Source organism: Arachis ipaensis, chromosome B2 (assembly GCF_059453495.1).
Source record: "Arachis ipaensis isolate K30076 ecotype BB chromosome B2, ASM5945349v1, whole genome shotgun sequence".
In the NCBI taxonomy this organism is placed as follows: Eukaryota; Viridiplantae; Streptophyta; class Magnoliopsida; order Fabales; family Fabaceae; genus Arachis; species Arachis ipaensis.
Genome location: NC_142437.1, coordinates 110,887,315 through 110,959,403, shown reverse-complemented (window position 1 = coordinate 110,959,403; position 72,089 = coordinate 110,887,315). Strand labels below are relative to the sequence as shown.

General features: G+C 37.3%; 3 protein-coding genes and 2 non-coding genes across 7 annotated transcripts; 2 read left to right on the top strand and 3 right to left on the bottom strand.

Moving 5' to 3' along the window:
• Positions 1 to 5,334: 5,334 nt before the first annotated feature.
• Positions 5,335 to 7,048, top strand: LOC107625787 (rubisco accumulation factor 1.2, chloroplastic). Its single transcript, XM_016328500.3, has one exon. The coding sequence runs from the start codon at positions 5,540 to 5,542 to the stop codon at positions 6,881 to 6,883; it is 1,344 nt and encodes a 447-aa protein (XP_016183986.1). The 5' UTR covers positions 5,335 to 5,539; the 3' UTR covers positions 6,884 to 7,048.
• An 11,306-nt stretch (positions 7,049 to 18,354) lies between these two features.
• Positions 18,355 to 28,068, top strand: LOC107625786 (D-aminoacid aminotransferase-like PLP-dependent enzymes superfamily protein). Of its 3 annotated transcripts, none has more exons than XM_016328499.3 (10): positions 18,355 to 18,412; positions 24,137 to 24,408; positions 24,813 to 24,954; positions 25,034 to 25,505; positions 25,685 to 25,802; positions 26,323 to 26,432; positions 26,654 to 26,739; positions 27,187 to 27,296; positions 27,378 to 27,405; positions 27,510 to 27,839. In XM_016328499.3, the coding sequence occupies exons 3-10, from the start codon at positions 24,864 to 24,866 to the stop codon at positions 27,536 to 27,538; spliced, it is 1,044 nt and encodes a 347-aa protein (XP_016183985.1). In that variant the 5' UTR covers positions 18,355 to 18,412; positions 24,137 to 24,408; positions 24,813 to 24,863; the 3' UTR covers positions 27,539 to 27,839. The 3 variants fall into 3 exon arrangements, 2 of the variants coding, with proteins under 2 accessions (XP_016183985.1, XP_016183984.1); XM_016328498.3 differs by having other exon boundaries at positions 27,373 to 27,405; XR_015904864.1 differs by lacking the exons at positions 18,355 to 18,412; positions 24,813 to 24,954 and having other exon boundaries at positions 24,211 to 24,408; positions 25,018 to 25,505; positions 27,373 to 27,405; positions 27,510 to 27,731; positions 27,826 to 28,068.
• Positions 28,041 to 31,923, bottom strand: LOC107627699 (receptor-like protein 6). Its single transcript, XM_088503780.1, has one exon. The coding sequence runs from the start codon at positions 31,565 to 31,567 to the stop codon at positions 28,232 to 28,234; it is 3,336 nt and encodes a 1,111-aa protein (XP_088359906.1). The 5' UTR covers positions 31,568 to 31,923; the 3' UTR covers positions 28,041 to 28,231.
• Positions 31,924 to 48,367: 16,444 nt separating this feature from the next.
• LOC148575216 (small nucleolar RNA R71) lies at positions 48,368 to 48,475 on the bottom strand. The gene has a single exon (XR_015906618.1). It is a non-coding gene; the product is annotated as a small nucleolar RNA R71 (small nucleolar RNA).
• Positions 48,476 to 56,536: 8,061 nt separating this feature from the next.
• LOC148575215 (small nucleolar RNA R71) lies at positions 56,537 to 56,644 on the bottom strand. The gene has a single exon (XR_015905542.1). It is a non-coding gene; the product is annotated as a small nucleolar RNA R71 (small nucleolar RNA).
• Between the last annotated feature and the right edge of the window lie 15,445 nt (positions 56,645 to 72,089).

Sequence of the window (72,089 nt, the reverse complement as noted above, 5' to 3'; positions counted from 1 at the left end):
ATGGTGCCATTTTGTTCAAATTTTCCATGCATGTTGGACCCTTCGATAAAAAAGAAAAATTAAAACACTCCGCTTGGGGAAGAAGGAAGAGACTTGGGTACCCCAACAAAGATACATGTGAAAAAACAAAACTTTGTTTTCTTTGGGATGTGTGTGATTTTAAAAATTGACTCTAAAGCCATTGTATTCATTCTAGTGGCTTCAAGCAAATTAAAATCTTGGTCTAATACCTTTTCTTCTTTCTTTCTTTTTTGTTTTTCCCTTCAAAAGAAGTGCTAATTGCTTGATTTGACCTTAAGAATCTTTTTCTTAAACAATTCTCGTTTCAACATATATGATGGTAAATCATTATTATTATTATTACTATATTATAATTAAATAGACATGCAAATTCTTACTTTTTTTTATATAAAAAAAAAATCATCTTTCACTCTTTTATTAATGATCAAAATTAACTTGAAAAAAAAAACGATAAATAGATTCTGACTTTTTGTCTCAAAAATAAATAAATTTTTGACTAATTAAAAATACAAAAAAATTACTCGATCATTTTTTAAAATACGAGATATCTAAGTCTCTTTGAAAAATCTATTTGTCCATATATATTTTGGATAAAAAACTTAAGAGAAAAGGACAAATAGGTCCCTGACCTTTTGCCTCGCGGACATTTTCATCCCTGACCATTGAAAAATACTTCTAAGTCCCTGACCTTCACAAAACTTGGACGGATCAGTCCCTGACGGAGGCATTTGGACGGATCAGTCCCTGACGGAGGCATTTGGACGGAGGGACTGATTCGTCCAAATTTTGTGAAGGTCAGAGACTTAAAAGTATTTTTCAATGGTCAGGGACGAAAATGTCCGCGGGGCAAAAGGTCAGGGACCTATTTGTCCTTTTATCAAAACTTAAATATCTCATATTTTATATAGCGAGAGACGTTTTATTTTTATTTTTAATTAGTCAAAAACTTATGTTATCTTTGAATTATAAAGTTAGGGATTTATTTATCTTTGTTTCTTAATTTTATTATTTTAAATATTTTAAAAATGAGTTTAATCTTAATTTGTTAGCTTATTTTTTTTATAAAGATGAAATTGACTATTAATTGAGACCTACTCCATTCTCTTTTAACCAACATTATGTGTATGGGATCAAAAGCACAATCGTACACAATAAAGCGAAGCAACTAATGGTCTATTTTTGTTCTTGGGTATAGAATTTAGATACACCTGCAACTGTAATACACTTTTGCTTCGATTTCAGGACAAAAGATCTTACTTTGTTCATTGATCACCTAAGTGTAGTAGCTTTGGAATCAAAAGAAAGAAAAATGGAATGGAGGGCCTAATCAATAATAAATTAATAATCTCCTTTCACTCATTCACTTGCCCTCTTCATGCATGTGGGTCATAATGTCACTTTTTGAAGGGATGTATCATTTGTACTATTTTTATATATAGGTGGATATTATTATGAAATTTTTTTAATTATCTTTATATAAAAATATTTTTTATTATTATTAGATAATAAATTATAAAATTTAATTTTGATATATTAGAAAAATATTATTTTTTTAAAGTGTAATTAAATAAACAAAACATATTTTTAACATATAAAAATTTTTATAAAAAAATATTTTTAATATTTTTATTTGAGTAGGTGCTTTATATATATTATATACTTAATCAAAATTTATAACTCATAGAAGTCCCATGTTATAACACATGCAAATTAAAAAAAGAACATAGCTAAAATGAAGCTTACAAATCTAATTAGTTACATAATATTTTTTCATTATTGATTAATTAATATGAAACTATTTAACTTGTACCAATATAGAACTATGGCAATGGATGGTTCAATAATATTATAATTTTTTATTGGCAATATATGAGTATTAACTATAAAAAAAAGAACCTAGGTTCTTCTCCAACGGGCTTTAGCTCCGGGTCCCTACCAAAAAAACAAACATGTCCATATCCTAAGGCAAAGATTGGGCGACTCACATCACATGACAATATCACTTCTCTTTCATTTATTTGAAAAATCAAGTGAAGAAGTAATATAATATTTATGGGTTATGCTAGGTGTACACCAAAATCAGCCATCAAAGTCAACCATCAGTATAAAATACATATTAGAATATAAATACACATTAAAAATAAATTAAACCACACATGTATTTATACACAAATACATTGGTAACTGATTTTAGTGGCTAATTTTAGTATACAAATAGTATTTTTCAATATTTTTACTTATTTTTATCCTTCTATTGATTAAATACAAAATTATATCTCATATATGGAATAACTTGTAAAGTTCATGTAAAATAAATTTATTTCAAATCTAATAGTCAAAAATTATATTTAAAACTTTAATTATATCCATACAATTGTAATTGCAGCTGGAATATTACTGTTAACATTACAATAACAATTATATTTCTTTAATATATATGTTTTATATTTTTTTACAATATTTTTTAATTTGATAGACTAATAAGAATTAATCTATTACATATATGATTTATATTTAAAGTTAAATAATAAGTTGTTGTATAGATAAACTGAAAGTCAAACTTTTAATATTGGTTTAAGTAGACGAATATACTTTAATGGATGATTTATAAAAATAACAATTTTGTTAGATAGACAATGATTTTTGTAAATAATGTGAATAATAAGTTTTAAAAATAATCCAATAAAGTAAAAAAATACTCCACCCTCAAATTACCTCATAAACTTTAATAATATGATATCCATCTATACACCTAGTGAATTGAACATCCAACTATTGTTAACTGTGCATGAGTAAATCGAATCAAAAGAAATAATCATCCAATTAAAAATAATGAACATAATCATCTACATACCTATTGAATTGAATATCCAACATACATATTGTTCACATTATTTAGTATTCTTATTGTCTATACCTATACTTTTCCAAAAAATAAATCACAATATATAGTTTTCACGTCACTGGCTATAACAAAAATGTGATCACAATTTAAAGCTATAATTGCATAAACAAAGCAAAATAATTATACAAACCATTTTCCATCATAATCCTTGTACCTTGTTCATATTCATTTTCATCTTCCTATATATACTTGTCAAAATGGACACAACCCCCCTTACATACCCAAAATTATTAGAATATAACACACTATATCTACTACCATAGCAAAAAAAAGCACATGGATTGCATTGATCCAAGTGGTAACACCATCACATGTGCATCAATAGAAGAACAAGGCTCATCTTCAAACCCAAACAACAAGAGGAAGAAAGGTAATGCTATGAACAACAATAAGAGGAAGAACAAGGGAGTGATGAAACTCTCAACTGACCCACAAAGTGTGGCAGCAAGAGAAAGAAGGCACAGAATCAGTGACAGGTTCAAGATCCTTCAGAGCATGGTCCCTGGTGGCAGCAAGATGGACACTGTTTCTATGTTGGAAGAAGCCATTCACTATGTTAAGTTCCTCAAGGCTCAGATTTGGCTTCACCAAACTTTGATGATGAACTATGATCATGTGAATAACAACAATAATAATAATGATAATAGTATAAATGATCAGTGCTATTATTATTGTTACCCTGCTGATCAGGACATTGTTGTTCCTCTTCATCAGCAACAAAATGTTTCTTCATCAGTTTTTGAGACCTTACCGGAGCTACCATTATCTCAGTGTTGCATTCAAGGTGATGAAGCCACTACCAATATTGATCCTTCTGTTTTGAAAAATTGGTGGCCACCTTATTAATCTCTTAATTAATTTGTAATATGATGATTAAATTATAGTGTTTTATTTTATCTTTGTGGGCTCGTGATATATATGGTAATGTAGTGAGAGCTGCTTAGTTCTTCACATGTAATTGTTTTGTGTTGATGATGTTGGTGTCTTTTACTATCTATCACAAGCACCTCACTTTCAGTGCATTTATGTTTGGCTATGGCTAGCTATTAATTCAGAACAAATTAATTATGTGAATTAAGAGAAAAAAATTAATTTGTTATTAGTGTCAATGAGATATATAGCATATCATGGTCTATGGTGTTTAGAGACTTCTATGAGATATCTTTGCGGCTAAAAAAGTATGCTAGAATGTGTGAATTTCTCACACATACGGGCTTTTTTGTAATTGTCTAAAAATATGAGGACTAGTTTACAAAATGGCAAGAACAGATGGATCGATTTGTAATTTTTTCAATTCATACTTAAAGAAATTGGTCATTGGTGGTTGTGATTTTAATATGTGAATTTTTTTATTTTTTAAAAACACAATTCTCGGGATCTTTTAAAATTTTTGAATTTCTCAAACTAAAAATAGGTGGGTGCAATTTTCATTTAAAAATTTTTTTTCACGAAATTCAGTTGGTGTGAATTTTTTTTGGCATAAGAAATAGGGCGAAACCGTGGCCCATATACCTGGATTACACCATAATTACAACCCATTAGAAATTCACTTGTATATCTTTGCTTTGGGATACTAAAAAAAATTTGTTACTTTTACAGTTTTATCTAAATTTTACAAGTAATAATTAAATTAATTTTTCGATTTATCAATTTTAAAATATCAATCGATTTAAATTTTCTCTCAATTGATCGATCAATGATATTAATGAAAAATGGATATGAAATAAAAATTAATATAAAATATTAACTGACATAACACAAGATGTATTTCAATTTGTAACAAAAAAAAATTAACTTAATAATGAGGTAGTAATTGATAAATTATTTTAGTTATTATCTCTATTAGCAACCAATTTAAAAAATATTTTTTGCTATTAAATAATTACTGGATATTACTTCACAACCTTAATTAAATGTTTTATTTTTTTTTCAAAGTTACAAAACTCATCTTGTATGGTTTATATTTGCAAAAGAACTCAACATTATTTTATTACCAAATTTTCAAATAATTCATTTATTATTTATATAATTACATATTCAAATTTCATAATATAAATATAAATGATAAGAGTTTATTACTAAATAAAAATTTAATAATATGAACTTTGTAGTTTTAAGAAAAAATATTTAACAAAAATGGTGAATTAATATGCAATAAAACATAATCAATTTATATTTAAATAAATAAAATGCTAAATTGTGAGGCATTACAATATAATATTAAAATTTAATAACACAAATTATTCTTTAAATTGGTTGCTAAATAGATAGAGACTTACTTGCTTATATATTTTATACCATGTTAACTTGTCTAATAGTGTCGGTAAGTATATATAAAAAGAGTACCAAGAAGTATTAGACTATTAGGTGTTTTTAAGGTATTTAATAGAGTACTAGAGAGTACTAAGTGTTTTTTAATACATTAAACAAATCTTCTTATAAATTATTCTAACATTTATCCTTTTTTTTTTTTTTATTCTTATCATAGGAGAAAAAATGCAAGAAAATTAATTAAAGATATTCAAGAGAGTAGATAGCAATAAAGAGCTGCTCATGAAAGTTAGAATATATTAGGATAAGTGAGCAGATAAGGTAGAAGGAAAGGAAAGAAGGATGATGGCACTGTCAGTGAGCAGCGTGGTGAAGAGTCTCTACTTCTCTGGCAATCACAGCCGCAACCACGGCCCCAATCGCAACCACTCCTTCAAACACAACAAACAACATTCATTTTCAGTTTCGGCCTCTCTAAACCCATCGCCGTATATTCCCAGATCCAAACCCCCACAGCAGCAACAACTCTACCAGCCCTTTCGACCACCGCCTTCACCGCTCCCCTCGCAGTTTGCCACCCTCGACACCGCCGGCCGCATAGAAGTTCTCGCCAACCGACTCGGCACATGGCATGAGTACGCTCCCCTTATCTCCTCCCTCATCCAAGATGGCTTCACCCCTCCCTCTATTGAAGAGCTCACCGGCATATCCGGCGTCGAGCAGAATCGCCTCGTCGTCGCTGCTCAAGTCCGGGAGTCACTCCAACAGTCAAATACTGACCCTGACGTCCTCTCCGCCTTCGATACCAGCGGCGCTGAGATTCTCTACGAGATTCGCCTCCTGAGTGCTTCCCAGCGCTCTGCCGCCGCCCGTTACATAGTGGATAATAAGTTCGATGGAAAGGGAGCTCAGAATTTGGCGCGCGCTATGAAAGATTTCCCTGGCAGGAGAGGGGAGAAGGGTTGGGAGAGCTTCGATTACACTCTCCCCGGAGATTGTCTCTCTTTCATGTATTACCGGCAAAGCAGGGAGCACAAGAACCCTTCTGATCAGAGAACTTCTGCGTTGGAACAGGCGCTGAAGGTTGCCGTCACAGAGAAGGCGAAGAACACGGTTCTGGAGGAGTTGAAGGGGGAAGGAGACACGGATGAAGAGAAGGGGAACGAGGTCGGAAGAGGTGTTCTTGTGCCGGTGGTGAGGTTGAAGTACGGTGAGGTGGCGGAGGCTACCTCGGTTATTGTGTTGCCGGTATGCAAGGCGGAAAAGGGAGAAAAGGAGGTTATGGAGGCACCGTTTGAGTGCAGGAGCGAGGGTGAGTTCAGGATCGTGAGGGCAGAGAAAGCGTGGGGGAGCTGGGTGGTTTTGCCCCGGTGGGAACCGGTGGCTACGATGGGGAGAGGAGGAGTTGTGGTTTCATTTGTGGATGCGAGGATTTTGCCATGGAAGGTGAATAGGTATTACAAGGAGGAGCCTATTTTGGTGGTGGCTGATAGAGAGAATACGGAGGTAGTTGCGGATGATGGGTTCTATTTGGCTAAGGTTGATGGTCATGATGGTTTAATGGTTCAGAGGGGTTCAGCATTGAAGGAGAATGGCGTCAAGGAAAGTTTGGGAATGGTTGTATTGGTTGTTAGACCTCCCAAGGATGACACTGATGATCAACTCAGTGATGAAGACTGGAACTAATCCATTCATCATCCGTCTTAAATTTCAGATTTTGTTGTTGTAATTTTAATCTATTTGTATACACCTTTTAGATGGATTTAGTTGTATTCTTTGTTTTCTGTTGTGCTTTTACCATATATATATATTTATAAGGCAAATAATAAAGCAGGATCAATATTAAAAAAATTATAATCAATACTAATTGATTTTAATATATTTTAATAATTATAATACTATAATATATTAAGAGAGATTTTTGTTTTTTTTTTGTTGTGCTATGTGTTAATGGAAATTCTTCTAATAATAAGAAGTTATTCACTATAGAAATTTAATAAAAAGCTATTTACTATAGAGATTTAAGAAGAGTACTTCACAGAGAATTCCGTCGCAATTGGTTGTTGGTGATGCACTACAGTTTACAGGGTTATCTTTAAATACTTGGTGAATATTATGTTTATGATTATTTTTATATACGTCATCATTAATGCCTAATTATATTCATGATTTTAGCATTTGAACAAATATTAATTTATTGTAATATTTGAATGATCGAGAATAGAGGTTTATTTTCGCGAAGCTCTTAATTTATTAAATACACGTGAGACAACATATATATGATCTATAAAGGTCTTTTGTATATGAGTGAATAATGTATAATTGTATACTATATATCATATACATATAAATTTTTTGGGAAGGTGATGAAATTAAAATTTATCCTCACCTACTGAAATAAGGTGTCATTCTCTTTGTGTTACGCGTGTTCTATAAAAATACCTATTCCAATAAAATGATCACACTTCATCCCAGTACAAGCATAAGCGGGACCGAGTATTTATCCTTCGATGTATTTAGCGGTAAACTTAAAATTAGCCATAAACACATTAATGATTCGTTAAATGAAATGTATTTGATAATGCTTTATATTATTTTAGTTTATCTCTTTATGGACCTGACTTTGGATTATAATGAAACTTTCATGCAATTTAGGAATGGATTGTGTACAGTAAAATTGTTAATCAATTTAGCTAGAATTTGAACAATAAATAAATAATAGACCTCTATTACTAATAGAAAAAAAAAAAAGTTTATGGCCAGTAAAAAAAATCCAAAGAAAAAAATTTATGACTAAGAAATTTTTTCGATCATGTCATAAACTCATAATACTTAAACAAAAATGTTGCCTTCCTTAAAAAATTAAATTAGAAATTACACTAAATATCTGGTTATAGAGAAATATATATATATATATATATATATATATATATATATATATATATACTCACACATGTATCATGGTTTAGTATATCACTATCATTTTTATTAATTGTGTTTTGTAAAAGTTAGATCTTTTACTTTTAAATAATACAAAAAAAAAATTTGAGTGAATCGTTAGTATACTTATGTCGATGTTGATTTTTTTTGTGACTTTATGTCGATGTTGATTATTTCTCTTACTCTTAAATATATTTTTGATATAAAATCGTCAAAGTTTCTTAATTCAAAATATAAAAATGAATTTTGGAATAATATTTCTATCCATTTATAAAATAAATTCGACATAATTAGTTAAAATTTATAATCAAATTGGTTCGATATTATTAGAGAATATTACAGATTTAATGTTAACATGATAAATAAGATTGATTTATATAATAACTAATTAGACTAATTATTTTTATAATTTTAAAGATAAAAATTACTTATATATGTTCTTTTAAAATAAACTATTTTGACTATAAATCTGGTAATTAAATTAAATTATATCACTGTCTTTTGAAAAATGATAAAACAAAAATATCGACTAAAAAATAAAAGGCCAAAATATTAATTATAAGAACAATTGCATAATGATAACCTAGCTACTATATACATCTCTATATTAATAGATACTTACACTTGAATACCTAATAAGTGATGTTTCTAATAGTGACCTTTAGTGTATTGTGATCTGTGGAGTTTAAGATTGTTCATAATTTATTAATAATAACAAAACATGAGAAAAAATTTTTTTATGGTGTTTGATATAGAATTTTAAAATTTGATATTTAATTAATAAAAAAGTTTAAATAGTTAATATTTAATTTAAAATATAGAAATAAATAAATTTTAAATATTATAAAAGAAAATTCAATATCAAATAATAGACACTAGAAAATTGATTTTTTTTTTATTATTTGGTCTTGCACTCGAGAAAAGATTCACACATTCTTAAGTTTCTTTTTTCTTATTTTAGTAAGAAAGGTCTATTTTTAATTAATTTATTTATTTATTGCTCAAACTCAAACTAATAAATTTACTGTGCACACCCACTCCTAATTCTAATCGTGCCAAAAGCCTCCGTTAGAATCCAAGACCAGGTCCACAAAAAAAATTTTAAAATAATATAAAGCATTATAAAATATATTTTTTTAAATGAATCGTTAACAATTTAACATGTGTTTATGATTCGTTTTAAGTTTATAGCTAAGTAATTTGAGGGACAAATAATATGATTTGTGGGTCTCGATTCTAATTGTATTGGAATCAACTGTGACAACTGCAATGAGACCGTCACTTCTATGGAACACACGTAGCCATTAAAGGAAGATATATTACTTCATTAGGTGAAAATAAAATTGAGTTTCAGCACCATAGAATCTCCCAAATCTTTTTAATGGGCTAAATATTATTTCTACATATTCTGTAGATTAATTTAATGCCAAAACCAATGTACATCTAATTAATTATTTAAACGACTAATCAATTAGTTATGTACTAAAATAATTGACATTTTAAAAGACTAACTTTATCAATTTAAATTAAAAAATGAAAACATTAAAAAAAAAGTTAAAATATGAGAAATCAAAATTTGATTATCTTATAAAAGTTAACTACATTTTTTTTGAGTACGTATTTATTTATTTTTTAGTTTATTTTTTCTCCTCATTTGACATTTTTTTAAAATTTTTTATCATTTTATTATTGTGCTCTTTTATTAATTTTTTATATAGTTATTAATATTTTTTCAAGAAACTTACGTATCTTTTACACATAAAGTTATCACAATTTTAGAAGATGCAATTTTTGGATATAATAAATAGAGGTGTACATACTACATATAACAAATCCAATTAAAAAGAACATTTGATTATGCTTCTACTTAAAAGGTTTATTCTTTAAATTTATGATTTTTTAAATATTTTGAATAGATTAGGAGAACTGAAGATCATAGAACAAGTTATTTTGAAACAAGAAGAGCTATCCAAGTGATTGTGGAGGAGGTAAACAAGTTGGATGAGAATTTTTTATAATTATCCTATAGAACAAGACAATAGTAAATTGAATGAATAAAAATAACACAAACGATTAATTTCTACAAAAATATCAATAACGTTCTTTACGATGATAAATGTGGATAAATTAAAATTAAGATTTTTATTTTAATTATAAAAAATAATTTAAAAATAATATATCCACGTATTATCCTAAAAATTTTATTAGTACTATTATTTTTAAAGATTAGTCTATCTGAACAATAAATTTTTAAAAATTTATTTATCATTGTGAATCACGTTATCAACCTAAATTTCTTGTTTTACAAATGACAATCACATTGTTAGATGACAATGACCAGGAGTTAGTCTCTCTTCTCTTCTTTCAAACACTAATATTAGTCTCTTTTTTCATATTGCCGTAGGTGGCTTCTTTGTTGCACAGGTCTATCCTAGCTCCTGCCTTTCAAAACTATGAGAGACATTAGTTTCTGGCTACATTTATTTATATTTCCTTATAATTTCTTTTTTATTTTAGGATAAAAAACCCCATTAAGCCAAGCCAAAAATAGTGTAACGTAAATACGCCAAACTGAAAATCGTTTCAGCAATAAGCCAGAAGCTATTTTTATGTAATTCGAACCAGGGTAGTTCGAACTACAAACGTTAGTAATTCGAATCAGGGTGGTTCGAACTACTTGGAGAGGATCTTTGAATGTAATTCGAACCAATGTGGTTTCGAACAAATGTGGTTCGAACTACTAACCCATGTAATTCGAACTGACCTAGTTCGAACTATAGCCAATTGTGCGACGTATGTAATTCGAACCAGGCTGGTTCGAATTACCCTTGGCGTGCTCCTTCATAAATCGAACCATGCTGGTTCGAATTAGGGGTGATTCGGCTATATAAGGAGTTCGAATCACCCTCATTCGAACTATTATTCCTTCCCCCTACCCCACCAAATCTCAGAGAAAACGACCCAGATTCTCTTCAAGGAAGACCTGAACGGACTACTCTGCTGATGGGGGACGATCCGGCACGGTTATATCGCTTGGACGGAGTCGCTCATATAGCCGGGGTCATCAACGACGAGGTTAGTACGGAAATATTTTTGATTCTAGCAGTATTTGTGACTTAGTGGTTTTGCATGTGGGTTATATGGTGGTATATGTTAGTGGTTTATGTAGGTGGTTTATGTGAGGGGATTATGTTGGTGGTTTATGTTAGTGGTTTAAGTTAGCGGTTTAAGTTAGTGGTTTATGTTAGTGATTTAGGTTGGTGGTTTAGGGTAGTGGTTTATGTTAGTGGTTTAAGTTAGTGGTTTCTGTTAGTGGTTTATGTTTGTGGTTTATGTTACCGGTTTTTGTGAGTGGTTTATGCAAGCGGTTTATGTGAGTGGTTTAGAGTACGTGGTTTTCATTAGTGGTTTTATGTTGGTGATTTGTTTGACTTGTTTGATTGTAGTTGTTTTACGCTAGATATTTTATGTAAACCGGTTTAGTTAAGGTTTTTCTTGTTAGTGGATCTCGTTTAGCCGGTTTATGTTAAAGGTTTAGTTGTGCGGTATATGGGTTTGTTTTCCAGTTCCTTATCTTTCATGTAATGTTATGCGGTTTTATTTAGCAGAATGGTTTGTTGATGATTTATCGTGTTGCTTACGGTTGTGGTTGGTTTTTAAGCTGGTTTTAACTATGCGGTTCATTACTACTCGCAGCCCCAGCGATGCATTAGGAGCATGCGGCAGCAGCAGGGCATGCGACTTGATGACAGATACGTTCCGTACTTGCAGATGGCAGGTCTATACCATCTTGCAAGGTTGAACGACCGATGGTTCCGGCTAGACGAGGCCCTTGTCAGTGCATTCGTGGAGCGATGGCGTCCCGAGACGCACACGTTTCATATGCCGTTCGGAGAGTGCACTATCACACTCCAGGACGTGGCATACCAGCTGGGTTTGCCAGTGGACGGCCGTTACGTGAGCGGATGCCTGTCAGAGTTCCATATATACATCGAGGGTGGCCGTCCAGCCTGGGTCTGGTTCCAGGAGTTGCTCGGAGTTATACCTCCTCCTAGTCAGGTTCAGAAGTACGCCGTGAACTGCAGCTGGTTTCAGAAGACTTTTGGCGAGTGCCCGGAGGATGCAGATGAGGAGACTGTGCACCGATATGCCCGTGCGTACATCATGATGTTGTTGGGCACGCAGCTGTTTGCGGACAAGTCCGGGAATCGGATTCACATCAGATGGCTTCCGTACGTAGCGAGGCTGGAGGAGCTGGGTACCTACAGTTGGGGTTCTGCAGCACTGGCTTGGTTGTACCGTTGCATGTGCCGAGTGGCGAACAGACATGTCGTCAAGTTAGCGGGCCCGCTTCAGCTACTCAGTCTTGGATCTTTTGGCGCTTTCCTCGGTTTAGGCCTGCAGAATATGAGACGTTCAGCTGGCCGTTGGCCTCGAGGTACTAGAAACGGCATTCTCTATTTCAATTTTACACACATCACTGCATTTCATTAATAGTCTATTGCATACTCTAAACACATATTTCAGTTGACGTAACACATGTGTATGTTGCAGATGGTCAGGTTACAACCCTTCCGGGAGCGAGAAGGGTCCTAGAGTGGCGATGTGGAGGCTCAGGATAGACCGGTTACAGGACAGGAAGGTGAGTATGCAAGTTAACAAGTGTCCTTTTATAAGCAACCTTTTCTATTTGGTTCCAACAGTTGCCCTGACAGGAATGGCTTCGTTGTGTTGTGCAGTTTATATGGATGCCGTACAGTAGCCCCGACGTCCTTCAGGTTTTGCATCCGGAGGTTTTGGAGCCTCGGCATATGGCGTTGTGGCGCTCTGTGACCGCGTTGATCTACTTTGCTGTCATAGAGTGGCATCAGATAGATCGTGTTCTTCCGCAGTTTGGAGGGGTACAGCCCCCTCCGCTTCCCGCCCTGAACATCGACTTTCTGATGTCCAAGGACGGTAGAGGTGGCGATCGGTGGTTCCCGTCTTATTTGCAGAAGTGGCATCTCTACTGGGACTCTCGTCAGGAGAGTGTGCTGAGGTTCGACGTTGTTGCCGACCCCGGACCGTCGCATGAGTTCCTTGAGTGGTGGAGTCAGCATGGGAAGAGGTTCTTGTCTCCGGACACGCAGCTGGGGGATCCGAGAGCAGTTCCGGTTCCAGTTGAGGCGTCACAGCGAGGTCCGGGGCGAGTTCCTGACATGGATCGTCCTGAGGACGTGCCGGACAGGCGTAGGGTTGAGAGGAGGATGGGTGTGGGGACACGGCGGAGCCAGCGTGAGTTTAGGTGGCCTGATCATGGTATGGACGATGATCACGACGCTGGTCCCGTTAGAGGCGGACGACGAGCCCAGGGAGGTAGGGCGAGGGGGCATGCTGACCGTGGGGACGACGACGATGATCAGCATGGGCACGTTGGCGGGGGTGGTTCAGGGGCTGTTGCAGCTGCGGGTACTAGTACACACGATGGCGGTCATGGGGGTGAGTGGTATGGTACAGGGATGGGTGACGGGGCTGACACGGGTGACGCTGGACTTGGATCGGGCCCTCTTGGACATTACTTCATTGGTGTGCCAGCCGATGACCAGCCTGAGCAGGGGGGTACACCTTGGGTTATCCCGGGATCTCAGTGGTCAGACTTTATTGGGTCAGAGACGCTTGTTGGGGACTTCGGGAGTCCACGCTTCCTAGAGGAGATCACCGCCATCATGCAGGGGGACGTCACTCCCCGCAGTGGTGGTCAGACCTCAGGCACACAGGCCCCGTTAGATGTTGATCTGAACGAGCCTCCATCGTCATCCGGTGGTCAGCAGTTCTGTCTCAGAGGTACCCCTCCATCTACCTTCACCGCTGCATCACAGTCTGTCGTAGGGGTGGCTGCAGCACCCCTGCATGTTGCGCCACCTGCACAGCCTGCCCCGCAGGAGGATGGGGATGACATCGAGGATGAGGAGCCGTTTATCCGCCGAGGTCAGAGGGCACGGGTAGCCCGTCGCTGTGGTACCGGATCGCATCTGTTTAGATGATGCACGTTTCATGTATTTTGTTCCCTATGGTTCAATTATGTATGATAATGATATGTACTTTCCTTGTTATGTTATGGTCTATTTACCTATGTTATTTGTTATTTGTGTTGTGGGACATTGACTATTTATAATCATGGAATCATGAAACAGTTTATTGTTTACTTTAGAATATTAAAATTTGCATCGACGGAACTTGTAACAGTATTCATACTGAAAGACAACATATTCATTACTACTCGCAACAATCAAAGTACAATGTTTAAAGATCAAACAGTTACATACGTGCTCAAACATTGCATCTAATAGGAAAACAAAAAAGTAAAAAATACTAATACTAACAACATGCCCACTAATGGCGTCCTGCCTGAGACGATCCTCCAACCTGTGGGCAACAACGTCGTGTGTGTCCGGGTTGGCGACATAGGCCGTACCTCTTTGGCCGATTCGGATCTGCCTCGTCCATATTCGTCCGTATCCTTGTGGATCTAGGACGAACCTCTCTCGCACGCCTCCTGTCAGGGTCCGGAATCACCGTGGGCCCGTCGTAAGGTGGCCAGAAGCCCTCTGGGATCGGAGGTGTGAATCCCATCCGATACACACTGAACACCGAGCTAATCTGATAGACGCTGTGAACGTAAGAGGTCCAGGTGAGCCGTGAGTAGGCACAGCATGCAAGTGCGTGCTTACCCGGGAAATGAAGCGCCTGGAAGTACCCGCAGTCACATGTCCGCGATGCAAGCGATACTCTGTAGGTACCCAAGGAGAAAGAACCAGTCGGAGTGGTCTCTGCTACGGTGAACTCGGAGTTATCCCGGTCATACAACGTCACCGTGAAGCACCTGGCCGTCTTCAAGTTGGCCTCAATACACTTCACCAAATGCTGACTGAATTGTTGTCCGGTTCCCATCTGCGCCTCAGCCTCTCTCCCCTTCCGAACAAAGAGTTCCGCAAGCCTACAATATGTTGCCTTTACCAGGGATACTACAGGGAGATTTCTGACCCCCTTGAGGATTGAATTCACACACTTGGAGATGTTCGTCGTCATGTGACCGAATCTCTGACCCTCATCACGATGTTGAGTCCACAAGGAGTAGTCAATCCGGTTCGCCCAGTCACACATCGCTGGGTCTTCAGACTGAAGAATATCAAACCAGTAATCAAATTCAACCTCAGTCTTCGCATACGCCGCATTGACTAGTAGCCTCCTAGCGTCTTTGCCCTTGAAGGTAAGGGCAAAATTAGCCGCTACGTGTCGTATGCAGAATGCACGGTACGCCGATGGCGGTAACCAACCTCCGTCAGGGGCCTCAAGCGTAGCCTTGATGCCGTTGTGCCTGTCCGATATAACCAGCAGACCGGGCTGCGGGTCACGTGCTCTCGAAGGTGCGAGAGAAAGAATCTCCAGGACTCTGCATTCTCACCCTCCACTAGGGCGAATGCGACTGGTAGAATGTTGGAGTTCCCGTCCTGTGCAATCGCAATGAGCAACGTTCCCCCATACTTCCCATACAGATGTGTGCCATCAATGCTGACTAGCGGCTTGCAATGACGGAATGCCTCGATGCACGGAGGGAAAGTCCAGAAAAGTCTGTGGAAATACGCTTGAGACTCGTCCACCTGTCCTCCAACTAGAACCGGGCTCGTCCTGAGGACCGCAACACTTCCAGGCATCGTCAGCTGGACACCCAACACCCACCTAGGGATGTCGTTGTATGACTCATCCCAGTCACCGTAGATGATGGCAATAGCCTTCTGCTTTGCCATCCATACCCTCCTGTAAGTCGGCCTAAATCCAAAGTGCGCTGCCGTGGCGTTTAGGAGCACCTTTATGCTCACGGATGCGTCAGCCCTAACCATTGGCATAATGAACGCCGAAATCACATGATAATCCAAACTCCTGTGGTTGCTCGAGATGGATGTGGCCAGGCAAGTGTGAGGTCCGTTGTACCGTTTGACCTCCCAAAGACCCTTGCGCTTCCGGAGACTCAGTCAAATCAACCATGTGCACCCATTCCCAAACTCGGAACACTTGCCCACATACCTGCGGTGATCGGACTCCAGCACCTTGTACTGTACCTCTCACCGGATGCTGTAACTCTTCACACTTAACAGGGCCTCGTCTTTATCCTGGAATTGCTGACCAACTTGGAACTCTGTCAGACCAGCAGTCCCTTCCGCATCTCTAGCTCCGAATCCAACAACGTGCCCTAAAACCCCCTCATGCCTCATGGCGTCCAAGTCCAATGAGGAAAAATGTGGTGGATACTGCTGTGTGCCAGAGCTAGAACCACTGCCCGCCAATGCAGGACCAGTCGCTCCAACCTCGTCGCTGCTGTCATCCTCAATCGTATCCGGCTCGACATCGTCCTCATCTGCATCACCCAAGACTCCGTCTCCGACGCCAACCGGTGGAACGCCCTCTAAAGCGTTCGGCAGAATATCAAAGGATCCTACCTCGTCGCCTACGCCGTCATTCAGATCAACAGCAAAAGACGGGGAGGCGACAAGTTGGACCGCTGGCTCGTACACTGGGACGGAGGAAGAAGCCACGGCAGCCCTCGAACTGGAGCCAGCTGCCGTGGCTACATTGGTGGTATTCCGGTTGGAACCTCCTGAGCTGGATACCACATCAATAAGCTTTGCGAGCAATTCTGGTGTCCTCACCTCCGGAAACTGCCTCCGACAAAGAAACATGACTTGCAGATCCTCATCACTACCGATCGTGAAACAATCATACTTCACCGTATCGTGCAGGATCGTGACTGGAATGCGATAGAAAAACTTCTTAACCCGCTTCGCACCTTCCAGGCCAAGTTTCATCAGCACAGATCTAACAAGGTCATCATAGCTTGTCGTTGGATTCACGACAATACAGAGAGGATCCTTATCTGTGAACTTCACTCCGGAACGAGTTTTCCTCTTAATGGATCTTCTGTGGTGAACCAGAACAACAAAACTCTCCTCACTAGCCATCTCACTGGTCTAATGAGACCAACTCACGCTTAGAACGGTTATATAGAGGTCTCTCTCCCACTAAATCGAACCGGCCCGGTTCGAATTATGGTTTGTGTAATTCGAACCAGCACGGTTCGAATTACTCAGGCCGGATCTCTCTCTATAATTCGAACCACTCTGGTTCGAAATATGTGCAGCCAGGGTTCGAACCAACCTGGTTCGAATTATGAAGAACATTTTGGTGGGAGTTCGAACCTCATTGGTTCGAATTACATTCAAAGCTACTCTCCTCCTAATTCGAACCACCCTGGTTCGAATTACTAACGTTTGTAGTTCGAACCACACTGGTTCGAATTACATAAAAATAGCCTTTGGCTTATTGCTGAAACGATTTTCAGTTTGGCGTATTTAGGTTACACAATTCCAACGTTGACTTATTAGGGTTTTTTACCCTTTATTTTATTTTAGTATTTTTAGAATTATTTATTTAAATTCCTGTTCTAAAATTCTTAGTTATTAATTTTAGCTTTTGGGTTTTAGTAACCTAATGCGTGCTTTCTTCAGTAACTTGGCTCAAAATCAATCTTCCCTTTCAAATTGTACTTAGATGCCATGTCCTGTGCATAACAAGAGAGGCATTTGACTGCTATCCTACTAGTACTAGGTATTAACTACTTATTATTATTATTATTATTATTATTATTATTATTATTATTATTATTATTATTATTATTATTATTATTATTATTGTTAACCACCAAAAATACATTTAAATAATTTTATTATTGACAAAAATACATTTGAATTTTGTTATTAACAAAAATATTTTCAAATAATTTAAAAATACGACAAATTTTATATTTTTTAAAATTATTAAAAATTTTTTTATTAATAATAAAATTCGGTTATATTTTTGTCAGCGACAAATATATTTTTTGTAATTTATCCTATTATTAATTACAACCAATTTATTAGTCTATTTACATAAATTTCGAAATTCAAATTCTAACTTATATATGTAACAAACTCATTAGCAACAAATTCTTAGATAAAATTTAATTAACAGTAAAAATAAAAATATAACTTAATTACTTTTGTTATACTTTTTTATTTGTTATAATTTACAGTGATGTAAATTCTTAAAATATTTTTCTGTAAAAAATTTTACTTGTTGAAAATTAACTAAATCCATAATTATAAGAATTAAATTTATAAATAAATATTCTGTTATTTGCCTCTTTTTAGGGTACCTTTGATGGAAGAAGAAAGCCAAGGCAAACAAAGCATTAGTAGTTTTGTGGAAGATTGGGGAAGATTTTTAATTGGTGTGGTTGTGGAATGCTATTAGTGTTGTGATGGTATGGGACGAATGCCAATTCTAAAAGATTTTTTTATGGGTGTCCAAATTATAATGTAAGTTCTCAACATCTTTTTTTTCAATGTGTTACAATTGGTACTTTTGTTTGCCGAATATGCTTTAAATTTTTTCTTTTTGTTAGTTGATGTGGAATTGACAGAGTTTTAGGAGAATGTAATGTGGTTTCTTTATGTGGACAGACGCCGAAGAAGAACGAAGTTTAGTGGGCAAAGCACAACCTACAAGCAATGATGATAGTTGGAAGATGAATTTAGCATGAAAAATTATTTCAATGGAAGTTGAAATTAGGTGTTTGAAACTATGGATTAGTATTTTAAGTTTGGTTATTTGTTTAGGTGTGTTTGTGACTTTTATGTATGGTGTAAGTATGATTAAATTTTGATTAAAAGTGTGGACCTAAAGATATATATGTTGAGGGTGAATGAAAACATTGCATTCATCAATTATGAAAAAGAAGCATGTGTTAGCTCCTCTGGTACATATGTAATGTTGCATCAGTGAAGAAGTAAAGCTAAGTATTAAACATACTGGTACCATTTATAAATTTAAAATAAAGTCTTTATATTTAGGGTCCAAAAAAGGACATTTATAGTCAATATCCAAAGGCATTGTTTGCCAATAATTGAACAAATAACCATAAAGTTATGAACAAAATACATCTAAAAGGTCTTCAACAAAATAGTCAAGTATTTGAACACACATAACCATGTTCCTGTGACACGGGATAAACATAATTAAAAAAACAACTACTCTTTTTAGGAGGTTTGAATGCTGGCTTCACTTGACTTCAGCCATCTTTAAAGCTGTTCCAGAACTTACTCCCTGCAATTGGTCAACACTAGGGGTGTACATGGCCCGGCCCTGCTTGAAGACCCGGTCCGGTCCCGAACACTTTAGGAGCTAATTTAGTGTGATTTCATCGGGTCTAGGGCTAGATAAGGGTCTCAAAAATAGACCCGATCATTATTTCGGGTCGGGTCCAGGCCATAGCTCTGGTCACCCGAATTTCGGCCCGGTGACCCGGTCATCATACACAATTAATATTTTGTGTTATTAGTGATGGATGATGGTTATTCTTATGCGGAATTTAAATATTGTAAACCTTAATATTTTGTGTTATTAGTCATTATAAGATTATAAGTTAATGTTTTATGTTTAAAATGCATAAGACTTTAGACTAATGCATAATATTGTGTTATTTGTATTGATTTAAATATTTGGTATTATTAGACAATATTAGTATTTATTATGGTTATGCTTTAATTTTAGAGAAGGGTTGGTTCTTGTTATATTTTTTTAAGTGAATTTTACTATGTGAATTGTGAAATAATGGTTGGAGATTAGGTGATTTTTACATGCTAAAGACCCAGTTTTCACCCGTTTTTTTACCCAGTTTTAACCCGACCCGAAGGTGCGTAGGTTTCATCAGGTCTAGGATCGGGTTAGAGTCTAAAAATTAGGTCCGGTCTATATTTCGGGTCGGGTATGGGTTAAGCCAAACCCGGTGTGGCCCGGCCCATGTAAACCCCTAGTCAACACTTGCTCATCCTAGGGCCAGAAATGCTTTTTTCTTAGGTTGTAATTTGTTGGGTCTTGTTGTAGAAGTTATCTATAGTTGTATGAGTAGAATACAAATCCAAATCAATTTAACACACAATTAAACTAAACAGATATTTAAAATAAACCTTAAACCCACAAATAATAGGACAAATTAGATGGTTATTTGTTCTTGTTCTCCATTATCTGGTAGTGAAAAAAGTGTCTGTGATAGCACAATCTCTGAAGAAGCATTAGCATTTATTGGAGCCTCCCTTCTTGTACGGTGAACTCCCTCACTACCTCAAGAACCTTGTAGTAATTTTTTATTGAGAACACATCCATTGTATCTTCCTCTAGTCTAAATAACTATTCAATTTGGTCTTTAATATATACCACTTTTTCATCTTCTTTTGTCTCAAAACTTTCTCCATGGTGGATGACAATTGTTATATCATCATACATCTACATTGCAAAATAACAAAAATCTCAATAATGATTTCAAAAAACAAAGCATACTGGCTTAACTCAGTTCAAACTCCAAAAAATAAAATAGAACATCATTGATTTTTAAGCAACAATTTTTTTTTAAATACAAGCAATAACACAGATAATAACATTTATTCAAAGACAACAAAAGATATAAATGATATTTTCTTCTTTAGCAACAAAAACAAAAAACAAACCCTAGTATCATTCACATGTAACAACTTTCAATGCCTTAGATATAAATAACAGTTTGCTCTGACAAAAATAATGCAATACAAAAACTAAAACAAAAGCCAAGAACAAAGTATCAAAAAATTTGTAAAAAAAAAAACTTTATTTCTTGACCTGATCTTCGTCGTTTCTTTTCGCAGCAATACTACTTGTTCAATAATTTCACACAACAGTCCGATACACGACGAATGTTATCCTGATTCTCCTTTTTCACAGTCAAGTATGCGAAAAGAATAAAAACGTGGGAAAAAAGAATAGAAAAAAGAGAAAGAAGAAGAAGGGTCAAGTTACGTTTGTATCTTTATCTATAGGGTCAAGTTACGTTTGTATCTTTGGAGGCTAGAAGAAAGGCGTTGGTTAAGTGCTGTGAGCGATGGTATGTGAGGAAAGAAGTACATTGGAAGCAGATGTCGCGGTCCCGACACGTGAATGATATGGACAGAAATACAAGATACTTCCACAATATAGCTTCAGCTAGAAGGCGGAACAATAGGATTGATAATCTGGTGATCAACGGCAGATTGGTTCGGAATCAGGCTAGAATAAAGGTTGCTATCAGAGAGTTTTATAAGGACTTATACCATCAGGAAGACTCTCCTATGATGGGGTTCAGGGATGGTCTGGTGGTTCGAATAGGTGAGGAGGATGCTATGGCTCTAGAAGTGATGCCGTCGGCAGAGGAAATCAGAGAGGCAGTGTGGGACTGTGAGTCCTCTAAGGCGCCAGGGTGTGACGGATACAACATGAACTTCATCAAGCGATGTTGGGATGAGATTGGCCCTGAATTCACAGCTGCAGTGACGGGGTTTTTTCAGACGGCCAGGTTACCGAAGGATGCCAATATCACTTGGGTGGCGTTGTCACCTAAATTCATAGGTGCGAAGGAGATTAAAGACTTGCGACCTATCAGTATGGTGGGGTGTGTGTATAAGGTTATTTCGAAGGTGCTAGTTAGGAGAATGAGATCAGTGATGCCAGCATTGGTAGGAGAGACTCAGAGTGCGTTTGTACAGGGAAGGAAAATCCATGATGGGGCGCTTATTGCGTGTGAAACAGTTAGTTGGCTTAAACTGAGGAAAAAAGAGGCTGCCCTAATTAAGCTTGACTTCCAAAAAGCATATGACAGAGTTAAGTGGAGCTTTGTGAACATTATTCTGCAGAAGATGGGATTTGGGCATATATGGAGAGCATGGGTGATGGAGTGTGTAGCCACTGCGTCTATGTCGGTACTGATAAATGGATCGCCATCTAAGCCTTTCAACATGGAAAGAGAGTTGAGACAAGGGGACCCACTATCTCCGTTCCTGTTTGTACTGGTGGTGGATGTGTTGCATCGAATGATTGGAGAGGCAGTCAGGAATGGTCGTATATCACCATTACTGGTTGGTAGAGATAGTGTAGCATTGTCACATCTTCAGTTTGCTGATGACACTATTTTCTTCTGCCCTCCAGAAGAGGAGACTATAAAAAATTATAAGAGGCTTCTGAGAGTCTTCGAGTTGATGTCAGGCCTGAGTATCAATTTTGATAAGTCTAGCCTGATTCCAATTAATTGTGAGGAGCAATGGGTCGATCGTATGTGTAACTTACTGGGGTGTAAGGGGGATGCCCTCCCAGTCAAATACCTTGGAATATCATTAGGAGCAAATCCGAGGTTGGTGAAGACATGGAAGCCTATCATAGATAAGGTGGAGGAGAAACTCAGCCTGTGGAAGGCCAAGGTGCTAAACAAAGCTGGGAAGTTGGTACTTATCAAATCTGTGTTGAACAGTCTGCCAGTATACTATTTGAGCTTGTTCAAGATGCCGAGAGCTGTTGCTGAGAAACTGATTTCGCTGCAGAGAAGATTTCTGTGGAGCTCAGAAGAGGGTAGGACTGGTATGGCATTAGTAAGGTGGGAAGTAGTACAGGCACCGAAGAAGTTAGGTGGGCTGGGAGTTGGGGATGCTATGGTTCGCAACACAACACTGCTGTTTAAGTGGTGGTGGCGATTTGCGAAGGAGGATTGCCCACTATGAAAAAAAGTTGTAGTCTCTTGTCATAATCTAAACCCCAATGAGCCTCTGTCGACTCATGACCCGCCTACTAGAGGAGGACCATGGAAGGATATCTGCCAGTTACACATCAGGAACCAACCTTTAAGGGATAAGATGATCGCAGGCCTGTCCATGGAGGTTGGGGATGGGTGTAGGACACGATTTTGGGAGGATGCATGGGTGCTTGGTGGACCTCTGAAGAACCGGTTCCCGATGCTTTTCTCTATTTCAAACCAGTGTAGATCCTGTATAGGGAACTGTGGGTTTTGGGATGGGTTTGAGTGGATTTGGAACTTCCAATGGAGGCGAGAGCTTTTCCAATGGGAGTTAGAACTCTTGAGTGCGTTGCATGAGGTTTTGAGACCTGTGAAATTAGTTCATAACAGAGAGGATAGAGTGGTGTGGAAATATGATAGGCGAGGTGTTTTTACAACTAACTCATTTGTGCAGGTATTACAGGAGGAACTGGTCCCAGCGCAGGTAACTAGTTACAGCTTTGCCAAGACTATCTGGAAGGGGTTGGTCCCGCCTAGAGTGAAGCTGTTTGTCTGGTTTGTTCTGATAAGAAGAGTGAATACAAAGGACAGGTTGAGCCGGTTTGGAATCATCAATCAGGAAGATGTTACTTGTGTTATTTGTAACAACGAGGTGGAGGATGTACATCACTTGTTTTTAAGGTGTGTATTTGCATGGCAGGTGTGGAGTGCTTGGATCTCAGCATTTGGCCGACGATGGTCTTACCCGGGATCGATGAAAGAACACTTTCTTAGTTGGACAGAAAAACCGAGGAGGAAAGAAGAGCGTAATCATAGGTTGAGGTGTTTCTGCGCGATCGTCTGGAACTTATGGTTGGAAAGAAATAGACGGATTTTTCAGCAAACAAGCAAAGGAGTTGAAGAAATCATCAACATGTCTTCGAATAGTACTAACGAGTGGAGCGGTGGGGATTCCTTTAGTTGTTGATGGCTATGCCGGAGATGACATGGGTACGGATTTGTTTTTTTGCTCTGTTTTTATTTTTGCTCTGTTTATGTTTAGTTGTAACACTCTACTTGCTCCACTTCTATTGTGTTGAGCTGTTTGCTTTCAAAAAAAAAATCCAACAAAATCCTTAAACCGATGTCACATTGAGTGAAAATTGAGAAAGAACATAAAACAATAGCGTTTTAAAATTTTTTACGTGTCAATTTAATGTATCATATCAAATTTTTATTAACAGAAATAATAACCAGGATAAATATGAGACACGATCTAATATTTAAAAATGTTAATAAGGTAACTAGAATTTTGGGAATAAAAATTAAAGCCAGGTAAAAATTTCAGGCCAAAATGGTTGCAACTTTCAACTCAGTTTTGTACATTCTTTTCATCAGGTCAGAATCATTTATAACTTCCACTAAGCGAACCCGACCCGGAAAAGATTCTACCCATCCCCATCAGAGACACACCCAGTCGGGCAGTCCCCACCCCGGTTCTAATCCAGCGCCATGGTCGCTGATGAGAGATGAATATCCTCCTTGAGGCGCCGTTCTGTTTCCGACGAAGCCATTTCCGCTGCGACGCCGTTCCGCGCCTAGGGGCTGCTCGTGGATTTCCACCATCTTCAAATTCAGTTTGATTCAGGTAATGACCTTTTCTGATAGGTGTTTTAATATGACTAGTTGAGCCTAAACAGAACACATACATCAAGGTTCATATTTTTGAGTGACCACTGATAGAAGGGAATGTACTCAGTAGAGGCATGTGCAAAAACTGCATCATGTATTAATAACAATAGTGGTGCTACTCTTGCATCCATTAATGCATTCTTTGTTACATTGTCCCGGGAGCCAGGAATGTAATACGACACTTGTCTCATCAAACACTGCTCCTTCCCTTCATGTCAAATCCCATTCTGTTTGAACCAAAATAATACATGCTCGCTACTATTCTTCCTTTCCCTTGAACCATGAACATTAAGTTGAAAAGAAAGCAAAGCAATTTCTTCTTTTATGTTCAAAGTTGATGCCATAATTGACATTAATCAGGTAACGGTAGACTCAACAATCTTTCACCTTTGGCTACTCTGGAAAGTCAGAATGTCAAGTTCAAGGTTTTTATTCAGTAATGGCATTCTATCAAACACCTTAGATACACCACCAGTCAAACTCTTCTTAGAAGCACAACCAGGTATATGCATTCACAGTTGCTATGAATCTTATTAAATTATGGCTTTTTTCGAAACTGATTCAGGGGAACTCTGATCCAGGTGCTTACACAACATCACGTACTCATAACAATGCCTCATGCTTGTTGTTTTGGGAGAGACACATGAAAAGACTTTCAGAATCCATACGAATTCTATCAACGCTGGCTCCTCATCTTCTATTTAAATCTAATAATTCTGCGATTGTGCCACCATCATCGACAACCTTGCCAATATGGCAACCCACTCTACAAATGCTTGTTGATGATTCGATGCAAAAGGTTATGCCAATTGCAATAAAGGAGAGGGTTGATTGTCGAGAGCTGGCTGTTACAACTCTTGTGAGTGGTAATTTGGAGGAATTGAATGCATGTGAGACTATAGATGAGGACAGAGTTTGTAAAATTCTTGATGTGCATGTGCATATTGAGACTTATGTGCCTCCTGCATTTGGTATCTTGGGAAATGGTGCACATTTGGCTTTGGCAGGCTATGGGAGGCATGTTGCAATTGCAAAATATTCAGATTGGGTAAGGTCAGTTTATGTCTTCCCAATTAGGATCATTATTGTTATCAATCTCTTCAATTGGCCATGCACCTACTCGCACTGTATCCTTTCATTTTGACTATTTAAAAGTGCCATACACATTTTCTAGCTGAATCAGTGTTTATATTCTTTCAAATAATTAATTTGAAATTGTGTCTACAATGCAGGATAAGGAAGAGTCTGGAAAAGCTCAGGCCTCCTTCAGTTACAGAACTGTTGCTATCTAATGATGGTAATCACATACTTGAAGGTTGTGTCACAAATTTTTTTGTTGTTTGTTGCAAGGTGAGCATGATTTCGAATATGGCTTATTATATACTAGCTTATATTCTCTGTACATTTTTTTATTAGAATTCCTACAGCCTACTTTGCATCACCTCCACAACTTGAACTTAATGTTGTTTATTCCTGTGTGGTTGGGTTGCATGTAGTATCATACTTTAGGATTCTAATTGAGCCTTTTAAAAACGAGTTTGTTGTAGTGCTAAACTAACACAGTAAGCTTTCCTCAGAATGTATTAGTTACATGTACTTCCTGAAAACCGTTTGGTTTATATTATAGTCCTTTGCTGGATGGTAATTTTCTAATTTTCAGTGTGACTATACTTTCTTTTGGTTATACTGATGAATAAAAAGAAGTCAATGAGTTTCAAGCCTTTATTCATGACTTTCTCCTCTTTTTCTGCCTTTTTTCTTTTATATCTATTTAAAACATTTTATAGTTTTAAACTTGTGGAACATAAATTTTACTTTAGCATTCTAGTTGTGGATCACATGCATGTATTCATTCCCTGCTTTATAATAGGGTCAGGATTCAGATGATAAGGCCAATGGAAACAAATATCCTTTTGAAGTACAGACTGCTCCTTTAAGTGACGGTGTTCTTCCAGGAATAATACGCCAAGTAGTAATTGAGTATGATTTAATTATAGATCGACTAATATCCTTTGCTGCTTTATTTTCTTAAACCATAAAGCAACTATGCCATTTTGTAGAAATTTTAGTAAAATGAAACTGGAAAGATTGTATCTTCAAGAAGATCAAACACAGGATGGAAGTAAAGGAAAAAAATGGGAATAAAAAAAAAAATTATCAGTGATTGAGCCATTGAGGTCTGATTTGTATTTTGTGAGCAGAGTATGCAGGAGTGAAGGAATCCCAATTCGAGAAGTTGCTCCATCATGGTTGGAACATGGAATCTGGGAGGAGGCATTCATCACAAGTATTTGTCTCTTTTCATTTGTTCTTCTTAGTGTTATTGAAGATGGAATTCAACTACTTAAGATTTGCATGAGCTGTTGTAAAATAATTTTCTTTAAGAGATGTGGATGTCAATTACGTTCTAGGAACTAATGCGACTCAGATGAAATATGTCTAACTTATTAAATGCATCCTGAATCTGAATGGTTGAGGCTTCTGATATAGTTATCCATTCACCGAGCATTACCGTCTAACATAGTTATTCCAAGCCACCAGTTTTGATATGAGACATCATGACATGTCTCTTCAAATCATCAAGCCTTTCTAAAGTAAAATGCGTTGTAATAAGGAAGAATTGCTTTCAATTTTTATTCTTATATATAGCTATCCAGATTCCAAATATAAATGTACCCTGCAAGTTTGTTTTCTTTAATTTCAAACGTTAACTTGGGAACTAATGATGTTGTAGGTGGCTTGAGGATTTTGCAACATGTCGAAAGTATTCAGGTTCCAACAGAATGGCAATCAGTCCATTCCAAAACGTGGAAGGATATATCATGGACAAAGAAGCAATTTCAGGTGGCTATTTCTCCTTTGCTACAAGCTGCAATTATATTAAGTTCAATTAAGATTTTCTCACTTTGAGTTACTGCAGGGTAGATCAGGGATGATCACAACTATAATTCAAGTAAGTTTATTTACTACTGAAAAGATCCAATAATGCTTAAAGCTTTACTTGTTTCTGAATTATTTGCAATCAGAAAACCAACAAGCTCATTTTATTTTGACCAGGAAAAGATTATGGAAAAAGCAACCCTTGAAGGATATTCAATTAGCAACATATGCAAAGGGTGAAGATCCATTGAAATGAAGAAGCTGGCCCTTCTATTCTTCACCTCATTAGTTTGTCCTAGTGCTGATAAATAATGTATTGTATTCTTGGTTCAATAGGCAGAAGAAAAAATGTGATCTGATATCCATTTTATTGCTCGGAACAGAATAATGAATATATAGGTAATCTTTGTATTTTTACTATCTTTTTAAATTGTTGGTTTATGGTAGGACTGTAATGATATTCTTAGATATGTATAATTGATTTTATTTTCAGAATTCTGAAATTGATATTTTGGGCCTCATGGAAAGAGAACAAAACAAAACGAAACGAAACAACAAAAAGCCACCGCTCAGTTCACTCATCCGCCAGTGTATTTTCTTTCTATTACTCTCTGGTTGTGATTCGCTCTTACACTATTTTCTTACATATTTATTCCACCAATGCTATCCATAACTGCAATTCGTTATTTTGGTGGTGCCTCCCAAGTATTTGATGAAAATCCTCAGTGAAAAATCAGCGGGGACATTGTTCTTTTATTGCTCAAATTTTCTGTTGCAAACTCTGAAATGATTTTGTGTGTATGTACAGCATGCATATACAATAAATGATTCCATCTTGCATGTATGCATTCAGGAAAAAATGATATGAAAATAACAGAAACATATTAGCATGTTTTCAACTAAGGAGAATAAGAATCTGATGAATGTGTAGAAGTTGAAAGCGGTGATGAGTGATGGAAGCATGTACAGCTTGGATCATGAATTACCTTCATCTGAGTGATACTAAGTTTGGAGCAATAAACACAGTACCACCCTTTGAGCCTTCCATAAGCCTCACTGTCTTCATCATCATCTGTCATATACGAATTCCTGTCTTCTCTGTCATCATCATCATCATCATCATCATCATCATCATCATCATCATCATCATCATCATCATCAATGGGTGGTGTGTATGATAACCCAAACATTGGAAGAACAAGAAGAAGAAACCTGTCAATGCTGTTGTTGCTCCATTTTCTTCCTCGATCCCAAATCATCAACAGCGAAACAATTAGTCCTGCTCCAACCCCAAAACCAACTCCGGTGGATACAAACTGCCAATCAAATTCAGTAGCTGATTTTGTTCTTGGAGCTCCTGCTGGATTGACATCACTGCATTTTTTAGTCAAAGGAGCCCCACATAATCCTTTATTATCAAGGAAAGAAGAATTTGAAAATGTTTGGATTTGGCTACCCATAGGGATTCTTCCCTGCAGCTGATTGAATGAGAGATTCAGGACTGAAAGGAAATTCAAACTTGCAAGCCCAGAGGGAATTTCTCCTTGTAATGAGTTCTTTGAGAGGTCTAGTGACTCAAGCTGTTTCAAATTCCCTATAGATGATGGAATCTGGCCATAAAGAGCATTGTTTGATAAGTTAAGCACATAGAGTGCTTTGAAATCAAACAGTTCTTTCGGTATTTCTCCTTGGAAATGATTAGATGAAAAGTCGATGGAAGTGAAGACAGTTAGAATTTTAACTAACTCCATCGTTAGACCTTTGCTTGTAACTGTTACCGAATCCTGATAATATTTCGGACCAAATTTAAGTACCTCAAATCGGAGATGATTTTCTTCGGAATCAGCATTGTCTTCATCATGCATCATAGCCTCCCACGTTGTGAAGCATTTTGCAGGTAGAATACCATTGAAACGGTTAAAGGCCAAATCAACAATTTGAAGCATTTGCCATGTACTATTGGTTTTTGGACATCGAATGTTGCCATGGAAGTTGTTATTTCGCAATACTAGCACACGGAGAGTGGATATGTTTTTCAATGAACATGGAAATCCATCGGTAATTTGATTGTTCCCAAGGTCCAATACCTCAAGTCTCGAGCAATTAGCAAGAGATTTTGGAATCTGCCCTTCTAAGATATTTCCAAGGAGATCAAGAGTCCTCAGAGCACAAGATGCTGGAAACACATCGGGGATAAGCCCTGAGAGATTGTTCTGGCGCAGATTCAGCACCCCAAGCATCTGACTCAGTGTTATTAAACAATAAGGAATTGTGCCTGAAATGTTATTATTGGAAAAATCAAGAACTTGAAGACTAGAGGCATTGCAGATGGAATAAGGGATGCTGCCACGGAATCTATTGTTTGCAAGAGAGAGATAAATTGTGCCAGACAGGTAACCAGTTTCAAGTGCGATAAGGGAGCTAAAATTATTGTTTGAGTAATCAACATAGGCAGCAGATTTGGGAAAAACAGGAGCTGGCCCCAGTAGTTGATTGCTATGAAGGTCAAGGAATATTAAATTGGAACTAAGATTCTGTAAAGGCCCTTCCAAACTAGTCAGATAATTGTGAGACATATTAAGGCTTTCAAGACTATCCAGTTTCCAAATCCAGTTGGGAACTGCTCCTTGAATTTGGTTATTGGATAGGTCTAGAGTGCTCAACCTAGACTGGTATCTCAAGAAACCAGGGATAACCTTCAAACTGCAGGATGCCAATTTTAGAGTGCTAATGTTTGGAATGGAAGATAAGTTGAGATTCACGCTGACTGACAAGTTGTTGTATGAAAGGTCCAGTGTGGTCAAATTTCTGAGCTCCAGAAACTTATTTAGCTGCATCAAACCATTGAACTTGTTTGAGGAAAGCTGGAGGATAGAGAGTCCTGTGAGCTGGAAGAGGGATGTTGGTATTGGACCTGATATGTTGTTGCTACTTAAATCAAGAATCTTTAATTTAGAGGAAGAAACATTCTTGAGTTCATCCAATTGACCAAATTGGTTGTTGGAAAGTTGAATCTTCTGCAGTAATGGGAGTCTAAAAAGAGATGAAGGAATTCTTCCACTGATGGAATTGTAACCCAGGTTGATGCTGATGAGATTTTGTAGTCCTTCAAAGTGAGCAGAAGATGGAATTGGCCCACTAAAATTATTATGAGAAAGATCTACGTAGGAAAGCTTTCTCGCCATTCCAAAAGATGGGATTGGACCAGTGAAGTTGTTATGTGACAAATCCAAGTAACTGAGGCCGTTGAGGTTTGATAGTGAACTAGGAAGTGTTCCAGAGAAGCTCGTTTCACTTACTATCAAAGTATGAAGAGCTCCACTCAGTTGGAAGGATGGAAAGACACCTTGAAGGTTAGAATTGAATGATATGTCAATGGATGACAGTGTTCTAACCTGGAAGATCTTTTGTGGAAACGTTCCAATTAACCCACATGAAGAAAGGCTAAGGGTGGTCAAATTCTTCAAATTGGCAAAGGTTTCTGGCACTGTAGATGATAAATTATTCTGATTAAGAATAATGACTGAGAGATTCACAAGATTTGCCAGGGAAGCATCAATGGGTCCTGAGAGATTGCAACTTGACATGCTCAATTCTTGCAATCCACGCAGCGACAACATAACATTGCACCATTCATTTCCATGAGCGGTTATAGTTACACCATTCAGATACAATTGCTTAATACTGCTCAGATTACTGACAAGCATTCTTAGATTTGGATTCTCAAGTTTTAGATCTTGCCCTGCCAAATAGGCAAGAGATGAGATATCAAGACTAACCAACCTCGTCAGCTTAGAAATCTCTATTGGAATCTGCCCCACGAACCCAGCATATGACAAATTCAGGTACGTTAACTTGTCCAACTTGTCAAATGCTGAAGGAATCACAGAATTGAAATTATTAGCTGCCAAGCTTAACCTCTGCAGATGACGGAGACTGAATAGGCTGCTTGAATTGTTGAATCCACCAGTGATTGATTCTCCACTAAGATCAAGACCAGAAACATGTCCTTCATTATCACAACTTACACCACTCCAATCACAGCAATCAGAACTTTGATTCCAAAAGTTCAGTTTGCTGGAACTTGTACTGTTGAAAGCAAGGCTCTTCTTCAATTGCAGCAACAATGATTGTTGATCTGGAAGACATTGGCCAGAGATGACAGAAATGTGAATACTGATAAATATCACATAGCAGAGAATGAAGGGAAGCAATGAATGTAATCTAATTCTCATTGGTGTGTATTCTTGGGTACGGTCCAACACAAGACAAAAGAAGTGAGTAAACTAATAATTGTATCATCAAGTGCCAGACCCATGAACAAGATCCTTCTACTCTGTGTTTTAGAGCATTTATTTTCTAAGTTTGGGAAAGAGCGTCCGCCAAAAAGTGTAGAAAGTAAAAGAAAAAGTAGGGTGGCTGTGGAGTAAGATAGAAGGTTATAGCAAGAATTGTAATTGGTCAAAGTTAACATAAGTACATACTATGAAGTTTTGTTGCAGATTCATTCAAAGTAAACCATGTCCTAGGTCGTTGTTTTGGTTCAACTATCTATGTATCTGTGTATGCATCTGTAGAATCCTATTTGCCAGAAAACAAAGAAAAAATAATAATAAAGAAATAGAATACTATTAATCGATAAGAAATTAATGTTTCTACGCGCTTTTATGTCGGCCCTCTTACAAGAAATTTCATCTCTCTTATTAGATATATTGTTGACTTAATCATAGCTTCTTAGATTGGAATCCCTTTCAATTTTGGATTATTAAAGACGGTGTGAACCCTACAACGTTTTAAATAATGCATTTATGATTTATGACATTTTGTTGTTTTGTTAAGGTCTTGGGGTGTATGATGATTAATGATGTCCATTCAGTGGAGTATTCTAAACGTTAGGCATCAATTCATTATGGAATAAGAACAGTCTTAACAATAATTAAAGAATCGACAATGAGTTAAAGAAACTTTAGTTGGATCAAACACGATGAAGAAAAATGTTTCTTGAATTCTTAATTAGTAGTAGTAACTTCAATTAATTTACTAGTATTTCTTCTTTCTTTTTTTTTTCTTTTTGATTTTCTTTTATTTATCCCCTTTACCTATCAAATGCTTTCATTTTGAAACTTGCTTGTATCTTTGCTATTTATATCCGAATGAAAAAAATGCATCGAAAAATTTAGGCGTTGATAAAAATACTTTTTAAAATTAAAAATAACAAAAAAACATCAAAAGATAGTAAAAACATAGTTATTAAAATCGAAATAGTAATTGATCTAGTTAAAATGCTAGATTATTGAGTTATTGATTCAATTATTTTGTTATTGATTCTATCAGTTAAGGTGCTGTTTTATAGAACTAACTAAATGTTCTTTTGATAACCTTACACTAAATTGTTTTTTTTATTGAGTCATTGGTTCAATCGTTCGATTATTGATCAACCGTTTATAATAATTTATTTATTTTTTTAAATTAAATGTCATAAAATATTTTTTTTTTCTTTTATTAATTTGTATTTTTAATTTTACCGAAGGTGCTTTCCTTCCTTTAATTATTAGTGTAGGAAGAAAAAGACCCTAAAACCCTTCATATGTACTGTAATTAGTTTTACCTTTTCAACCCTTTCAATTAGCATCTTCTTGGGAATTGACCTCAAATTTTTTAGAATTCTAGTCTACCTCTATTATTAATTACACCAATAATTTAATCTGTTTGTTGGGAAAAAATGTTGCGAAAAGTTATTTGTTCTTAGGCCCAACTTTGGTAAATAATTTAATTAAATTATTTTTAAAAAAATAATTTAAATAATAAATGACTATATTAAAAGTAGCTTATAAATAAATTATTTTGTATTTAGATTTTTAGTTCTAAAAGTACTTATTTTATAGAAATATGATAAAAATAGTAGCATTATAAGAAAAGTCATTTTTTTTAAAATTCTTTATAAGTTCTTAAATAGTTTTTTTAAAAAATTATAATTTACTACTACTTTTCATAAGTCAAAAGATAAAAAAAAAATTACTTTTAAAATTTTTTAAACATCTTTTGAAGTTCGATTCAAGTTTTCTTCCTACCATTTTATTTATTATATAGTAGACCATTATAAATGGATACTTTTTCTTACGCTGCACATGCAAGAGCTGAATTCAGAAACACGAAAAAAAAAAAAAAATCTACAGTGACAAAATATTGAAATGTTTTGTTGAGGTCTAATACAAAAACAAAAAAAGCTGAGACTTTACGTAAAATTAAAAAAATAAATTAAATATGTAAAATAAAAAAATCATAAAAAATATTTAATTTAATAGAAATATTATAAAATTAGTTGACGTATTTAAAATCATAATGTCAGAAGATTTTAAGATTTAAATCAAACTTTTAGCTATTATATAATATCGCTTTATAGTCTTTGTAATTTTCATTAATTAGAAGTGTAGCTTAATTTAAACTTAATTCTTGACATAGATTGAGAGTAAAATGTTATTTAGTATAGCTACAAATATATGTATTAAGCCTTCCTTTAATTAATGAAACCGAGAAAAAAAAACTGTCATATGCTAGACCTGCTTATTTATGATTAGTTTTTTTTTATTATTTATTATCTATTAATTATTTTTTATTTTTTAAAAAAATGTTCAACATAGAAGGCAGCAGGGGTGGTAGAGTAGACACTAGACAGATCCAAAAAGTAAAAATCTAGACTAATAATAAGTTCACCTGGTCATTAAGTGTTATTTGAACAAAAAGTAAATAATTAACAAGAAATCCTAAATATGCAATACCTAAGAATCTAAGAATGTGTGTATTAACCTTCAAATTTTGTCTCTCTTTAATTTACTGTTTGTCTTTTATACGCACTCTTCTACTTAAACCTTCCTCATGATCTCCATATTGCACTAATTGTATTTTCATGTTGTTGATCTCAATGCTAAATGAGATAAAACAAGACACAGTTACAATTATAAAATAATCTGGTAAATAAATTTTGGATTACTATCAGTAGAAACTATTAAACTTATTATTTTATAAATGAGCAACATTATTAAAACTTTAAAACTTCGTATATTTTTTTATACTCCCATTATTATCAAGGCTTTCTGGTATAATTTCAGTTCTTATTCAATGTGGCAGAAAGTGGTTGCTTTGTCTTATTCAAGAATGTTGAATACAATTAATATTATTAAGAACCAAAAGTCAAAGAAATATTATAAGCGAAAACGGTAAATGAGAGTACATTATTCATATGTTTTTAGTAGGTTAGTTTTATTGTCATAGTCATCGGTGATAATTAGGGGTCATTTCATGATAGGTGTTGTGAGGGAAAAATCAACATTTTATGAAGTGTGTTAGTTAAAGGTTAGATTGGTTTAATTTGACGGTACTCACATGTGATTATACCATAATAGTTAAGATAATACAAAAGTCAAGAGTTGGCAACAAGTAATTTTCTTCTTAAAATTTGTAATTTATGGTAATTGAGGTGACCTATGAAGCATGGACACTTCGCTGATTTGCCGTGTCTGCGTGTCGGACACATTTTAGACACGATATTCACCGACACTTGTTCGACACGCGTGTCTGCTGTGTCCAAACCGTGTCTTAATAAAAAAGAAAAAATTCTTCACCGGACACACTTGAACACACCTAAATACCATCACGTGTCAGTATGTCCAATCTTATTCTTAACATATATTTTTGAAATAAATTTAGATATAGTATATATTATTATTTATTAAAATAAAAAATATTTTAAATACTTGATATAATTAAAATAAGATATTAAAAATAATTAAAAAATTAATTTATATTTTAGTATGAATAAAATATCAAAATATCATTATGATTTATCTAAAAAATACTTTATATTTTATATGTATGCGTGTCCTCGTGTCTTATAAGATTTTAAAATTCGCGTGTCAGTGTGTCCCGTATCGTGTCGTGTCCCGTGTCGGTGTCAGTGTCTGTGCATCATAGGAGGACCATTATAATTTGGTTAAACATTATAATTTGACTATAAACACTATAAGTCGCTTATTAAACAATTAAATTCTAAAACGTATTATAACGTTTTAAAATGCTATTATTTTTTATTTAAGTAAAATGTTTGGAAAATGTAACTACTATGAAGCACGGGCACTTTGCTGAGTTGCCGTGTATGCGTGTCGGACATATTTTGGACACGATGACACTCACCGATATTCGTCCGACACGCTTGTCTGCTGTGTCCAAACCGTGTCTCAATAAAAAATAAAAAATTCTTTTTCAGACACACTTGGACACACCTAAATACCATCACGTGTCAGCATGTCTGGTCTTATTCTTAATATATATTCTTAAAATAAATTTAAATATAGTATATATTATTATTTATTAAAATAAAAAATATTTTAAATACTTGATATAATTAAAATAAGACATTAAAAATAATTTAAAAAATTAATTTATATTTTAATATCAATAAAATATTAAAATATCATTACGGTTTATATAAAAAATACTTTATATTTTATATGTATGCGTGTCCCCGTGTCATGTAATATTTTAAAATTCGCGTATCGGCGTGTCCCGTGTCGTGTCGTGTTCCGTGTCCGTGTCAGTGTCCGTGCATCATAGTGCAACTATATATACCTCATCCTAAATATAAAAAAGAGATAAAAAACTTTTTGAAGATATATTAAAATAAACAGAATTTATTATTCACTCACTAACTTGAGCGTTGGAGTGTCTTTTGCAGGTTCCCACCCATTTGTTCTCCTGCTGTTGAAGTATGACTCATCTCGAGTCTCAACTGAAAGTTCTTAGTTATTCACCGGCGGACAAACTATACCGCGGCCAACCTTCACAAGAACAATTGACACCCATTGTGGGGCCTAGAAACAAAAACCTTTTTTCTTTAGGCCCCAAAATTACCAAATCTGCCTATGGCTAACCAACCTCCTCCCACACCATTCGAGCTCCTTCGAACGGTAACAAAGTTACAACAGGCTAATCAGCGCATGACAAAAGAAAACCAAAGAATGGCAAATCAAATAACTGAGTTAACCAATGTTCAGATTGCTAATAATGGTGATCACAGTGAACAAACGGATGACGAGGAAGGAAATTATGATCCAATGTATGTCATTGAAACTCAACAACCAGAGGGAGATCAACAAACCAATGAAGACGACGAATTAGACAATGCAGTTGGACCATTCACAGCAGATGTCATGAATTTCAAACTGCCTGAAAACTTTGTGTTACCAATAACTTTGACCCCCTATGATGACATGGGTGATCCAAAAAAATGCATCAAAAATTCTGCTCCATGATGATAGTAAACGGTGCTCTAATCGTATCTTATGTCGTTGTTTTCTTATTTTTTTAGACGGTCCTGCACTTGATTGGTTTTCATCTTTGCTTGCAGATTCTATTTCACGTTTTCAGGAGCTCGCAAAAGTTATTTGAAGATCAATTCGCTGCATCTTCCATATATTTACATGACTCCGATTATTTGAACACTATCAAGCAAAGATGTAAGAATCGCGAATTAATTAACCGATTAATTAACGTAAAATAATAATAATTTAATTACCCGGATTAGGTTCAAAATTTTAGAATATTAATTAGAAAATTTAAATATGATATTCAGACTCATTAGATTTTTCTGAGTTGGAAAATGTAATTTTCTTCGGAAAATTGCGTAAAAACGCGTATTGGTAATTGAACCAGCAGTACTGGCCTAAATCTGTCTGGTACTGTGTAAGAGCAGTAAAAACAGTAGAAAAACTTAGGAAAATAATTAAAGTTGAAAATCGGACACTAATTTTAAAGGTTTGGCCCGAAATTAGGCCAAACGGACTAAAAACGCTAACGGATTAGACCGGACCCGAATTGGACCCAACCTCAACACATATATAAGCCTAAATGAAGGCCATTCAGCCTCATTCTTCATTAAATAACACACACACCAGCAGCTGAAGTGAGGAGAAGAAGAGAGAAAAATTACTATTCACATCCACATTCAATGGATCATATCTTGAGCTACAGTGCTCTGACTCGCGTGCCGTCAGCGGCTACGCGAAACTCTCGCCGAGCCAGTTAGTTCTATCTAACATTTGTTGGTAAAATTTCGAATTTTTATCTCTTTCCCTCTGCCCTAAAAATCCGAAAATGTGGGTAATGATTTTGAATGAATTTTTGTGTTTTGATTATTTAGGTAGTACTTAAGGTTGGGCTATTGATGGTTTGTGCCCCCAAACACCATCGGAAAAGGTAAGAAAACTCTTTACCTTGTGAAATTATGATTTTGATGAACCCTAGGTATTGATTTGTGGTAATTATGTTTATAGCTTGAAAAAATTGGTTGTTGATGCTTGTTGGAGTTAGTTGGTGAATTGTTAGAGACTGATTTTGGGTTGAAAGCTTGCTTGGACTCAAATTGGTGTTTTGTGCATATTGGAAATCGGCCAAGGTATAATTTCGATTTCCTCTATGTACTATGTAATATCTCTGGACACTTAGGCTAGTGACCCATATAATAGGTTTGGATTGAATTGATTGTTGAATTTGAGAATGCATGATGGTGTTGTTAAATTGATAATGTGTGATGATGTTAATGCTTGTGATGGTTTTGATATGTTGAGATGAAAATTTTGATGAGGCATGACAAATGAAGCTTATGAGTAGTGGGATTTGATGCAAGTTGTTATTATTGATTAGTGAGATGCAAATTATGGAATTGTTGGTTATAAAGGTGGAATTAATTGATAGAGGTGTTGAATTGGTCAAAATGTGATGGAAGGGTAAAGTATAATATTTAGTAGTATTTTATGGTGAGATGGACTAGGCTTTGATTTGGTTTGGTTGTAAATTTTGAAGTTTTGAGCGCTTAGTGAATTTTGATAAAAATAGATTTTTAGTGAACTTTGACGGATCATATCTTGAGCTACAGTTTTTGAAATTGAACGATTTTATATCAAATGAAAGATATTTAACAAGCTTTAAAATGGTTTGAATTTTGTGAAAATTTGAATTTTGTAGAAAAAGATATGATTGTTGAAAGTTTGGCGTTGAAATCTGAATTCTGTGAATGTTGCAGAATTGGTGATTTCTGGTTTGTGTGCGCACGCACATCCTGTGTGTTTTTGAAAGTGTGCGGACGCACACTTATGTGCGCATGCACACACGGGGCAAGGCTTGCTGTTGAGAGCGCTAGCACACCCTGCGCGCGCACACAACCAACGAAAATTTACAAGCTATGCGTACGCACAGCCCTATGCACACGCACACGTTGGAAGGTGCACCCTGTTGAGGGTGTTTGCACGCCTTGTGCGGATGAACAGAGTTGAGATTTTACCCCCTGTACGTACGCACACCTCTATGTGTACGCACATGTTTTGAAAATTCTTCTGGATGTGCGCACGCACACTGCCCTGTTTTTCAATAAAAACCTTGTTTTCAACTGTTTCACTTTCCAAACAAGCTTGTAAACTTCTATGAAACTTATATAGGACTCTTTGGCTTATTTTCGGGTATCAGAACATAGAAAATATCCTAGAAGATTTAATTTGGTATTACTTTGAAAAGTTAGAGAATGGAGGTTTAGGTTTCTGGTGTACTGAGGATGGGTTTGGCGGAGTGAGAAGAGAGAATAGTATATGAATTGAGAGACTGATGAACTAATCAGTTCGAAATGAAAATTATGAATTGGCAATGGTTGAGATGAGTCTGGGACTCGGAATGGAGTGATGGATCCATGATATATTGAAAAATTATTTTTTGAAAACTACTGAATCATTGTTTTATACTGAGATTTTGAGACGCTATGCGCCTGGCAGGGACGGTTTGGTTGGATCCCGCCTGTCGAGGTAGCGGCGGCGGCGTAAGGGCGGTGGTTTGTCCCGCTTACGTTGAGATGTGAGATCCGTGGCAATAGTATCCTGCTCGCATCCCTTCGGATCACTAGTGTGCTGGCACAAAATCCTGGACGGTGTTCCGAGCACCATATCTCGGGGGTTCCCAATTATGATTCCGAAGGGTGACATCTCCATGGAGATGTGTCGGGTTGGCAGTTGAACCGACAATGTGATATCACAGCCTATAGGACAGGCATTCATCATGTGCCGACTTGAATTATATGCCTAATTGTATAACATGCCTAATTGCCTATTTAAATTACTTGACATATATACCTATACTTGTGTTTTACTTGCATTGTAATTAATTGTGCTTTCTACTGAGATTGAGGAGGCTCGGTAGGCGGTGACGATGGGATCACATGGCGGTTAGGCTGGTGAAGGCTGTGGGACAGCGGTGATCTGATAGTTAGAAATCCCTTAGGATAGTGTACCCTATTTTGTAAATGCTAAGTTTTAAAGTTATGGTTTTAATTTTAGTTATGCATTAAGCTTGAATCTTGTGTTGATATGAAGTTCTAGGATTGCCTCTGGCGTCCCGGGGTCTTATATCTTACATTACTGGGCACTGTTACCATACTGAGAACCTCTGGTTCTCATTCCATACTTTGTTGTTGTTTTTCAGATGTAGGTCGCAACCCACCTCGGTAAGTTGCTTTGATGGTGACAGAGCGGAGGATTCTTTACCATATTTTGGTAGTCTTTTGATTTATTTTTATTAGTACTCTCCTTCTTGTATTTATTTGCCTTAGAGGCTTACTTTATGAGAGATATTCTGTATAAGCTGTTTACCTTTAATACTCTGTATGTCAGTATTTAACTAGTTGGCCCAAACTCCGTGGGCTTTTGGCTAGTATCTTATGATTATTATACTCTCATATAACCAAGGTTCTGAAAACCAGACCGGACCGGCCGGTCTGACCGGTTTAACCACAAACCGGTGATTTTACGGTTTGGTTCAACATCAAAAACCGCCAGAATCAAAACTGTTTTTAAACCACTACACCGGCCGAGAACCGGTCGGTCAGACCGAACTGGGACCTGGCCGATTTTCTTATTTTGCCCAAAAATGCCAAAACGTAGCCGTTTAGCATTCAGTGAAACACCCCCAACCCTAACTCCCTCCAACTCTCCAACAGCGCAGCACACACTCCCTCTCTCGTCCCTCCCATCACCCTCGAACTGGCCGTTCTTCTCAACACCGGCGAGCTCAATCCCTCCCTTTCGTTCAGCCGCCGGACTGCTCCTGACGCCGTTGCCGGTTGGAGCTTCGAAGCTCAGTCGGTCCCTCATTTAGCTAACGTCTCAGACTCTCAGCAGTGGAAGCACAGTCACCGGGCTCGCCTCTTGCCTTTGTCGCGTAGCTCTGTTCCTCCGTCGCAAGCTCTGTTCCTGCCTCCGTCGCCAGTTCTGTTCATGCCTCCGTCGCCAGCTCTATTCTTCTAGGTATTTACTATTTTTTTTAACAATAATTGTTGAATAATCTCTGAACTTGTTATGGCCTTATTGGTTGAATAATAGGTTGAATAATGGTTGAATATTGTTAATTAATAATTTTGAATTTGTGATTTACTGATTTTTCATTTTTCTTCTTCAATTATTGTTGTCTTTGGTTTAGGATTGATAATTTGTAGTTCTATTGTCTTTAATTTCTATTTTGAATTTTAGTTTTTTCAGTGATTGACTAATTTTGTTTGATTCTGTTATGGTTCTGCTTCTGTCTTTCGTTGTTAATTTTTTTTGTTGTATATCTGTTGCTGTCCTTGAGAGTTGAGAACTTGAGATTATTGAGTTGTTGTATTTGGATATTTGGATACTGTAAAGTGCATTTGCGCATATTCCAGATGAATTAGAAGAGAAGCTGGTGAATAAGATTTTAAACTGTGAAATCATGTGTTGTTGCTTGAATTTTAGAAGAAAGAGCAATGTAATGTATTCCTATTTATGATTCCATAAGACCAAGGTTAAATTAACAATTCAGGTGGAGTTGAGTTTTGTTTATGAGTAATTAAGTGCACGAAACAAGAATAGGATTGCTAATTAAATTTGGAATTTCTTATTAGTGACTTGTTAAGGTGCTGTTGTTGTTATGCTGCTGTTTTGTTATGGCACGATTGTTGTTATGCTGTTGTTTTGTAATGGTTGTTGCTGAATGCTACTCTGTTTTCCTGAAAACTTACTCTGTTTTGCAATATTGTTGAATGCTATAGGCAGAATTTAGGTTAAGAAAACTTACTCTGTGTTGCTGTTTGTTAATGCTGAAAACTTATTCTGTTTTGCTGTTTTGTTAATGCTGAAAACTTACTCTTCTTAGGTCTTGGCTCCTATTTTTAATTGCTGATGGCTCCTGCTTTAGGTTAAGAACATGGTTAATCATTGTAGTTACTGGTTGTGTTAGTTTTGCTAGCTTTGTTTGTAATTGCTGGGTGAAGGTTTAGTGTTTTGTAATTGCTGGCTTTGTTTTCTAATTGCTGGTTTTGCTGATGGCTCCTAATTTTTTTGTTCAAATTTGCTAATGGCTTTGATTTGTAGTTGCTGGTTGTGTTGGTTTTGCTGGCTTTGTTTGTAATTGCTGGGTAAAGGTTTAGTGTTTTGAATGTCTGATACTCTGATTTGTGATTTCTAAATCTGAAATTAATTAAATAATTGATTTTGTGTTGTTAAAATTGTTGATTAAAATGGATTTTTTATGCTGCTGTTGCCGTTTTTTAATTTTTAAGTATGATATTTCTGATTTTTTGTTGAAATAGTTATTGATTTCAGGGTTTAGAGTGATTATTTGTTGCTGGTATTTAACTTTTGTTGCTCTTAAGTTCTGTTAAGTTGCTACATTCAAACTTGTGCATTGGCCTATTCATCTTCACTTGCAATAACAAAAAGCTTCTCATTTGATTATCCATTAACTACCTCATTTTCTGGTACCATTCCTTTTGTTATCGTTTTAGCTGAAAAAATTTGAGGGGCTGGATGAGGAGACATTGATGCCTCAGAAGACACCACCACCATCAACATATCCTTGTTACTTGAAGGTTTCTTTAGCACAATAGTTGAAATCACAATCATAATTACATAATATGTTTAAATAATTATCCAAAAAAAGAAACTCACAAGAACATCTTGAGGTTTTGATGATTGATAAATCTTTATGTTGACATTTAATATTTTAAATTTCTTTATAGTATTTAACTTGAGTTTGTATATTAATAAGATTATATGAATTTGATTGATGACATTTAATGTAGTTTTTTAAATTTAAAAATTATTTTAATATTTATATTATACTATAATTATATTTTAGGATATTTATTTATAATTTATTTATTATTTTATTTTAAAACAGTTTTTTCGGTTGAACTACCGGTTAGACTGGTTGGACCAGTGAACCATTAAACCAGTAGTTAGAGCGGTTTGATGACCGGTCTGGTTTTCCGAACCTTGCATATAACTACATATATCTTGTTATCTCATATAGTGGATCTTGTCTCTTACGCTTGTAGCTTCGTGTGAACGTTCGCGCTTTGTAATTCACTATTTGAGCTTATTTTTTTCATCGAACTTCTAGAATGATTATTCCTTCTATATATATTCATGTATAAGTCTTAGAATTGTCATAACTTTTAATTAACCTTTGCTTTACAGCATGAGGTAAGGCTTAGGATAATTAGGGTGATACAAAAGACAACATGAAAGCATCAAGGAGTATGTTAGTCGCTTCACCAAAGTAGCAATGAGCATCCCAAACCTCCACCAGAGGTACACCTACATGCTATAAAGAGTGGACTTCGCCTAGAAAAATTCCAAGAGGCCATCACAGTGGCCAAACCTAGAATCTTGACCAAGTTTCGAGAGAAAGCCAAGGAACAAATGGAGATTGAGGAGCTACGCCAAGCTTGGAGGTCAAAAAAAAGCCAAACCAATAAGTATGACGACAAAGCTCGGGACAATAAAAAACTTTTCCGGTTAACACCCTGTTATGATTCTTATACCCAATTCAACACCAAAAGGGAGAAAATCATCAAAGAAATACTAAATGCCAAACTAATCAAATCTCCTTGGAAGGATGTAACTTATCAAGATCTGAAAAATGTGGATAAGTCGAAATATTGTGCTTTTCATAAAAACACGGACATACCACTGATGAATGTGTCGTAGCCAAAGACCTGCTAGAGTGATTAGCTCGGCAAGAATATTTAGACAAATACATCAGCGGCCATATTCAAAAGCGTACAACACATTCAACCGACCAATCACGGGACAATCTTCTCGTGACAAGGAAAAAGCAACTCATGTTCAACCCAATCAACCCCGAGGTATCATCAATTGTATATCTGGGAGCTTTGCTGGTGGCAGAACTACAAGCACCACCTGAAAACGTACCTACCGAGCTATGTTCACTGTTGAAGGCACCCTTAACAATCCTTAGCCTTTGCCCAACTTCCCAGAAATGACGTTCCAACTGTCTGACTTCCATTCAAAGGAGACCAACTTATATGATCCAGTTGTCATCTCTATTCAACTAGGGGATCTAATAGTCCGCAAAGTGCTATTGGATCTCGGGAGCAGCGCCGATGTCCTTTTCTACTCCACATTCTAGAAAATAAAGTTGAGCGATAACATCCTGCAACCATCCAGTGGAGACTTAGTGGGATTTTCAGGTGAACAAGTACCTGTCTTGGGATCTGTGTGGTTACAGAATGCACTTGGTGATAATCCTCTAACAAAAACTCTAGATATTCAATCCCCTATGGTTGATTGTTTCAGTCCTTACAACTTAATCCTTGGCCGACCTTTTTTGAATAAGTTCAGTGCTATAATATCTATAATTCATCTCTTCTGTGTTAAGTTTCATGTGCAGGACAACCTTATTGCAACAATTCACAGTGACCATCGTGAAGCTCGGAATTGTTATAATATCAGTCTAAAAATGCCTATATCTAACTGAGCTATAGGTGCGCAAATAAACGTCGTCCACAACTCGCTCGAACTTCTATCATTAACCAAGTTAGACCCACGAGCCGAACTCAAAACCAACCCACACCAATAGAGGAGTTACAAAAAGTTTCTTTAACTAACGATCCAAACAAGTTCACTTTTGTAGGTTTAGCTTTGCAAGAAGACGAGAAAGATAAGCGCATCCAATTTCTTCAACAAAATGCCAACCTATTCGCTTGGACCCCTACCGACATGTCCGGCATTGACCTTTCCATCATATCTCACAACCTGGCATTAAACTCATTAGTCAAACCTATAGCACAGAAAAAATGCAACCTCGGCATGAAAAAAAAACAAGCATCCCTAGAAGAAACTAAAACGCTCATTGATACCAATTTCATCCGAGAAATCAGGTTCACAACATGGTTAGCTAACATTGTGATGAGCGGATAATTTATACGCTTTTTGGCATTATTTTTACATAGTTTTTAGTATGATTTAGTTAGTTTTCAGTATATTTTTATTAGTTTTTAAATAAAAATCACATTTCTAGACTTTACTATGAGTTTATGTGTTTTTCTGTGATTTCAGGTAATTTCTGGCTGAAATTGAGGGACTTGAGCAAAAATCAGATTTAGAGGTTGAAGAAGGACTGCAGATGCTGCTGGATTCTGACCTCCCTGCACTCAAAGTATATTTTCTGGAGCTACAGAACTCCAAATGGCGCGCTCTTAATTATGTTAGAAAGTAGACATCCAGGGCTTTCCAGCAATATATAATAGTCCATACTTTGCCCGAGTTTAGATGACGCAAACTGGCGTTCAACGCCAGTTCCATGTTGCATTCTGGAGTTAAACGCCAGAAACAGGTTGCAAAGTGGAGTTAAACGCCAGAAACAGGTTATAAACTGGCGTTCAACTCCAAGAAAGACCTCTCCACGTGTAAAGCTCAATGCTCAGCCCAAGCACACACCAACTGGGTCCCGAAAGTGGATTTCTGCATCATTTACTCATTTCTGTAAACCCTAGTAACTAGTTTAGTATAAATAGTACTTTTTATTATTGTATTCGAAGTCTTGGTTACTCCGGTTCCCCTCTGGGGCTGAGACCAATGAACTCTATTATCACTTATGTATTTTCAAAGGTGGAGTTTCTACACACCATAAATTAAGGTGTGGAGCTCTGCTGTTCCTCATGAATTAATACAAAGTACTATTGTTTTTCTATTCAATTCAAGCTTATTCCGATTCTAAGATATTTATTCGCACTTCAACATGAATGTGATGATCGTGACAGTCATCATCATTCCCAACCTATGAACGCGTGCCTGACAACCATTTTCGTTCTACCTTAGATTGAATGAATATCTCTGGAATTCCTTAATCAGAGTCTTCGTGGTATAAGTTAGAATCCATGGACGGCCATTCTTGAGATCCAGAAAATCTAAACCTTGTCTGTGGTATTCCGAGTAGGATCTGGGAAGGGATGGCTGTGACGAGCTTCAAACTCGCGAGTGCTGGGCGTAGTGACAGACGCAAAAGGATCAATGGATCCTATTCCAGTATGATCGAGAACCGACAGATGATTAGCCATGCAGTGACAATGCATTGGACCATTTTCACTGAGAAGACAGGATGTAGCCATTGACAACGGTGACGCCTAACATACAGCTTGCCATAGAAAGGAGTATGAATGATTGGATGAAGACAATAGGAAAGCGGAGGTTCAGGAGGAACAAGCATCTTCATACGCTTATCTGAAATTCTCACCAATGAATTACATAAGTATCTCTATCTTTAATTTACGTTTTATTTATCTTTTAATTATTAAATCTCCATAATCAATTGAATCTGCTTGACTGAGATTTACAAGGTGACCATAGCTTGCTTCAAGCCGACAATCTCCGTGGGATCGACCCTTACTCACATAAGGTTTATTACTTGGACGACCCAGTGCACTTGCTGGTTAGTTGTGCGAAGTTGTGACAAAGAACTAAGATTATGAACGTGCGTATTAAGTTTTTGACACCGTTACCAAGGAATGAACTGTCACGATTTCTGCGCACCAAGTTTTTGGCGCCGTTGCCGGGGATTGTTCGAGTTTGGACAACTGAAGGTTCATCTTGTTGCTCAGATTAGGTAATTTTATTTTAATTTTAAGCTTTTTGTTTTTATTATTTTTATTTTCGAAAATTCTTCAAAAAATTTTTTTTCTTCTTTTTCGTTTTTCCCAAAATAATTTTCGAAAAAACCAAAAAAATTCTTTTAAAATAAAAAAAAACCAAAAACTTTATGTTTCTTATTTGAGTCTAGTGTCAATTTTTAAGTTTGGTGTCAATTGCATGTTTTTTAAAATTTGTGCATTTTTCGAAAACTCATGCATGTGTTCTTCATGATCTTCAAGTTGTTCTTGACAAGTCTTCTTGTTTAATCTTCATATTTTCTTGCTTTATGTCTTTTGTTGTTTTTCATATGCATTTTTGTATTCATAGTGTCTAAATATGAAAAATCTCTAAGTTTGATGTCTTGCATGTTTTTCTTTTCTTGAAAATTTTTCAAAAATAAGTTCTTGATGTTCATCATGATCTTCAAGTGTTCTTGGTGTTCATCTTGACATTCATAGTGTTCTTGCATGCATCTTTTGTTCTAATCCAAAATTTTTATGTTTTGCATCATTTTTATGTTTTTATCTTCCCTCATTTAAATTCAAAAATAAAAAATATCTTTCCCTTATTCTCTCATAAATTTTCGAAAATTTGGTTTGATTTAGTCAAAAAGTTTTTAAATTTAATTGTTTCTTATGAGTCAAATCAAATTTTCATTTTAAAAAATTATATCTTTTTCAAATCTTTTTCAAAAATCAAATCTTTTTCATTTTTCTTTTATGATTTTCAAAAATTTCAAAATAATTTTCAAAAATCTTTTTCTTATTTTTATCTCATATTTTAGAAATTAATACTAACTATTAATATTTTGATTCAAAAATTTCAAGTTGTTACTTGCCTATTAAGAAAGGTTCATTCTTTAAATTTTAAAATCCTATCTTTTAGTTTCTTGTTAGTCAAGTAATCAACTTTAATTTTCAAAAATCAAATGTTTTTAATTTCCTTTTTAAATCTTTTTCAAATTAAATTTCAATCATATCTCTTTCAATTTCAATCATATCTTTTTCAAAATCAATTTCAAAATCTTTTCTAACTTCTTTTCTAACTTCTTATCTTTTCAAAAATTAAGTTTCAAATCTTTTTCAATCAATCTTATCTTTTTGTTTGATTCTTATCTTTTTCAAAACTACCTAACTAAACCTCTCTTTCTAATTTTTGAAAATCCCTTCCCTCTTTTTCAAAATTTCTTCTTAATTAACTAATTATTTTAAACTTTAATTTAATTTAATTTCATTTTTCTTTTTAATTTTTGAATTATAACTTTGATTTTAAATTAAAAATAAAAAAATTATTTTTTTATTTTAATTAATTTTCGAATTCTCTCATCTCTTATCTCCTTCTATTTAATTATTCATCTACTAATACTTCTCTTCCACCCAAAATTCGAACACCATCTTCCTCTCTGTGTTCGAATTTTTCTCTTCCCCTTCTTTTATTCTTCTCTTCTACTCACATAAAGGAATCTTTATACTGTGACATAGAGGATTCCATATTTTCTGTTTTCTTCTTTTTCATATGAGCAGGAACAAGGATAAGAACATTCTTGTTGAAGCTGATCCTGAACCTGAAAGGACTCTGAAGAGGAAGCCAAGGGAAGCTAAAGCACAACTCTCTGGAGAAAATCTGACAGAAATTTTCGAAAAAGAAGGAGACATGGCCGAAAATAATAACAATGCAAGGAAGATGCTTGGTGACTTCACTGCACCAAATTCCAATTTACATGGAAGAAGCATCTCAATCCCTGCCATTGGAGCAAACAACTTTGAGCTGAAACCTCAATTAGTTTCTCTGATGCAACAGAACTACAAGTTTTATGGACTTCCATCAGAAGATCCTTTTTAGTTCTTAACTGAATTCTTGCAAATCTGTGATACTGTTAAGACCAATGGGGTTGATCCCGAAGTCTACAGGCTTATGCTTTTCCCATTTGCTGTAAGAGACAGAGCTAGAATATGGTTGGACTCTCAACCTAAAGACAGCCTGAACTCTTGGGATAAGCTGGTCACAGCTTTCTTAGCCAAGTTCTTTCCTCCTCAAAAGCTTAGCAAGCTTAGAGTGAATGTTCAAACCTTCAGACAGAAGGAAGGTGAATCCCTCTATGAAGCTTGGGAGAGATACAAGGAACTGACCAAAAAGTGTCCTTCTGACATGCTTTCAGAATGGACCATCCTGGATATATTCTATGATGGTCTGTCTGAATTATCTAAAATGTCATTGGACCATTCTGTAGGTGGATCCATTCACCTAAAGAAAACACCTGCAGAAGCTCAAGAACTCATTGACATGGTTGCAAATAACCAGTTCATGTATACTTCTGAAAGGAATCCTGTGAGTAATGGGATGCTTCAGAGGAAGGGAGTTCTTGAAATTGATACTCTGAATGTCATATTGGCTCATAATAAAATATTAACTCAGCAAGTCAATATGATCTCTCAGAGTCTAAATGGATTGAAGGAATCATCCAATAGTACTAAAGAGGCATCTTCTGAAGAAGAAGCTTATGATCCTGAGAACCCTGCACTAGCAGAGGTGAATTACATGGGTGAACCCTATGGAAACACCTATAATTCCTCATGGAGAAATCATCCAAATTTCTCATGGAAGGATCAACAAAAGCCTCAACAAGGCTTTAATAATGGTGGAAGAAACAGGTTTAGCAATAGCAAGCCTTTCCCATCATCCACTCAGCAACAGACAGAGAATTCTGAGCAGAATCCATCTAGCTTAGCAAATATAGTCTCTGATCTATCTAAGGGCACTGTAAGTTTCATGAATAAAACAAGGTCCTCCATTAGAAATTTGGAGGCACAAGTGGGCTACCTGAGTAAAAGAGTCACTGAAATCCCTCCTAGTACTCTCCCAAGCAATACAGAAGAAAATCCAAAAAGAGAGTGCAAGGCCATAGCCTTACATGGTGTGGCCGAACCCAAAGAGGAGGAGGAGGAGGATGTGAATCCTAGTAAGGAAGACCTCCTGGGACGTTCAGTGACCAATAAGAAGTATCCCTTTGAGGAACCAAAGGAATCTGAGACTCATCTAGAGACCATAGAGATTCCATTGAACCTCCTTCTGCCCTTCATAAGCTCTGATGAGTATTCTTCCTTTGAAGAGGATGAAGACATTACTGAAGAGTAAGTTGCTAAATACCTTGGTGCAATCATGAAGCTAAATGCCAAGCTATTTGGTAATGAGACTTGGGAAGATGAACCTCCCTTGCTCACCAATGAACTAAATGCATTGGATAGGCAGAAATTGCCTCAAAAGAAACAGGATCCTGGCAAATTCTTAATACCCTGTACCATAGGCACCATGACTTTTGAGAAGGCTCTGTGTGACCTGGGGTCAGGAATAAACTTAATGCCACTCTCTGTAATGGAGAAACTTGGGATCTTTGAGGTGCAAGCTGCCAGAATCTCATTAGAGATGGCAGACAACTCAAGAAAACAGGCTTATGGACAAGTAGAGGACGTGTTAGTAAAGGTTGAAGGCCTTTACATCCCTGCTGATTTCATAATCCTAGACACTGGGAAGGATGAGGATGAATCCATCATTCTTGGAAGACCCTTCCTAGCCACAGCAAGAGCTGTGATTAATGTGGACAGAGGAGAGTTGGTCCTCCAACTGAATGAGGACAACCTTGTGTTTGAAACTCAAGGATCTCCTTCTGTAACCATGGAGAGGAAGCATGAAAAGCTTCTCTCACTGCAGAGTCAACCAAAGTCCCCACAGTCAAACTCTAAGTTTGGTGTTGGGAGGCCACAACCAAACTCTAAGTTTGGTGTTGAACCCCCACATTCAAACTCTAAGTTTGGTGTTGGGAGGTTCCAACCTTGCTCTGATTATCTGTGAGGCTCCATGAGAGCTCACTGTCAAGCTATTGACATTAAAGAAGCGCTTGTTGGGAGGCAACCCAATGTTATTTAATCATATCTATTTTATTTTCTTTTTGTTATTTCGTGTTTTATTAGGTTGATGATCATGTGAAGTCACAAAAACTACTGAAAAATAAAAAAACAGAATGAAAACAGCACACCCTGGAGGAGAGCAGTCTGGCGTTTAAACGCCAGAAACAAGCATCTGTCTGGCGTTTAATGCCAGAAACAGGCACCAAGCTAGCGTTTAACGCTAGAAACAAGCATCTGCCTGGCGTTAAACGCCAGAAACAAGCAGCAATCTGGTGTTAAACGCCAGGATTGCACAGCAAGGGCGTTTTACACGCCTATATTGAGCAGGGATGTTAAGTCCTTGACCCCACTTGATCTGTGGATCCCACAGGATCCCCTCAGGATCTGTGGGCCCCACAGGATCCCCACATCTTCTTCTCTCCTCTTCACACCTTTTCATAACTCTCTTCCCTAAATACCCTTTACCAATCACCTCAATCACTCTTTCCCATCACCCCCTCATCACTCACATCCATCTTCTCTTCCCCACTAACCCTACCTACCTTCAAAATTCAAACTATTTTCCCTCCCAAACCCAACCCTAATGGCCAAACCCTAACCCTCCCCACACTCTTATATAAACCCCTCATTCCTTCTTCATTTTCACACAACACAACCATCTCTTCTTCCCCTTGGCCGAATACACCCATCTCTCCCTCTCCTCCATTTATCTTCTTCTTCTCCTTCTTTCTTTCTTCTTTTGCTCGGGGACGAGCAAACATTTTAAGTTTGGTGTGGTAAAAGCATAGTTTTTTGTTTTTCCATAACTATTAATGGCACCTAAGGCCAGAGAAGCCTCAAGAAAGAGGAAAGAGAAGGCAATTACTTTCACCTCTGAGTCATGGGAGATGGAGAGATTCATCTCAAAGGTCTATCAAGACCACTTCTATGAATTTGTGGCCAAGAAGAAAGTGATATCTGAGGTTCCTTTCAAGCTAAAAAAGAATGAGTATCCGGAGATCCGACTTGAGATCCAAAGAAGAGGTTGGGAAGTTCTCACCAACCCCATTCAACAAGTCGGGATCTTAATGGTTCAAGAGTTCTATGCAAACGCATGGATCACTAGGAACCATGATCAAAGTGTGAACCCGAATCCAAAGCATTGGCTCACCATGGTTTGGGGGAAATACTTAGACTTCAGTCCGGAAAATGTAAGGCTAGCGTTCAACTTGCCAATGATGGAAGAGAACGCATGCCCCTACACAAGAAGGGTCAACTTTGATCAAAGGTTGGACCAAGTCCTCATAGACATATGTGAGGAAGGAGCTCAATGGAAAATTGACTCAAGAGGCAAGCCAGTTCAATTAAGAAGGCATGACCTCAAACCAGTGGCTAGGGGATGGCTAGAGTTCATTCAACGCTCAATCATTCCTACGAGTAACCGGTCTGAAGTTACTATAGACCGGGCCATCATGATCCATAGTATCATGATTGGAGAGGAGGTGGAAGTTCATGAGATTATACCTCAAGAACTTTACAAGGTGGCTGACAAGTCCTCCACTTGGGCAAGGTTAGCCTTTCCTCACCTCATATGCCACCTCTGCAATTCGGCTGGAATTGACATAGAGGGAGACATCCTCATTGAAGAGGACAAGCCCATCACTAAGAAAAGGATGGAGCAAATAAGAGATCATGGACCTCAACATGAGCATGAGGAAATTCCTCACCATGAAATCCCTGAGATGCCTCAGGGGATGCACTTTCCTCCAACATGGGACAACTAAAGATGGAGCACCAAGAGCATTCCATCATCCTCCATGAAATTAGAGAAGATCAAAGAGCTATGAGGGAGGAGCAACAAAGACAAGGAAGAGATATAGAGGAGCTCAAAAGCACCATTGGTTCTTCAAGAAGAGGAAGACGCCACCCTCACTAAGGTGGACTCATTCCTTAATCTCCTTGTCTATTTATTTTACTGTTTTTTGATTTTTGAGCCTTATGTTTTATTTATGTTTGTGTCTTTACTAGATGATCACTAGTGTCTAAGTGTCTATGCCTTAAAGTTATGAATGTCCTATGAAAAAGAAAAAGAAAAAGCAAGCAGAAAAAGTCAATAGCCCTTAAAACCAAAAGGCAAGGGTAAATAAAAAGGATCCAAGGCTTTGAGCATCAGTGGATAGGAGGGCCTAAAGGGATAAAATCCTGGCCTAAGCGGCTAAACCAAGCTGTCCCTAACCATGTGCTTGTGGCGTGAAAGTGTCAAGTGAAAGCTTGAGACTGAGCGGTTAAAGTCAAGGTCCAAAGCAAAAAAAAGAGTGTGCTTAAGAACCCTGGACACCTCTAATTGGGGACTTTAGCAAAGCTGAGTCACAATCTGAAAAGGTTCACCCAGTTATGTGTCTGTGGCATTTATGTATCCGGTGGTAATACTGGAAAACAAAGTGCTTAGAGCCACGGCCAAGACTCATAAAGTAGCTGTGTTCAAGAATTAACATACTGAACTAGGAGAATCAATAACACTATCTGAACTCTGAGTTCCTATAGATGCCAATCATTCTGAACTTCAATTGATAAAGTGAGATGCCAAAACTATTCAAGAGGCAAAAAGCTACAAGTCCCGCTCATCTGATTGGAGCTAAGTTTTATTGATATTTTGGAATTTATAGTATATTGATGAGCGGATAATTTATACGCTTTTTGGCATTGTTTTTACATAATTTTTAGTATGATTTAGTTAGTTTTTAGTATATTTTTATTAGTTTTTAATAAAATTCACATTTCTGGACTTTACTATGAGTTTGTGTGTTTTTCTGTGATTTCAGGTATTTTCTGGCTGAAATTGAGGGACCTGAGCAAAAATCAGATTCAGAGGTTGAAGAAGGACTGCAGATGCTGTTGGATTCTGACCTCCCTGAACTCAAAGTGGATTTTCTGGAGCTACAAAACTTCAAATGGTGCGCTCTCAATTGCGTTGGAAAGTAGACATCCAGGGCTTTCCAGCAATATATAATAGTCCATACTTTGCCCGAGTTTAGACGATGCAAACTAGCATTGAACGCCAGTTCCATGCTGCATTCTGGAGTTAAACGCCAGAAACAGATTGCAAAGTGGAGTTAAACGCTAGAAACAGGTTATAAACTGGTGTTCAACTCCAAGAAAGACCTCTACACGTGTAAAGCTCAATGCTCAGCCCAAGCACACACCAAGTGGGCCCCGGAAGTGGATTTCTGCATCATTTACTCATTTCTGTAAACCCTAGTAACTAGTTTAGTATAAATAGGACTTTTTACTATCTTTGTAAGGGATTGGGGATTAGTTTTTATGCTATCTTAGACTTTCATGGGGACTGGCCATTCGGCCATGCCTGGACCATTATCACCTATGTATTTTCAAACGGTAGAGTTTCTACACACCATAGATTAAGGTGTGGAGCTCTGCTGTTCCTCATGAATTAATACAAAGTACTACTGTTTTTCTATTCAATTCAAGCTTATTCCTTCTCTAAGATATCCATTCGCACCCAAGAACATGATGAATGTGATGATTATGTGACGCTCATCATCATTCTCACCTATGAACGCGTGCCTAACAAACACTTCCGTTCTACATGCAAACAAGCTAGAATGAGTTTCTCTTAGATATCTAATACAGAGGACCGAGTCTGAGATATTAGAATCTTTGTTGTATAAGTTAGAACCCATGGATGGCCATTCCTGAGATCCGGAAAGTCTAAACCTTGTCTGTGGTATTCCGAGTAGGATCTGGGAAGGGATGGCTGTGACGAGCTTCAAACTCGCAAGTGCTGGGCGTAGTGACAGACGCAAAAGGATAGTAAATCTATTCCAGTATGATCGAGAACCGACAGATGATTAGCCATGCAGTGACAGCGCATTGGACCATTTTCACAGAGAGGATGGGATGTAGCCATTGACAATGGTGATGCCCTACATAAAGCTTGCCATGGAAAGGAGTAGGAATGATTGGATGAAGACAGCAGGAAAGCAGAGATTCAGAGGAACGAAAGCATCTCTATATGCTTATCTGAAATTCTCACCAATGAATTACATAAGTATCTCTATCCTAATCTATGTTTTATTTATCTTTTAATTATTAAAACTCTATATCCATTTGAATCCGCCTGACTGAGATTTACAAGGTGACCATAGCTTGCTTCAAGCCGACAATCTCCGTGGGATCGACCCTTACTCACGTAAGGTTTATTACTTGGACGACCCAGTGCACTTGCTGGTCAGTTGTGCGAAGTTGTGACAAAGAATTAAGATTATGAACGTGCGTATAAAGTTTTCAGCGCCGTTACCAAGGAATGGAACCGTCACGATTTCAGCGCACCAAGTTTTTGGCGCCGTTGCCAGGGATTGTTCGAGTTTGGACAACTGACGGTTCATCTTGTTGCTCAGATTAGGTAACTTTATTTTAATTTTAACCTTTTTGTTTTTATTCTTATTTTTGAAAAATACAAAAAAAATATTTCTTCTTTTTTTTTGTTTTTCCCAATTAATTTTCGAAAAAAAAAATTTCGGAAAATCATAAAATCAAAAATATTTTTTGTGCTTCTTGTTTGAGTCTAGAGTCAAGATTTAAGTTTGGTGTCAACTGCATCTTTTTAATTTTCTAAAAATTATTTTCGAAAATTTCATGCATTGCATTCTTCACGATCTTCAAGTTGTTCTTGGCCAGTCTTCTTGTTTGATCTTCATATTTTCTTGTTTTGTGTTTTTTCTTGTTTCTCATATGCATTCTTGAAACATTAATGTCTAAAGAATAAAAATTTTTTAAGTTTGGTGTCTTGCATGTTTTCTTTTCTTGAAAATTTTTCAAAAATAAGTTCTTGATGTTCATCTTGACATTCAAAGTGTTCTTGGTGTTCATCTTGACATTCATAGTGTTCTTGCATGCATCACATGTTTTGATCCAAAATTTTCATGCATTGAGTCTTTTTGATGTTTTTCTCTTTCTTTATTAAAATTCAAAAATAAAATAAATACTTTCCCTTTTTCACTCATAAATTTTTGAAAATTTGAGTTGACTTTTTCAAAACTTTTTAAAATTTAGTTGTTTCTTATGAGTCAAATCAAATTTTTAATTTAAAAATTCTATCTTTTTCAAAAATCAAATCTTTTTCAATTTTTTTTTCATATTTTCAAAAATTTCAAATTAATTTTCAAAATCTTTTTCTTATTTTTATTCCATATTTTCGAATTCAATGCTAACAATTAATGTGATTGATTCAAAAATATTAAGTTTGTTACTTGCCTAATAAGAAAAGTTCAATCTTTAAATTTTAAAATCAAATCTTTTTGTTTCTTGTTAGTCAAGTAATCAACTTTAATTTTCAAAATCAAATCTTTTTTTAAAAAAATTTCTTTTTCAAATCTTTTTCAAAATAAATTTCAAATCACATCTTTTTAAAATACTAATTTCAAAATCTCTTTCTAACTTCTTATCTTTTTAAATTTATTTCTTATCTTTTTCAAAACCACCTAACCACTTTTTCTCTCTCTAATTTTCGAAAATCACCTTCCTCTTTTTCAAAATTCCTTTTTAATTAACTATTTGTTTTAAATTTTAATTTGATTTAATTTTATTTTTCTTTTTAATTTTCAAAATCTAAATAATAATTAAAATAAAAACAAAAATATTTTCCTTTTATTTTAATTTAGTTTCGAATTTTTTTCTCTTCTCCTTCCTCTACTCTTTTATTCTTCTACTCACATAAAGGAATCTCTATACCGTGACATAGAGGATTCCATATTTTCTTTTGTGTTCTCTTCTTTTTCATATGAGCAGGAACAAGGATAAGAACATTCTTGTTGAAGCTGATCCTGAACCTGAAAGGACTCTGAAGAGGAAGCTAAGGGAAGCTAAAGCACAACTCTTTGGAGAAAATCTGACAGAAATTTTTGAAAAAGAAGGAGACATGGCCGAAAATAATAACAATGCAAGGAAGATGCTTGGTGACTTTACTGCACTAAATTCCAATTTACATGGAAGAAGCATCTCAATCCCTGCCATTGGAGCAAACAATTTTGAGCTTAAACCTCAATTAGTTTCTCTGATGCAACAGAACTGCAAGTTTTATGGACTTACATCTGAAGATCCTTTTTAGTTCTTAACTGAATTCTTGCAGATCTGTGATACTGTTAAGACCAATGGGGTTGATCCCGAGGTCTACAGGCTTATGCTTTTCCCGTTTGCTGTAAGAGACAGAGCTAGAGTATGGTTGGACTCTCAACCTAAAGATAGCCTGAACTCTTGGGATAAGCTGGTCACGGCTTTCTTGGCCAAGTTCTTTCCTCCTCAAAAGCTTAGTAAGCTTAGAGTGGATGTTCAAACCTTCAGACAGAAAGAAGGTGAGTCCCTCTATGAAGCTTGGGAGAGATACAAGGAACTGACCAAAAAGTATCCTTCTGACATGCTTTCAGAATGGACCATCCTGGATATATTCTATGATGGTCTGTCTGAATTATCTAAAATGTCATTGGACCATTCTGCAGGTAGATCCATTCATCTAAAGAAAATGCCTGCAGAAGCTCAAGAACTCATTGACATGGTTGCAAATAACCAGTTCATGTACACTTCTGAAAGGAATCCTGTGAGTAATGGGACGCCTCAGAGGAAGGAAGTTCTTGAAATTGATACTCTGAATGCCATATTGGCTCAGAACAAAATATTGACTCTGCAAGTCAATATGATCTCTCAGAGTCTGAATGGATTGAAGGAATCATCCAACAGTACTAAAGAGGCATCTTCTGAAGAAGAAGCTTATGATCTTGAGAACCCTGCAATAGCAAAGGTGAATTACATGGGTGAACCCTATGAAAATACCTATAATCCCTCATGGAGAAATCATCCAAATTTCTCATGGAAGGATCAACAAAAGTCTCAACAAGGCTTTAATAATGGTGGAAGAAACAGGTTTAGCAATAGCAAGCCTTTTCCATCATCCACTCAGCAACAGACAGAGAATCCTGAGCAGAATCCATCTAGCTTAGCAAATATAGTCTCTGATCTATCTAAGGCCACTTTGAGTTTCATGAATGAAACAAGGTCCTCCATTAGGAATTTAGAGGCACAAGTAGGCCAGCTGAGTAAAAGAGTCACTGAAACTCCTCCTAGTACTGTCCCAAGCAATACAGAAGAAAATTCAAAGAGAGAGTGAAAAGCCATTGATTTAATCATCATGGCCAAACCTACAAGGGAGGAGGAGGACGTGAATCCTAGTGAGGAAGACCTCCTGGGACGTCCAGTGATCAATAAGGAGTTTCCCTCTGAGGAACCAAAGGAATCTGAGGTTCATCTAGAGACTATAGAGATTCCATTGAACCTCCTTATGCCATTCATGAGCTCTGATGAGTATTCTTCTTCTAAAAAGAATGAAGATGTCACTGAAGAGCAAGTTGCCAAGTACCTTGGTGCAATCATGAAGCTGAATGCCAAATTATTTGGTAATGAGACTTGGGAAGATGAACCTCCCTTGCTCATCAATGAACTGAGTGATCTGGATCAACTGACATTGCCTCAGAAGAAGCAGGATCCTGGAAAGTTCTTAATACCTTGTACCATAGGCACCATGACCTTTGAGAAGGCTCTATGTGACCTTGGGTCAGGGATAAACCTCATGCCACTCTCTGTAATGGAGAAACTGGGAATCTTTGAGGTGTAAGCTGCCAGAATCTCATTAGAAATGGCAGACAACTCAAGAAAACAGGCTTATGGACAAGTAGAGGATGTGCTAGTAAAGGTTAAAAGCCTTTACATCCCTGCTGATTTCATAATCCTAGACACTGGGAAGGATGAGGATGAATCCATCATCCTTGAAAGACCCTTCCTAGCCACAGCAAGAGCTGTGATTGATGTGGACAGAGGAGAATTGATCCTTCAACTGAATAAGGACAACCTTGTGTTTAAAACTCAAGGATCTCCTTCTGTAACCATGGAGAGGAAGCATGAAAAGCTTCTCTTACTGCAGAGTCAACCAAAGCCCCCAAAGTCAAACTCTAAGTTTGGTGTTGGGAGGCCACAACCAAACTCTAAGTTTGGTGTTGAACCCCCACATTTAAACTCTAAGTTTGGTGTTGGGAGGTTCCAACCTTGCTCTGAACATCTGTGAGGCTCCATGAGAGCTCACTATCAAGCTATTGACATTAAAGAAGCGCTTGTTGGGAGGCAACCCAATGTTATTTAATCATATCTATTTTATTTTCTCTTTGTTATTTCATGTTTTATTAGGTTGATGATCATGTGGAGTCACAAAAACTACTGAAAAATAAAAAACAAAATGAAAAAAACAGCATTAAAAATAGCACACCCTGGAGGAGAGCAGTCTGGCGTTTAAACGCCAGAAACAAGCATCTGTTTGGTGTTTAACGCCAAAAACAGGCACCAAGTTGGCGTTTAACGCCAGAAACAAGCATCTACCTGGCGTTAAACGCCAGAAACAAGCTACATTTGGGCGTTTAACGCCAGAAACAGGCAGCAGTCTGGCGTTAAACGCCAGGATTGCATAGCAAGAGCGTTTTACACGCCTAATTGGAGCAGGGATGTTAAGTCCTTGGCCCCACTGGATCTGTGGACTCCACAGGATCCCTACCACTTCTTCTCTCATCTTCACACCTTTTCATAACATTCTTCCTCAATTAACCTCCACCAATCACCTCCATTACTCCTCCAAAACCATCATACAACCCACCTACAACCACCCACTTAAATTCAAACCATCACTCCTTCCTTTTCACACATCATAACCACCTAAACCCCCTTGACCGAACCATTCAAACACCTCCATCTCCTCCATTTTCTTCTTCTTCTACTCACTTCTTTCTTCTTTTGCTCGGGAACGAGCAAACCTTCTAAGTTTGGTGTGGTAAAAGCATTGCTTTTTATTTTTTCATAACCATCTAGGGCACCTAAGGCCAGAGACATTCTCATTGAAGAGGACAAGCCCATCACTAAAAAAAGGATGGAGCAAATAAGAGATCATCGACCTCAACATGAGCATGAGGAAATTCCTCACCATGAAATCCCTGAGATGCCTCAGGGGATGCACTTTCCTCCACAGAATTATTGGGAACAAATCAACACTTCCGTAGGAGAATTAAGTTCCAACATGGGACAACTAAGGGTGGAGCACCAAGAGCACTCCATCATCCTCCATGAAATTAGAGAAGATCAAAGAGCTATGAGGGAGGAGCAAGAAAGACAAGGAAGAGACATAGAGGAGCTCAAGAGCACCATTGGTTCTTCAAGAAGAGGAAGACGCCACCCTCACTAAGGTGGACTCATTCCTTAATCTCCTTGTTTATTTATTTTCCTATTTTTCGATTTCTGAGCTTTATGTTTATTTATATTTGTGTCTTATTACATGATCATTAGTGTCTAAGTGTCTATGCCTTAAAGTTATGAATATGAATCCATCATCTCTCTTGAATGAAAAATGTTTTAATTACAAAAGAACAAGAAGTACATGGTTTTGAATTCATCCTTGAAACTAGTTTAATTATTTTGATGTGGTGACAATACTTTTTGTTTTCTGAATGAATGCTTGAACAGTGCATATGTCTTTTGAAGTTGATGTTTATGAATGTTAAATATGTTGGATCTTGAAGAATAAGGAAAAAGGAGACATGTTATTTGATAATCTGAAAAATCATAAAAATGATTCTTGAAGCAAGAAAAAGCAGTGAATACAAAAGTTTGCAGAAAAAAATGGCGAAAAAAGAGAAAGAGAAAGAGAAAGCAAGCAGAAAAAACCAAAAGCTCTTTAAACCAAAAGGCAAGAGCAAAAAGCTGATAGCCCTTAAAACCAAAAGGCAAGGGTAATAAAAAAGGATCCAAGGCTTTGAGCATCAGTGGATAGGAGGGCCTAAAGGAATAAAATCCTGGCCTAAGCGGCTAAACCAAGCTGTCCCTAACCATGTGCTTGTGGCGTGAAGGTGTCAAGTGAAAACTTGAGACTGAGCGGTTAAAGTCAAGGTCCAAAGCAAAAACAGAGTGTGCTTAAGAACCCTAGACACCTCTAATTGGGGACTTTAGCAAAGCTGAGTCACAATCTGAAAAGGTTCACCCAGTTATGTGTCTGTGGCATTTATGTATCCGGTGGTAATACTGGAAAATAAAGTGCTTAGGGCCACGGCCAAGACTCATAAAGTAGCTGTGTTCAAGAATCAACATACTGAACTAGGAGAATCAATAACACTATCTGAATTCTAAGTTCCTATAGATGACAATCATTCTGAACCTCAATGGATAAAGTGAGATGCCAAAACTATTCAAGAGGCAAAAAGCTACAAGTCCCGCTCATCTGATTGGAGCTAAGTTTTATTGATATTTTGGAATTTATATTATATTCTCTTCTTTTTATCCTATTTGATTTTCAGTTGCTTGGGGACAAGCAACAATTTAAGTTTGGTGTTGTGATGAGCGGATAACTTATACGCTTTTTGACATTGTTTTTACATAGTTTTTAGTATGATTTAGTTAGTTTTTAGTATATTTTTAATAGTTTTTAAATAAAATTCACATTTCTGGACTTTAGTATGAGTTTGTGTGTTTTTCTGTGATTTCAGGTATTTTCTGGCTGAAATTGAGGGACCTGAGCAAAAATCAGATTCAGAGGTTGAAGAAGGACTGCAGATGCTGTTGGATTCTGACCTCCCTGCACTCAAAGTAAATTTTCTGGAGCTACAGAACTCCAAATGGCGCGCTCTCAATTGCGTTGGAAAGTAGACATCCAGGGCTTTCCAGCAATATATAATAGTCTATACTTTGCCCAAGTTTAGACGACGAAAACTAGCGTTGAACGCCAGTTCCATGCTGCATTCTGGAGTTAAGCGCCAGAAACAGATTGCAAAGTGGAGTTAAACGCTAGAAACAGGTTATAAACTGGCGTTCAACTCCAAGAAAGACCTCTACACGTGTAAAGCTCAATGCTCAGCCCAAGCACACACCAAGTGGGCCCCGGAAGTGGATTTCTGCATCATTTACTCATTTCTGTAAACCCTAGTAACTAGTTTAGTATAAATAGGACTTTTTACTATCTTTGAAAGGGATCGGGGATTGGTTTTTATGCTATCTTATACTTTCATGGGGGCTGGCCATTCGGCCATGCCTGGACCATTATCACCTATGTATTTTCAAACGGTAGAGTTTCTACACACCATAGATTAAGGTGTGGAGCTCTGCTGTTCCTCATGAATTAATACAAAGTACTACTGTTTTTCTATTCAATTCAAGCTTATTCCTTCTCTAAGATATCCATTCGCACCCAAGAACATGATGAATGTGATGATTATGTGACGCTCATCATCATTCTCACCTATGAACGCGTGCCTGACAAACACTTTCGTTCTACATGCAAACAAGCTAGAATGAGTATCTCTTAGATATCTAATACAGAGGACCGAGTCCGAGATATTAGAATCTTCGTGGTATAAGTTAGAATCCATGGATGGCCATTCCTGAGATCCGGAAAGTCTAAACCTTGTCTGTGGTATTCCGAGTAGGATCTGGGAAGGGATGGCTGTGACGAGCTTCAAACTCGCGAGTGCTGGGCGTTGTGACAGACGCAAAAGGATAGTAAATCCTATTCCAGTATGATCAAGAACCGACAGATGATTAGCCATGCAGTGACAGCGCATTGGACCATTTTCACAGAGAGGATGTGATGTAGCCATTGACAACGGTGATGCCCTACATAAAGCTTGCCATGGAAAGGAGTAGGAATGATTGGATGAAGACAGCAGGAAAGCAGAGGTTCAGAGGAACGAAAGAATCTCTATATGCTTATCTGAAATTCTTACCAATGAATTACATAAGTATCTCTATCCTAATCTATGTTTTATTTATCTTTTAATTATTAAAACTCTATATCCATTTGAATCCGCCTGACTGAGATTTACAAGGTGACCATAGCTTGCTTTAAGCCGACAATCTCCGTGGGATCGACCCTTACTCACGTAAGGTTTATTACTTGGACGACCCAGTGCACTTGCTGGTCAGTTGTGCGAAGTTGTGACAAAGAATTAAGATTATGAACGTGCGTATAAAGTTTTTAGCGCCGTTACCAAGGAATGGAGCCGTCACGATTTCTGCGCACCATATATTCTCTTCTTTTTATCCTATTTGATTTTCAGTTGCTTGGGGACAAGCAACAATTTAAGTTTGGTGTTGTGATGAGCGGATAACTTATACGCTCTTTGGCATTATTTTTACATAGCTTTTAGTATGATTTAGTTAGTTTTCAGTATATTTTTATTAGTTTTTAAATAAAAATCACATTTCTGGACTTTACTATGAGTTTGTGTGTTTTTCTATGATTTCAGGTAATTTTTGGCTGAAATTGAGGGACTTGAGCAAAAATCAGATTCAGATGTTGAAGAAGGACTGCAGATGCTGCTGGATTCTGACCTCCCTGCACTCAAAGTGGATTTTCTGGAGCTACAGAACTCCAAATGGCGCGCTCTCAATTGCGTTGGAAAGTAGACATTCAGGGCTTTCCATTAATATATAATAGTCCATACTTTGCCCGATTTTAGATGACGCGAACTGGCGTTCAACGCCAGTTCCATGTTGCATTCTGGAGTTAAACGCCAGAAACAGGTTGCAAAGTGGAGTTAAACGCCAGAAATAGGTTATAAACTGGCGTTCAACTCCAAGAAAGACCTCTCCACGTGTAAAGCTCAATGCTCAGTCCAAGCACACACCAAGTGGGCCCCGGAAGTGGATTTCTGCATCATTTACTCATTTCTGTAAACCCTAGTAACTAGTTTAGTATAAATAGGACTTTTTATTATTGTATTCGAAGTCTTGGTTACTCCGGTTCCCCTCTGGGGCCAAGACCAATGAACTCCATTATCACTTATGTATTTTCAACGGTAGAGTTTCTACACACCATAGATTAAGGTGTGGAGCTCTGCTGTTCCTCATGAATTAATACAAAGTACTATTGTTTTTCTATTCAATTCAAGCTTATTCCAATTCTAAGATATTTATTTGCACTTCAATATGAATGTGATGATCGTGACAGTCATCATCATTCCCAACCTATAAACGCGTGCCTGACAACCACTTCCGTTCTACCTTAGATTGAATGAATATCTCTGGGATTCCTTAATCAGAGTCTTCGTGGTATAAGTTAGAATCCATGGACGGCCATTCTTGAGATCCGAAAAGTCTAAACCTTGTCTGTGGTATTCCGAGTAGGATATGGGAAGGGATGGCTGCGACGAGCTTTAAACTCGCGAGTGCTGAGCGTAGTGACAGACGCAAAAGGATCAATGGATCCTATTCCAGTATGATCAAGAACCGACAGATGATTAGCCATGCAGTGACAGTACATTGGACCATTTTCACTAAGAGGACAGGATGTAGCCATTGACAATGGTGACGCCTAACATACAGCTTGCCATAGAAAGGAGTATGAATGATTGGATGAAGACAATAGGAAAGCGGAGGTTCAGGAGGAACAAGCATCTTCATACGCTTATCTGAAATTCTCACCAATGAATTACATAAGTATCTTTATCTTTAATTTAAATTTTATTTATCTTTTAATTATTAAATCTTCATAATCAATTGAATCCGCCTGACTGAGATTTACAAGGTGACCATAGCTTGCTTCAAGCCGACAATCTCCGTGGGATCGACCCTTACTCACGTAAGGTTTATTACTTGGACGACCCAGTGCACTTGCTGGTTAGTTGTGCGAAGTTGTGACAAAGAACTAAGATTATGAACGTGCGTATTAAGTTTTTGACGCTGTTACCAAGGAATGAACCGTCATGATTTCTGCACACCACGTTGTCATGGTAAAAAAACATAATGGTAGATGGCTGATGAGCGGATATTTTATACGCTTTTTGGGGATAATTTCATATAGTTTAGAGTATGTTTTAGTTAGTTTTTAGTTTATTTCCATTAGTTTTTAGGAAAAATTCATATTTCTGGACTTTACTATGAGTTGTGTATTTTTCTGTAATTTCAGGTATTTTTCTGGCTGAAATTGAAGGAGCTGAGCAAAAATCTGATTCAGGCTGAAAAAGGACTGCTGATGCTGTTGGATTCTGACCTCCCTGCACTCAAAGTGGATTTTCTGGAGCTACAGAACTCGAAATGGCGTGCTTCTAATTGCGTTGGAAAGTAGACATCCAGGGCTTTCCAGCAATATATAATAGTCCATACTTTGCACAAGGATAGACGACGTAAACTGGCGTTCAACGCCAGTCCTCTGCCCAATTCTGGCGTCCAGCGCCAGAAAAGGATCAAAAGCTGGAGTTGAACGCCCAAACTGGCATAAAAACTGGCGTTCAACTCCACAAATGGCCTCTGCACGTGAATTTCTTAAGTCTCAGCCCCAGCACACACCAAGTGGGCCCCAGCACACACCAAGTGGGCCCCAGAAGTGGAGCTCTGCATCATCCATCATAGTTTATCCAATTTTTGTAAACCTAGGCTACTAGTTTAGTATTTAAACAACTTTTAGAGACTTATTTTTTATCTCATGACATTTCAGATCAAAACTTTATATTCTCTGACGGCATGAGTCTCTAAACCCCATTGTTGGGGGTGAGGAGCTCTGCTGTGTCTCGATGAATTAATGCAAGTATTTCTATTTTCCATTCAAACACGCTTGTTCCTATCTAAGATGTTCATTCGCGCTTAACTGTGATGAAGGTGATGATTCGTGACATTCATCACCTTCCTCAAACCATGAACGTGTGCCTGACAACCACCTCCGTTCTATATCCGATTGAATGAGTATCTCTGAGATCTCTTTATCAGAATCTCCGTGGTATAAGCTAGAATTGATGGCGGCATTCATGAGAATCCGGAAAGTTTAAACCTTGTCTGTGGTATTCCGAGTAGGATTCAAGGATTGAATGACTGTGACGAGCTTCAAACTCCTGAAGGCTGGGCGTTAGTGACAGACGCAAAAGGATAGTAAATCCTATTCCAACCGGATCGAGAACCAACCGGTGATTAGCCGTGCTGTGACAGAGCGCGTGAGCGTAGTTTTCACTGGAAGGATGGAAGGTAGCCATTGACAACGGTGATCCACCAACACACAGCTTGCCATAGGAGGACGTGCGTGCGTGAACAAGAAGACAGAGGAAAGCAGAGATTCAGAAGACAAAGCATCTCCAAAACTCCAACATATTCTCCATTACTGCATAAAAAGTAACCGTTAATCCATGCTCTACTGTTTATTCGCAATTCAACTGATAAACATAATTGACTTCCTGACTAAGATTTACAAAATAACCATAGATTGCTTCAATCCAACAATCTCTGTGGGATTCGACCCTTACTCACGTAAGGTATTACTTGGACGACCCAGTGCACTTGCTGGTTAGTGGTACGAGTTGTGAAAAGTGTGATTCACAATTCGTGCACCAAGTTTTTGGCGCCGTTGCCGGGGATTGTTCGTGTTTGAACAACTGACGGATTATTTTGTTGCTTAGATTAGGAAAAAAAATCTTTCTTTTTGGTTTAGAGTCTTTTATTATTTATCCCTTGTTAAAACACTTTAAATTTATAACTCAGTTAGTTAGAACGTGGTGTTTGTGTTCTTGGTAATTAGGTTAGAATCTTTTATACTCTTTTCAAAACCTTTTTCAAAAATAATTTTTCTATTAAATCCTGTGCCAAACTTTAAGTTTGGTGTTTTCTTGTTGATTTCCCTTTGGTTTTCGAAAATTTTGGTTTGGTTTTCTAAAAATTTTAAGTTTGGTGTTCTTTCTTCATGTTCTTGTGTTCTTGTGAGTCTTCAAAGTGTTCTTGAGTTTTCCTTGTGTCTTGATCTTAAAATTTTTAAGTTTGGTGGTCCTTGGTGTTTTCCCTCCAAAATTTTCAAAAACAAGGAGCATTAGATCTAAAAATTTTAAATCTTGTACTATCTTATTGTTTTTCTCTCTCCCCACTAAATTCAAAAATATCTTTTCAAAATATCTCTTCTAACTTCCTAACTTCTTATCTTTTCAAAATTTGTTTCACCTAACTAACTCTCTCTCTCTCTCTAATTTTCGAAAATATCTTCCCTCTTTTTCAAAAATTTCTTTTTTATTAACTAATTAATTTCTATTTTAAAAAAAAATTTTTTAATTTCAAAATTCAAATTCTTTTTAGTTATTTTATTTTATTTAAGTATTTACTTCTTATAAAATAAAATAAATAAAAAGATAAATCAGTCCAAGTTATATCCATATATCCATCATGGACATAAGTGGAAATGAACAGTCCAGGAGGACTCTGGGGTCATATTCTAACCCCTCTACTGCTTCATATGGGAGTAGCATATGCATACCCTCCATTGGAGTTAGTAGCTTTGAGTTGAATCCTCAGCTCATTATCATGGTGCAGCAAAGTTGCCAGTATTCCGGTCTTCCACAGGAAGAACCTACAGAGTTTCTGGCACAATTTTTACAAATTGCTGACACAGTACATGATAAGGAAATAGATCAGGATGTCTACAGACTATTACTATTTCCATTTGCTGTAAAAGATCAAGCTAAGAGGTGGTTAAATAACCAACCTAAGGCCAGCATAAGAACATGGAAACAGCTGACAGAAAAATTCCTGAATCAGTATTTCCCTCCAAAAAGGATGACACAGCTAAGGCTGGACATCCAAGGCTTTAAACAAGGAGATAATGAATCTCTTTATGATGCCTGGGAGAGATACAGAGAGATGCTACGAAAATGCCCCTCTGAAATGTTTTCGGAGTGGGTTCAGTTAGACATCTTCTACTATGGGCTTGCAGAAGGAGCTCAGATGTCTCTAGATTACTCAGCTGGTGGATCTATCCATATGAGAAAGACAATTGAAGAGGCTCAAGAGCTCATTGATACAGTTGCCAGGAATCAGCATCTGTATCTAAGCAGCAACCCTTCCATGAATGAAGAGGTTAAAACAGTAACTGCTGAATTTAGTACTGTAAAACAAGCTGCTGAATTCAACCAGCAATTGGATTTTCTAACAAAGCAGCTAGCTGAATTCAAGGACAGGCTACAGGAGACAAGGATAGCTAATATACATATGGACGAACAGTTTAAGCAAACAAAGCAGCAGCTATCAAGGCAAATAGCAGAAGAATGCCAAGCAGTTCAATTAAGAAGTGGGAAAACATTAAATACCCCACCTCAAGGCATTAAAAATTCAAGAAATGAGCGACCCACCAAAGATTCACCTGAGGACAGTAAGAGCCCAGGGAAAAATAATTCTGGCACTAAAACGCCAGAAAATGGGTGGAAGGCTGGCGCTGAACGCCCAGACCATGCCCAAAACTGGCGTTCAGCGCCAGAAACAAGGCAGGATTGGCGTTCAACGCCAGAAATGGGCAAGAATCTGGCGTTGAACGCCCAAATGGGGCAGAATCCAGCGTTGAACGCCCAAAATGGGTACATTTCTGGCGTTCAGGCGCCAGGAACAGACAGTGAGCTGGCGTCTAACATCACTCCAGCTTCTGACTCTGGCACTCAATTGCCAGTGAGGGATCAGACACACACAAGTGCTGATAACAACCCCTCTAAAAAGGCTTCTTTAACCACTAAGGTTGAGGAATATAAAGCCAAGATACCTTATCCTCAAAAACTCCGGAAAGAGGAGCAGGATAAGCAATTTGCTCGCTTTGCAGATTATCTAAGGACTCTTGAAATAAAGATTCCATTTGCAGAGGCACTTGAGCAAATACCTTCTTATGCCAAGTTCATGAAAGAGATCTTGAGTCATAAAAAGGAGTGGAGAGAAACAGAAAGAGTTCTCCTCACTGAAGAATGCAGTGCAGTCATTCTGAAAAGCTTTCCTGAAAAGCTTAAAGACCCTGGGAGTTTTCTGATACCATGCATATTATAAGGTGATTGAACCAAGACAGCTTTATGCGATCTTGAGGCAAGCATCAACCTGATACCTGCATCCACTATCAGGAAGCTTGGCTTAACTGAAGAAGTTAAACCAACCCGGATATGTCTCCAACTTGCTGATGGTTCCACTAAATACCCATCAGGCGTGATTGAGGACATGATTGTCAGAGTTGGGCCATTCGCCTTTCCCACTGATTTTGTTGTGCTGGAAATGGAGGAGCACAAGAGTGCTACTCTCATTCTAGGAAGACCCTTCCTAGCAACTGGACGATCCCTCATTGATGTCCAACAGGGGGAAATAACCCTGAGAGTCAATGATGATGAGTTTAAGTTGAACGCTGTCAAAGCCATGCAGCATCCAGACACATCAACAGACTGCATGAAAGTTGATCTCATTGACTCTTTGGTAGAAGAGATCAACATGGCTGAGAGTCTCGAATCAGAGTTGGAAGACATCTTTAAAGATGTTCAGCCTGATTTGGAGGATTCAGAGGACATGAAAGAGCCTCTGAACTTTCTTCTGAAAGAGGAAAAACCTCCTAAACCCGAGCTCAAGCCACTACCACCATCCTTGAAATATGCATTTCTGGGAGAAGGTGACACTTTTCCAGTGATCATAAGCTCTGCTTTAAATTCACAGGAAGAGGAAGCACTTATTCAAGTGCTAAGGACACACAAGACAGCTCTTGGGTGGTCCATAGGTGACCTTAAGGGCATAAGCCCAGCTAGATGCATGCACAAAATCCTATTGGAGGATAATGCCAAACCAGTGGTTCAACCACAGAGGCGGCTAAATCCAGCCATGAAGGAAGTGGTGCAGAAAGAGGTCACCAAGTTACTAGAGGCTGGGATTATTTATCCTATTTCTGATAGCCCCTGGGTGAGCCCTGTTCAAGTCGTCCCAAAAAAGGGAGGCATGACAGTGATTCATAATGAAAAAAATGAACTGGTTCCCACAAGAACAGTTACAGGGTGGCGCATGTGTATTGACTACAGAAGGCTCAATACAGCCACCAGAAAGGATCATTTTCCTTTACCATTCATAGACCAGATGCTAGAGAGACTAGCAGGTCATGATTATTACTGCTTTTTGGATGGCTATTCAGGCTATAACCAGATTGTAGTGGATCCCCAGGATCAAGAGAAAACAGCATTCACATGCCCATCTGGAGTGTTTGCTTATAGAAGGATGCCATTTGGGCTATGCAATGCGCCTGCAACCTTCCAGAGATGCATGCTCTCTATTTTCTCTGACATGGTGGAAAAATTTCTGGAAGTCTTCATGGATGACTTCTCAGTATATGGAGACTCATTCAGCTCCTGTCTTGATCACCTGAAACTTGTTCTGAAAAGATGCCAAGAAACCAACCTAGTTTTAAACTGGGAAAAGTGTCACTTCATGGTGACTGAAGGAATTGTTCTTGGGCATAAAATCTCAAACAAGGGAATAGAGGTGGATCAAGCAAAAATAGAGGTAATTGAAAAATTACCACCACCTGCCAATGTTAAGGCAATCAGAAGCTTTCTGGGGCATGCAGGATTCTATAGGAGGTTTATAAAGGATTTTTCAAAAATCGCAAAACCTCTAAGCAATCTGCTAGCTTCTGACACGCCATTTGTGTTTGACACAACATGCCTGCAGGCGTTTGAAACGCTGAAAGCTAAGCTGGTCACAGCACCAGTCATTTCTGCACCAGACTGGACATTGCCATTTGAGTTAATGTGTGATGCCAGTGATCATGCCATTGGTGCAGTATTGGGACAGAGGCATGACAAGCTTCTGCATGTCATTTATTATGCCAGTCGCGTTCTAAATGATGCCCAGAAAAATTACACAACCACAGAAAAAGAACTACTTGCAGTGGTTTACGCCATTGACAAGTTCAGATCATACTTAGTAGGATCAAAAGTGATTGTGTATACTGACCATGCTGCTCTTAAATATCTACTCACAAAGCAGGATTCAAAACCCAGGCTCGTCAGATGGGTATTGCTTCTGCAAGAGTTTGATATAGAAATAAGAGACAGAAAAGGGACAGAGAACCAAGTAGCTGATCACCTGTCCCGGATAGAGCCAGTGGAAGGGACGTCCCTCCCCTTTCTTGGGATCTCTGAGACGTTCCCTGATGAGCATCTATTTGCCATTCAGGAAGCACCATGGTTTGCCGATATTGCAAACTATAAAGCTGCACGGTTCATACCCAAGGAGTACAATAGAATACAAAAGAAGAAATTAGTCACTGATGCAAAGTACTACTTGTGGGATGAACCCTATCTCTTTAAGAGATGTGCAGACGGAATTATCCGTAGGTGTGTCCCCAGAGAGGAAGCACAGAGAATCCTATGGCATTGCCACGGATCTCAATATGGAGGCCATTTCGGAGGTGAGCGAACAGCCACCAAGGTCCTCCAATGTGGCTTCTATTGGCCCACACTCTATAAAGATTCCCGAGAGTTTGTACGTAATTGTGACAGTTGCCAAAGAGCTGGTAATCTGCCTCATGGTTACGCCATGCCTCAACAAGGAATCTTGGAAATTGAGTTGTTTGACGTATGGGGAATTGACTTCATGGGACCTTTTCCACCATCATATTCAAACACTTATATTCTGGTGGCAGTTGACTATGTATCAAAATGGGTTGAGGCTATTGCCACACTCACCAATGATACTAAAACAGTGCTGAAGTTCCTCCAGAAACATATCTTTAGCAGGTTTGGTGTCCCTAGAGTGTTAATCAGTGATGGGGGCACTCACTTCTGCAATAAACAGCTTTACTCTGCCATGGTTCGGTATGGAATTCGCCACAAAGTGGCCACACCATATCATCCACAAACCAATGGGCAAGCTGAAGTCTCTAACAGAGAATTAAAGAGAATCCTGGAACGGACAGTAAATACCCGTAGAAAGGATTGGGCAAGGAGCTTGGATGATGCTCTGTGGGCTTACAGAACAGCATTCAATACCCCTATAGGGACCTCTCCATACCAACTCGTGTATGGTAAGGCATGCCACTTGCCCGTGGAACTGGAACATAAGGCCTACTGGGCAACCAGATTCCTAAACTTTGATGCCAAATTAGCAGGAGAAAAACGATTGCTCCAGCTAAATGAGCTAGAGGAATTCAGATTCACAGCATTCGAAAATGCCAAGCTTTATAAAGAAAAATAAAAAAAATGGCATGACAGAAAGCTGTCATCTAGAATCTTTGAACCAGGACAGAAGGTCCTGTTGTTTAACTCTAGACTCAGGCTATTCCCCGGGAAACTGAAATCCCGGTGGAGGGGACCATACGTGATTACAAGTGTGTCACCATATGGTTATGTGGAGCTTCAAGATATTGATTCTGATAAGAAGTTCATTGTCAATGGACAGAGAATCAAGCATTATCTTGAAGGCAACATTGAGCAAGAATGCTCAAGGCTGAAGCTAGATTAAAAGCTCAGCAAGGTCCAGCTAAAGACAATAAAGAAGCGCTTGCTGGGAGGCAACCCAGCCATGGGGCATTAATCCTCTAAGCATTTTGCCCTATTTTTCTTTTTTTTATTATTTATTTGTCTATATAAAGTTTACTGACACTAAGGTAAAGAATCAATTGCATAAGTTTACAGGTTTACAGAAGGAATTTGCACACAAAACAGAGATAGGGAGCTCAATGGCAAGAAAACGCCAGTAAAGGGGCATTTTGGGCGTTCAGCGCCCAAAATGGGCACCCACTGGGCGCTGAACGCCAGTAATGGCAGCAATTTGGGCGTTCAACGCCAGAAATGGCCACCCACTGGGCGTTGAACGCCAGGAATGGCAGCAAATGGGCGCTGAACGCCCAGGAGATCAGCATTTGGGCGCTGAACGCCCAAAACAAGCAGTGTTTGGGCGTTCAAACGCCAGGAAGACAGGGAGGAGCCAAATCCAATTATCCCACACGTATTTCCATTCTAATTTCAAATTTTATGCTTCAATGCATGATTTTTACATGAACATATCAAGAACCCTAATTTCTAAAATCCTTA

Coding starts and splice junctions, on each gene's coding strand:
- LOC107627699 (XM_088503780.1), bottom strand. CDS start 31,567: ATGAGAATTAGATTACATTCATTGCTTCCCTTCATTCTCTGCTATGTG.
- LOC107625786 (XM_016328498.3), top strand. CDS start 24,864: ATGTCAAGTTCAAGGTTTTTATTCAGTAATGGCATTCTATCAAACACC. Junction 24,955..25,033: donor CTTCTTAGAAGCACAACCAG/GTATATGCATTC, acceptor ACTCTGATCCAG/GTGCTTACACAACATCACGT. Junction 26,433..26,653: donor ATACGCCAAGTAGTAATTGA/GTATGATTTAAT, acceptor TTTTGTGAGCAG/AGTATGCAGGAGTGAAGGAA.
- LOC107625787 (XM_016328500.3), top strand. CDS start 5,540: ATGATGGCACTGTCAGTGAGCAGCGTGGTGAAGAGTCTCTACTTCTCT.